The sequence below is a fragment of the Sphaeramia orbicularis genome, chromosome 8, assembly GCF_902148855.1.
Source record: "Sphaeramia orbicularis chromosome 8, fSphaOr1.1, whole genome shotgun sequence".
Classification (NCBI taxonomy): domain Eukaryota; kingdom Metazoa; phylum Chordata; class Actinopteri; order Kurtiformes; family Apogonidae; genus Sphaeramia; species Sphaeramia orbicularis.
The window spans coordinates 7,031,452-7,103,151 of record NC_043964.1 but is presented as its reverse complement, the minus strand read 5'-3'; the positions used below and the strand labels follow the sequence as shown (position 1 = coordinate 7,103,151).

The 71,700-nt window shown below is 38.3% G+C and overlaps 5 protein-coding genes across 6 annotated transcripts; 3 read left to right on the top strand and 2 right to left on the bottom strand.

The window, feature by feature from the left end:
- Positions 1-8,222: 8,222 nt before the first annotated feature.
- foxj1a (forkhead box J1a) lies at positions 8,223-13,464 on the bottom strand. Its single transcript, XM_030140812.1, has 2 exons — positions 12,874-13,464; positions 8,223-9,322 (listed from the first exon to the last, which is right to left on the bottom strand). The coding sequence occupies exons 1-2, from the start codon at positions 13,462-13,464 to the stop codon at positions 8,459-8,461; spliced, it is 1,455 nt and encodes a 484-aa protein (XP_029996672.1). The 3' UTR covers positions 8,223-8,458.
- Positions 13,465-21,118: 7,654 nt separating this feature from the next.
- On the top strand, positions 21,119-33,005 carry ubald2 (UBA-like domain containing 2). Its single transcript, XM_030140876.1, has 3 exons — positions 21,119-21,392; positions 26,499-26,558; positions 32,066-33,005. Exons 1-3 carry the CDS (start codon positions 21,273-21,275, stop codon positions 32,402-32,404), a joined length of 519 nt encoding a protein of 172 aa, XP_029996736.1. The 5' UTR covers positions 21,119-21,272; the 3' UTR covers positions 32,405-33,005.
- An 8,161-nt stretch (positions 33,006-41,166) lies between these two features.
- Positions 41,167-44,865, bottom strand: LOC115423787 (zinc finger protein OZF-like). The gene is made up of 2 exons (XM_030140833.1): positions 44,625-44,865; positions 41,167-42,451 (listed from the first exon to the last, which is right to left on the bottom strand). Exons 1-2 carry the CDS (start codon positions 44,656-44,658, stop codon positions 41,304-41,306), a joined length of 1,182 nt encoding a protein of 393 aa, XP_029996693.1. The 5' UTR covers positions 44,659-44,865; the 3' UTR covers positions 41,167-41,303.
- A 1,716-nt stretch (positions 44,866-46,581) lies between these two features.
- Positions 46,582-52,869, top strand: LOC115423783 (zinc finger and SCAN domain-containing protein 2-like). 2 transcript variants are annotated; one of them, XM_030140827.1, is made up of 3 exons: positions 46,582-47,060; positions 49,255-49,407; positions 51,498-52,869. In XM_030140827.1, exons 1-3 carry the CDS (start codon positions 47,033-47,035, stop codon positions 52,526-52,528), a joined length of 1,212 nt encoding a protein of 403 aa, XP_029996687.1. In that variant the 5' UTR covers positions 46,582-47,032; the 3' UTR covers positions 52,529-52,869. The 2 variants fall into 2 exon arrangements, with proteins under 2 accessions (XP_029996687.1, XP_029996686.1); XM_030140826.1 differs by having other exon boundaries at positions 51,495-52,869.
- Positions 52,870-57,068: 4,199 nt separating this feature from the next.
- On the top strand, positions 57,069-67,133 carry mfsd11 (major facilitator superfamily domain containing 11). Its single transcript, XM_030140815.1, has 14 exons — positions 57,069-57,324; positions 58,234-58,388; positions 58,476-58,531; positions 59,731-59,838; positions 59,958-60,037; positions 60,521-60,617; positions 61,408-61,466; positions 61,542-61,698; positions 61,873-61,916; positions 61,994-62,059; positions 63,267-63,392; positions 64,914-65,079; positions 65,745-65,880; positions 66,249-67,133. Exons 2-14 carry the CDS (start codon positions 58,293-58,295, stop codon positions 66,408-66,410), a joined length of 1,353 nt encoding a protein of 450 aa, XP_029996675.1. The 5' UTR covers positions 57,069-57,324; positions 58,234-58,292; the 3' UTR covers positions 66,411-67,133.
- The last annotated feature ends 4,567 nt before the right edge of the window (positions 67,134-71,700 follow it).

Here is a 71,700-nt window from a genome sequence, read left to right as displayed (position 1 = left end):
TAAGGGTTAAAGGTGGATGTTTGGGTCTTCAAGGGTTAAAGGTGGACTTTTGGGTCTTTAAGGGTTAAAGGTGGACGTTTGGGTCTTTAAGGGTTAAAGGCGGACGTTTGGGTCTTTAAGGATTAAAGGCGGACGTTTGGGTCTTTAAGGGTTGAAAGGGGATATTTGGGTCTTTAAGGGTTAAAGGTGGACGTTTGGGTCTGTAAGGGTTAAAGGAGTATGTTTGGGTCTTTAAGGGTTAAAGGTGGACGTTTGGGTCTTTAAGGGTTAAAGGTGGATGTTTGGGTCTTAAGGGTTAAAGGTGGACGTTTGGGTCTTTAAGGGTTAAAGGTGGATGTTTGGGTCTTTAAGGGTTAAAAGGGGATATTTGGGTCTTTAAGGGTTAAAGGTGAATGTTTGGGTCTTTAAGGGTTAAAAGGGGATATTTGGGTCTTTAAGGGTTAAAGGTGGACATTTGGGTCTTTAAGGGTTAAAGGTGGACGTTTGGGTCTTTAAGGGTTAAAAGGGGATATTTGGGTCTTTAAGGGTTAAAGGTGGATGTTTGGGTCTTTAAGGGTTAAAAGGGGATATTTGGGTCTTTAAGGGTTAAAGGTGGACGTTTGGGTCTTTAAGGGTTAAAGGTGGACGTTTGGGTCTTTAAGGGTTAAAAGGGGGTATTTGGGTCTTTAAGGGTTAAAGGTGGATATTTGGGTCTTAAGGGTTAAAGATGAACATTTAGGTCTTAAGGGTTAAAGGTGGACGTTTAAGGGTTAATTTCACGTCATCATCATCATCATCTTTAAATGTAACTCAGTTAAACCTGTAATGTTACACCTCTGTGTGATGGACACCCAACCCTCTGCATCCAGACCAGGCCTGGGAAAGGAGAGCTGATCCCCCCCTCCCCTCCCCTCTCCTCGGGCCTATAATCTCCCTGTGGACCCCCCTGGACCTGGACTGGGCTTCCATCTGGGTCCAGGGCTCATAACAGTAATGGTGGGTTAGATGAGAGCAGCGGGTAACCTGATACAGGTATTATTGGCCTCAGGTCGTTGACTGCTGCAGGTAAGAGGATCTGCATCTGAAACGCTAACCCTCCCATGAGACGCCGCAAACCGAAAGTACCCAACACCCCCAGGTGAACACGGTAGAACACCTCAGGTATGAGGACGGAGGAGGTGTGGTCCAAACAGGCCTCAGATGAAGTCACTTAGATTATTATTGAACCCTTTAACCACTGACGTGTCTGTGCTGATCGTTATGAACCTTTGGTTTATTTCAATATTCAGATAAATTCAACCGTTGCTTCTTCGCCATCATGTCATCTAAACTCCAGAAAACTCTCCTGAATGACACTGATGATGTTCCTGTACGGTGTTTCTTCTCACCTGTGGTTGTCGTCGGTCCAGGGGAGCGTCGGTGGGGGTGGGGGGCCTCGCCGCTGCAGGACGGTGTTGGGTGTCCATCGAACAGAAGTGTAGCGTTACATGGCTCTGTCTTTGGCCTTCATCAGCCCATCATTACCTCATCAGAGACCATGGACAAAGAGGACCCCAGAGGACAAAGAGGACCCCAGAGGACAGACAGGACCCCAGAGGACAGACTCGACCCCAGAGGACAGAGAGGACCCCAGAGGACAGACTCGACCCCAGAGGACAAAGAGGACCCCAGAGGACAGAGAGGACCCCAGAGGACAGACTCGACCCCAGAGGACAGAGAGGACCCCAGAGGACAGAGAGGACCCCAGAGGACAGACAGGACCCCAGAGGACAGAGAGGACCCCAGAGGACAGACAGGACCCCAGAGGACAGACAGGACCCCAGAGGACAGACTCGACCCCAGAGGACAGAGAGGACCCCAGAGGACAGACAGGACCCCAGAGGACAGACAGGACCCCAGAGGACAGACTCGACCCCAGAGGACAGAGAGGACCCCAGAGGACAGACAGGACCCCAGAGGACAGACAGGACCCCAGAGGACAGACAGGACCCCAGAGGACATAGAGGACCCCAGAGGACAGACTCGACCCCAGAGGACAGACAGGACCCCAGAGGACAGACTCGACCCCAGAGGACAGACAGGACCCCAGAGGACAGACTCGACCCCAGAGGACAGACTCGACCCCAAAGCACAGACAGGACCCCAGAGGACAGAGAGGACCCCAGAGGACAGACAGGACCCCAGAGCACAGACAGGACCCCAGAGGACAGACAGGACCCCATAGGACAGAGAGGACCCCAGAGGACAGACAGGACCCCAGAGGACAGACAGGACCCCAGAGGACAGACAGGACCCCATAGGAGTTGGTTTTTGGTTGTTATTTGAGTGGTTTTGGGTGGTTTTTGGGTGATTTTCGGTGGTTTTTAGGTGGTTTTTTGGAGCTGGAATGGATTAATTATATTTTGATTAATTTCAAAGGAGAAAATTGATTTGTAAAATGAGTAAATTGCAAAACGAGCTTGGTCATGGAACAAATTAAACACGTCCTGCGAGGCTCCACTGTATTTGCATGTGATTACAGCGTCCATTCAAGGCCCGGCGCTGTGCTAATCTGCAGCAGGGTCAGGGGACCGGGGTCTACGGCGGGGACAACAGGACGTGATATATGGGGCCGTGGGACACTTGTCCCTATTAGACCCCACACCAACCCAATGAGGGACCACAGACCCAAGGAGGGGGGGGCAACAAGAGTCTGACTGAGCACAGACAAAGCCCTGAAAGAGAAGCCCCACCCCCCCCGTCACCCCCCACCTCCATTACCCATCATCCACAGTCTGATCACAGCAAGATGCCGACACAGACGAGCAGCAAAAGACCAACGTAAATCTGACACTAAAGCAAAAAGACGGGGTGGGGTGGGGGGGGCAAACAACTGAAATAAAGATGAGCTGGACGGTGTGTCAGGAGATGGGAAAACAAAAATGAGAAAAACATGAACAACCAATATGTGCACCAATATTCTGCCTCAGTTTATCATTGATACATGTTCATTCTAATGTACAGACACAGTGGATCTATAAATACACAAACTTTTAATAACAGACAGAATATTAATACAATTACACTGATGAAATATGAAGACAGTTCAGGTTCATATTTGTTCATGTTTTTCATATTTTTTTTGTTAAAGGATAGTTTGTAAATGTAAATATTTTCATGTAATTTTACTTTTTTTTTTTACATGTAATTTTACTTTTTTTTACACTGAAACAAAGAGAAGAATTCGTATTTGTCATTATTTATTGGTTATTCTGTTATTCATTTATTTATTTTTTTACTTTAGATCGTATTAGTTTGAATGTGGAACCTGAACCAAAATGATTTTAACTTCATTTATTGTTCAATTCTTCAGTGCTTTAGTCCATTCATTTTTTGCACTATTGAATCTCTCTCAGGATTTGATCTTTAAAGACTCAGTTGTGACTAAACGAAGGCCTTTTAATGGGACTTGGCCAGTTTATTATTTATACTTATATCTGTATTTACTATTTATGCTTATCTATATGTTTTATCCTATGTTATTTAGACTGTATTGTTATTATTGTATTTTTTGCTTTATATTATATTGTCATATCTGTATCTGTACTTTGTTTTTAAATGGTTTGTCAGCTGTTTTATGTCATGTCCTTTTTTTTCCTATTCCATATTTACTGTTGTCTGTTTTATCTGCCCAGTTGCTGCAGATGGTAGTTAACTCTTAGCTAACTCTGGTGTAATCATGTGATTGTACATCGTCCCTGGCAAATAAACAATAAAGTAAAGTGTAATTTTTGCATTTCATAAATTCATCCCATGGAACAGATTGGACTCTTTGGCGGACTGGTTTTGGTCCACGGGCCATATGTTGAACACCTGTGAAGTAGAACATCCTGGGGTCGAATAAATCAGTCTGGTTGTGTGTTTTGTGACCAGATATAGTTTAACATTTCTATGAATAGCAGCTGATCAGTCATGTGACTTAAACATGTTCCTATCTGTACGTTGTAACTGCATTAGACATTTTCTGAAAAAGCAAAAACCACCTTAAGCAAATGTAACTGTTATGAAGTTGAAGATGTTTTTATTATCTTTTTTGCTACTTTAATATTAAATTATCATATATATTATGGAACCATGGCTTATAAAATGGCTTTCCATTCATCTGTGTGTAAAAACAAGTGGAAATGAAACTTAAAACATCACAAATAAGATGATGTTTGCATGATGTGATGGAAACCAATGCAATTATTTTCTATTATTTTTGCCACTTCCATCAATCTTAGTGTATTTAGAAAATATCCTTAAAATCATCTTTCCATTCAGCTTCTTTTCTGTGAATTTATTTTAGTGCAGTTTTTAATATGTTTTCATATACATGGGTTGTTTTTAGTTGGTGTTTTTAAAATCTTTTCTGTGTTTTATTTTGTGCTGTGCATTTTGCAATTTTGTTCTGGAACAGCATCTGGGATGTTTTTATTGAATGACAATTAATAAATCTGAATCTGAATTTACAAATTGCTCTTCAAAAAATAACACACAGAAATGCAAAAATTCTACTTCAAATCTCACAAATATTTGGAAGAGGTGGAAAAGTTGGAGTTTGGATGATAAATATATAACAGGAATTCTAATGTTATGTCACAATAAGTTTATATATTCTACATCCCATTGATGAATCCAACAGTAAAGAGTCTATGGAAATCTGACTATTTACACCAACAAGATGCAGTAAAACTTTTATTGTCAAAGAAAAGTGTAAAATAAAAATAAAAACAGGATGCATACAGAGCCAATCATGAGGTAAGATGCCATTATTTCTACTGATCAGGATTTTACAGTGAAAGTCATTTCTGAAATAAACCGAACAGAACAGAATGAAACCAATTGCACTTTCACACATTTAGTTAAAGTTTAGACTCATTTGGTTCAGTTCAGTCTGTGTCCTCACATGATACCAAACGAAAGGCTCTTTTTTAACCCTTAAAGACCCAAACGTCCATCTTTATCCTAAACCATCTACTGATCTAAACTGTTTAATACCTGTTGATCCATTAATCCTATCAGTCCATCTCAATACTTGGTGTAAAATACAGATTTTCGTCTTTTCATGGTCATCAGATATGACCATATTTGGACGTTCAGAGGCTCTGTAGTTACCGTGAAAACACTGTCATCTTCTACAACATTGATTCACCAGTAAAACCCATTGGGTTGGATCAATAGTCGCTTTTCCATTGACCCTTAAACTTCGTGAATATAACTTGCGCATAAAAATTTGCCTAATGGAAAAACGTCAATTTCGTCAAAACTCTTGTTCTTCGATTAAAACTTGTTTGCACTGGCAAGAGGTGGTTTTTTGGGCATAGAGCAATTGGTATATCACGCAAAACTGCAATGGAAAGACCTTTTTGTACAACTAGAGTCACATGATTTTAAAAAATGGATGTTGACGGACGTTATAAGAGAAGAAGAAGAGTTTTAAAAGAAACGTGTCGGTATGTGTGGACACACCAGGAAATTGAATATTTTTTTAGTTTAGTAAGAGATAGAGGGGTAATATATAATAGTAATGAATATATCTGTAAATCAACACCATATTTACATTCGTTACCATGTTTATGGAATGACTTCTCGTATCATCTCACAAAAATAAATAAACAAATCATCACATTTGTGATTTAATGGAAAATGGAAAAATGCATTACGCATTTCTGTTTGTTCGACATTTAGTAAATATCGGTAAAGTTTAGCGCAGATGTCCAATGAAAAAGTGACAGGCTTATGTTCAATTCATGACAGATTTCACTGAAAAAGACACTTTTTCTTAATTTTTCTGTTTTTGATTTAATAACCTTTGAATTAACTCTGAGCCTTAATGAAAATCTATATGATCAGTGCATTAAATATCAGAAAATACCTAATTTTCACTGGAAAAATGCAAAATACAAAGGATTACTTTATGATAAAAAGTGATAAATCACTTAGGAAATGTTAAATATAGAGAAAAAAACCACAGAAGTAGGTGTGGGTCTTTATGGGTTAATAAAAACCTCGTCCATGCCGTCCAGTCCCAGGTGTTGTTGTTGGCACGTAGAAGGTCAGGTATTCATTGACAGTCTCCGTTAATCCATCTGAAGAGTTGAGTTTTGCCTGAAATGGTTTCTGACGTATCTACTAATAATTACTGCTCCTAAAATAAGTACTTCTACGCCTGTTAACTCTATGATTATTCCTCTAAAACTGGACCTAATCTTTTTTTTCTATCGTTCTTTCTTCCTTTTTCTTTCTTTTTTTTGGGAAAATGCATACAGAAAGAAGTTAGTAGCAAAAACCTCGCACACACACACACACACACACACAAAAAAAATCAAATACAGTAAATCACTCCCAGAATCATTTGGCAAATATCTCATTATTCCTCATCGTTAATCGCTGCAAAGTCGTAGAAAACGACGTTCAGCAGTGATGGAAGCCCAGTTTGACGTCTTATTCCTCCAGTTCTGACTCTGATTTAACCTTCAAAGACCTGACACGTCCAATGTATTATAGAATGTATATGTTTTATACCAAAAACCGAGGCAAAGGAAAGTTCCTCTGCTTGTTTTCAGACATTCAGACTGAGCAGTGGTTGGACTGACGCCATTGTCTCCTGACAGATTGATTAGATTTAAGTGAAATCCTTTGGAAATCTCAAACATCTAAGTACTGCTCTGTAAAAAAAAAACTAAAATAATAAATGTTCCATCTGCAGTCAAAGTAAAAAAAAAAACATCCATTTTTAGACAAAGGAGATGTAGCTTGAACTCATTTGACTTTTACTTAGAACTGGTTGAATATGTGAAAAACCAAACACATGTAGGAAACCCAGAGGTGTTTCCAGGTCTTTGAGGGTTCACGTAGGCCTGGTCCACAACAGTACTGATACTTTACATATATTTTAAAGCGATGATTCTCAACGGGGCGGTACCAACCTCCAGGGGGCGTTGGGACATCGTTGGGGGGCGAGAAAGCTGAGAGGGGGGGCGCTGAGACCAAAATGGGGGGGTGTTTGTCTGTGTAAGTATCAATATCACAGTAATAAGGTTCGTTGCGGCATCCCCCCCGTCTCAAAATCACTTTCCGGGGGGTGGAGGGGCAGGAGGCAGGAGGCAGGAGGCAGGAGGCTCATGATGACCTAAAGGGGCGTTTGTTCAAAAAACATTTACAACCTCTGTTTTACAGGTTGAATTTGGTAGACGGAGTCCACTTTGTGGAGGGAGTTGGTTGTTTTTGACGTTAGCGAACACTGTTTCCAAGCAAAAAAAAAAGAGGAACTGATCATGTTTTCACAAAAAAATCTAACCCAAGTCTAGAAACCACCTAGAAATCAGTTACCACAGATAGGAGACCATCGTTAGCTAATGTAATAAAAATTAAAAAAAAATAAAAAAACAGCTCTGAGCACAAACAAACTCCAACATAAGCTTCATGTGGGTTCATACAGCGTCTACAGAGACCAACCTAACGGTTTATGCTCATGAGAACGTCTTTGTCCTAAACTCAGAGACATTTATCCACAGTTATGGTTGAAACAACACCCATGTGCAGATTTCCATATCTGAGGACCGTACGTAACATGTCTGTTCAAGAGCTAGCATCAAAACAGTAAAAAAACAGCCTCCAGTGTCCCCACAGTCTATATCTGACTTCTATCAGGGATCAGTAGGAACTAGACCGATATCTGGAACCATTTACATGTTCTAAACCATCAACATATGGACCAGTAGAAGGAAAGAAACAGAATAATTCAAAAAAATTCGCCAAAAATTCAAAAATCTAAATTTTTCAAAACTGTGAACAAACGTTGTTGAAATTGTCCCCAGAAAGATACATATAAAATTAGAAATTAATCCAACCAATGGTTTGGTCAGAGACGATGTTTGAAGAAATTCCTAACGAAGATGTTAGCTTATCGGCCGGTGAGCTAATTTTTGGTGAAAGTACTGGACAAATGAAAATATCACCAGATTAATGAAAATGAAGTTATGGAACTGGTCTGACCTGATCTCACACAGACTAAATATCCAACATCTGACGACTATTTCGGAACCTTTTTGGAATCAGAACAAGCGAGAAGAACCGATAGAACCTGGAATTAAAACTAGAATTCATGAAATTTGGATTAAACTCATTTCATGATCAAATCTGCAGGATTTGTAAAACCCTGTCAGATAAACTGAACTGTTCAGTGTGTAAAACATCTGTTTGGACGTGGACCAGGCCTTCAACCACCACAAGGAGAACATGTTCTTCAGATGTAAACGCACGTCACATTGCTTCTGAACTCCAGCGTTTGTCTGAAGTCATTCAATCATGAGACAGTTGATGACAGTGATGTGGCATCTGTGTTCAACAGGTACGTGTTTCCGTCATGAATTAGCATCGAAATGTAAAAACACCTTAAACATGTGGAGTTCGCATTCAGTCTGAGGGCCGTTAGTGTTTCTTTTGCAACTATTCCTCAGAGAAGGGTGTCAATCCGGGTGCTGGGGTCCCCATTTAAAGAGTCTCCGAGGTCGAACAGCTGGTCCAGGTTGACGGTGGAGCTACAGAGGAAGTCGTTCCGTCCTTGTTCCTCGTCCTCGGGCCACGGACTCTCCAGGAACGCCGTAGCCAGGAACGTCTCCTCGTCAAAGTCAGACACGTCATTGTTCCGTTGGGTCTCCACCAACACGTGGAGGTCCGGGGTCCCAGCCGGGGCTTCAACAGGGGAGATGTGGGTCCCCCTCACTGTCAGGTCCTCATCCTTCATGATGGGGCTCAGCGGCCCCCCACCCTCCAGACTGAGCTCCCCGCTGAGGGCTGAGTCCAGCAGGGCGTCCCAGTCGAAGTCCCCCTTCAGCGGTCCCAGCTCCTTCTGTTCGTCCGCCGACAGTAGTGGGGAGCTGGACCGCCGAGAGGCTTTGGTGTTGCTTCTGGATGTCAGCGACTGTTTCCTCTTGAGCCCATTCCGTCCTCGGACCACAGGCCAGGACCCCAGCATGGTCCCCTCCGCCAGATGAGGGTCCCAGTTCTGGTCGGCCCCTGTGGCCTCCTCGAACTCCCTGAGGAGCCGCTGGGACTCTTGGTTGATGCACAGGGTGGTCTGAGCCCCCGTGGGGCTACAGGGGCCTCTGGACGGCGGTGGGAGGTTGACCTGGAGCCGGTTCTGCAGGGCTGGGTTGATCTGGACCGGCGGCATCTGCCTCTTCTTATAGGCGCCGCTTAGGAGGCGCTCGGCGTACTGGGGGTCGATCTTCCAGAAACCCCCCTTCCCTGGTTCGTCCTTCTGCCGCGGGACTTTGATGAAGCACTTGTTGAGGGACAGATTGTGTCGGATGGAGTTCTGAAAGTAGAGGCAAATGTTTTACAGGACGTTAAATAATACTGTACTGATGAAACATGCACCACAGATTAAGTGTAATACCACTGACGGCCACTGGGGGCTTGTCTCCAAACACACCTGGTTCTTCTCTAAATAAAGCTGCTTCAGTAAATGTTCTGGTGGTTCATCTGTGAATTATTGCTCTGTTAACCCCTTCAGTCCCACCACAAGGTTCAGTAACAGTTTTAACAGTCAAACTTTTTTAATATGTTGTACCTCGATAGAAACTTTAGATTCTCCTCAGTTGAGTTGCTACATTTATTTTACACATTTCCTGAACAACAAAACATAATCAGTGACAGAATCATCTGGATAATTATTGATGCACATCAATCTAACTATAGAAGTGGGCGGGACTTTCACTGGAGGAGAACTCAACTCATCCAATCACAGTCCATATCTGACTTCTATCAGTGCTCAGTAGAAACTAGACTGATATCTGGAACCATTTACATGTTCTAAATCATCAACATAAGGACCAGTAGAAGGAAAGGAACGGTTAGAATATTTAAAAAATCAAAATTTCTCAAAACTGTGAACAAACTTTGTCGACATTGACCCAAAGAAGAAACAGATAAAATTAGAAATGAATCGGACACAGATGGTTCAGACACTTTCAACTTAAAAGCCATGATGAATCCTCTGCTTTCAGCCCAGGGTCTGCTTTTATTTATTTATTCATTCGTTTTTTTTGTTTTTTGTTTTGCTTGTTTATCCTTTACTTAACCAGATCAAACCTCCTCTGATGCAGTAAATCTGAACACTGTACATTCACCTGCGGGAAAGCGGGAAGTACAGACGTGCCCCCCACCCCACCCCCCCGAGCTGTGACCTCTGACCTTTGTTAAATATTATCTGCCCCATGTCCAGCCTTTACAAAAACAGAACTGCTCTGAAACCAGGGAGTACAGCTAACAGCTCCATCAATCATTTATCCAAGAAAATTAAAGTTTTCTCAAAAATTCCTGCACTTTAGAGGAACGGGGGGTCGGTCTGCTTGCCCCCCCCATGCCAACATCACACATTTTTGCTGAAGCAGAAAATCTGAAGGTTGTTTCAATGATCAAACCTACTGTGGTCCAGACCATGTGTGGATCAGGTTTAGAACTGGAGGTTTGATGAGGATGAAGATGGAGTTTTAATTTATTTATTAAAGCCACAGATTAAAGCTGATACTGAATCTGAGTTTGTTCGACAGAAAAACATCAACTGACGTTTGAGGAAACGTAGATTATACGACAGCCTATACGGGCCACATAAGAAAATAAAAACACTTGCCACTGCGAGAATAAAGTCAGAAAATATTGAAATAAAACCTGTAATTTTATGAGAATAAAGTTGAATAAAAAACAAGTTATAATTTTACGGAAATGAAGTCGTAGTTTAAAAAAGACTCATAATTTAACGAAAATAATGTCGTACTTTTATGAGATTAAAGTCATCATATTTGGAGAATAAAGCCATAATATTACGAGAATAATGTCTTAGTTTTAAAAACAGGTGGAAACATCATAATTTAACAGAATACAGTCGTACCCACTGGTCACATGATGTAGAACTGTGAACATTCTGTGAGGTTCTACTTTCATTTGGGGTTTACACACAAAGGACAAATACTGAGCCTATTAGCCCCGCCCACCAAATACTGAGCCTATTAGCCCCACCCACCATCAACACATTAGCATTAGTCGTCCACTGGAACAGAAGTGAAAGTTGATGCTTTGTTTGTTGCGTTCGCTGTAACTGGAAACTCTGTCATCAACAACAGTTAAGGCTTACGATTTAGAAATTATGATTTTTTTATTGCACTAGTGTGAATTTATTTTCAAAACATTACAACTTTAATCTCATAAAAGTGCGACATTATTTTCGTTAAATTATGAGGGTTTTTTTAAACTGCGACTTTATTCCCATAATATTACGACTTTATTCTCGTAGTGATATGTTTTTATTTTCTTACATAGTCGTATACGCCGTCGTATGATCATGGTTAAACTAACACAGAGCAACTGTAACATAATAATTTCTCCTGGGATTAATAAAGTATTCTGATTCTGACTAAAGCAGCCTTTGTTTTATCTAAAACAGTCCAAACAATAAAAATCTCCATTTATGAAGGAGTTAAAACAGTTGCATCTGTTTCTACATTCTTAAGAGGGTTAATAGTATATGTATACACAGTCAAAAACTGATTTTTAATATTTTCTTGGTCCGTGTAACTGAAATGCAAAACCAAAACAAAGAATTAAACAAAAACTAAGCAATCTCGAAGAACTCTGGTCAGAAATACTACAATACCCATGATCCTCAGCTGCTGTTGTCATGGAGAAGAGGCCTCAAACGGTCTCTATGAAATGCAAACACAGGCGACTCTGAAGCTCTGTGAGTGGATGTTTGTTTGTGAAATGCATCCTGGGAGTTGGAGTCTTCATCTGTTGTCTCAGTTATCATGTTTCTGGACATTTAAACTAAACTAAAACTAAAACTGATGAACCAAAAAAAAAAAAACACTTTTACTAACAGATTCAGAGAAGAAAGAACCATCTTGAGACCATTTTACCATTGTAAGATCAGACTGGATAAGGTTTTGAACACATCAGACCTGTTTTTCTATATTTAATCAATAACAGTGATCACTGTTTTTATGACGCATCATTAAAAAAAAATAAATAAATAAAAGGGACTAATATTACTGTAAAACTCTGTGTAAAAAGAAACTTTAAAAATTAATCTTTTTCAAGAAATATACCAAATAATTACTATGTTTCACAAAAATCAGATTCCGGTTGTACTGAAGCTCTAAATAAAAGAACGTGATTACTTTGAGTCTGTTTTAATCCCTTTACTACCACTTTAAATCAGTCATTTTTGGTCCAAAGTTGATTTGTTTTCATTTGACTCAGTGACGTTTATTCATATAAATAGTTAAAATGTCTCATTAATAATTCATGCAAACCGTGACTTCAAACTTGAACTGATTAAATATTTTAAAGCATTAGAATCAGGTGTAAAAGACCAAAATCAGCTGATTTTAAAGTGTTAAAACATCTCTGAATGGAATCAGATGTGATGTTTATGACATTCATTTAGATATTTAACAGACCGGCTAGTAATATATTACATAGTATGTATGTATGTAGGTATGTATGTATGTATGTATCTTATGTATGTGTGTATGCATGTATGTATGTATGTGTTATATATGTATGTATGTATATTATATGTGTGTGTGTGTGTGTGTGTGTGTGTGTTTGTGTGTGTGTGTATATGTGTGTATGCATGTATGTATGTTATATATGTGTGTATGTGTGTGTGTGTATATGTGTGTATGCATGTTTGTATGTATGTTATATATGTGTGTATGTGTTATATATTTATGTGTGTGTGTGTGTGTGTGTGTGTATACATGTGTATGTTTTTTATACAGTATCATTTTGGAGACACGGCCACATTTCATTGTATGGAAATCCAATGACTTCACTGTTCAGTGTCCACGCGTGTCGTGTTCTTACCTGCCAGGTGGGGTCCGCGTGTCGGTAGTAGCAGAAGTTGTCTGTGATCCACTTGTAGATGCAGGACAGTGTGATCTTGCTCTTCTTGCTGGCCTGCATGGCCATGCAGATCAGGGTGGCGTAAGAATACGGGGGTTTGATGCGCGCGTTGGTTTTATAATCCACGTCGTCCGGACAGTGTCCGTGGGCCACGATGCCCGGCAGAGACAACTGCATCCGACTGTAGGCCGCCGCCGTGGGCTTCCCCGGGGTCAGGGGCGTACCCATGGAGGCGGGGTCCCCGGCCAGGGGGGAGGACGGGGCGTCGGAGCCCGGATGCCGCGGCCCGAACAGCGGCGGCTGCGGAGGATGAGGGACGTTAGCGCCGAGGATGGAGAACTCCTGCAGCCACTGCAGGCTGGTCAGGCTGTCGTCCAGGCTCACGGAGCTGTAGCAGCTGCCGGGGGGGGCCGGGGGCTCCCTGGGGGTGTCCCCGGGGGGGTACTGGGTGCCGCTGTCCCGCTCCTCCGCCTGCGCCGCCGCCGTCACCACCTCCTCCTCCAGACCCACCGAACCCTCAGGCCAGGGGTCCGCACAGCCCAGGGACAGCATGGGTGCTCCTGCTCCTCCTGCTGCTCCTCCTGTTGCTCCTCCTCCTGCTCCTCCTCCTGCTCCTCCTGCTGCTCCTGCTGCTCCTCTGCTCCTCCTCTGCTCCTCCTGCTGCTCCTCCTCCTGCTGCTCCTCCTGCTCCTCCTCTGCTCCTCCTGCTCCTCCTCCTTCCACCTCCTGACAGGACGGGGAATACACGGACAGCCTGAATAAAGTGCGAACAGAGACAATGCGGACCTGTTAGAGAACAGAGGCCTGTGTGTGCGTAAAGGCATGAGTTTCCATCCATTGAAGCCCGTGTGGCGTCTGACACCTGGATGTGTGAAGTCAAACACTGAAACCTGAAATCCTTTCAATCCTTCTGCCTCCTTTCGTGCGTCGGGGTCATGGAACATTCCTGAAGGAGCTGTTGCGCACTTGGCGCAGTGCGCGCGGAGGAGCGCGCATCCGCTGTAAAGGCATCTGCGGCCTTTTTATGCTCGAACAAAACCACTCCAAAACACTTTATAAGTTGGATGAAACACCTACTCTGACATTTAGACACATGTATCTGCGTCAGGGCTTCATTAAACCGTCCGTGTACTTCGTTAATTCCGTCTCGAGGCCTCCTGAGAACCAATAAATAATCAAACTCACCTTTGCTCCGCTCTGGGTTTGACCTTTAAAACCTCTGAAGTCGGTTCCAGCTGCACCTGTTCACTCCTGGACACGGGCACTACAGCGGAGGAAAGTCCTGGTCCTGCTGATCCGGGCTCGTCCTCGGCCTCTGGAGGTCTGTCCGACGGGTGCAGGATCTGCCCGGGAGGCGGTTTAATACCTGGAGCAGGAGGTTTGTCCGGCAACCATAGAAACGGGACACCCCCTTGTAAACAGCTTCCCGGTCCTCCATTGGCCCGTTGGTTTCTATAGCGCTTCATTTTTAATCACCCTGGAGTCAACGGTGCAGGTTCCCAAGCTGAGGCCCGGGACCCGCAGCAGAACGGGTCCTCCAGGACTGAGGTCCACAGCTGCACGGGCGGACTTGGCTGTTCTAAAGGTGATGGGCAGAGGTTTAAGGAGTCCACATGAAGATAAAGGAGAGGAGGTTCAAGTCCAAGAACGGATTCAAGTACTTAAAAGTGAAAAACAATCTGAAAACCCCCCAAAAGAAGAACAGACCCGGTCTGAAGGATCTGATCCAGACTCATTTACTGTTTCATCTCATTCTGTTTTTCATTTTCTTACGTCTTATACAAAGTTTTTTGTCGTGTTACTTGTTTTACAAAGTTTTCTTCTTGTTGTATTTTTAATACATTTTCTGCTCTTGTGTCTTTTTCACAGTTTTGTTTCATGCTTTTTATTACTTTTTTTTAATTGTTTTTTTTTTTTAAGTTGCTTTCATTGTGTTGCACCTTTTTCTTCCATGTTTGACATAGTTTTTGTCTCATTTGTTTCTGTTACATTGTTTTTGTTTTTACGTAGTTTGGTTCTTGTTGCATTCTCATCTTGTTACATTGTTTATGTTTACATTTTCTGTTACATATTATTATTTGTTTTCATCTTGTCACATTGTTTATGTTTACATTTATTGTTGCATATTATTTGTTTTCATCACGTTACATTGTTTATATTTACATTTTCTGTTACATACTATTTATTTGTTTTCATCTTGTTACATTCTTTATGTTTACATTTATTGTTGTATATTATTTGTTTTCATCTCGTTACATTGTTTATGTTTACATTTATTGGTGCATATTATTATTTGTTTTCATCTTGTCACATTGTTTATGTTTACATTTATTGTTACATGTTATTTGTTTTCATCTCATTACATTGTTTATGTTTACATTTATTGTTACATGTTATTTGTTTTCATCTCGTTACATTGTTTATGTTTACATTTATTGTTACGTTATTATTTGTTTTCCTCTTGTCATATTTCCATCTTACGTATGTTACATTGTTTACTCCACTCTCATGTTGTGTTTATTTTGTGAGATTTTCATGGATTTTCTTTTCTTTGTGTTTTTTTAAAAGACACACAATGATACAAAATAAAACTAATGGATAAAATATGAAAATGTGAAGCAGAAAATACAAATAATGGTGTTAAAATATAAGACGTTAGAGTGAAATGTTGCCAGAACAATAAATACTTATACTTACAAACTCTGCTGAAGAACAGTAATGGAGTAATTGTACTTGAATATTTGCGTACAGTGTGCTTTTTTTCCAGTGCAGAGGCTGAAATTCCATCTGTTTCCAGGTTTAATGACAGGACGTGGTCACATACAGTGGATTCATTTTTTGGGGGTTCAGACGTGGACGAGGCTTTAACTCCAATGTTCACGTCCAACTTTGTAGAGACGTCAGGACCCGGGACACGAGGAAGAGCCTGTTTTATTGCTTTACAGTGTCTTTTGTGAAGGGCCTCAGGAAACCACTCAGCCACACTAATAGAACGTTCACGGGGCCAAACCTTTTTGTCTTGCCTTTCTTTCCCTTTCGGCCTTATGAACAAAAGTACATTCCTTCACAAACATCCCCCACCCCTCATACCCCCCCACCCCAGTGTCCAGCTTGATGAAATGAATTCACAGATGTAGTGGATGCAATTGTCCGGGTTTATTATCATCTTACGCCTCAAAACCAGTCGAAACAAACAGACACATAAACACAAATATAATCCACTAATCAACACATTCTACTACAAAACACAAACGTCTGGATGAAGTTGAAATCCTTGTGTGGGGGGTCCGATTGTTGTTCTTCAGCCAGTGTTTGTGGGTGTGGTGAACCTGCTGCATTTATGGGTGTTTAATTCAACATAATTAATCAATTTTATGTTAAAATACTCAACACATGTTTACTTCATTCATTCATTCATTCATTCATTCATTTCTTTGTTTTGAGCAAAAGAAAAAACTAAACATTTTTTCTGTACAAGGAACTAATATCCAAGCAAATACATTAATAAATAAAGATGATCAAGACAAAATAGCAATTGCCATGTACACTGGTAAGAACAAAATAAATTCAATATGTACTGCTCAAAAAGGAGTGGGAAGAATAAAACTTATTAAATCCCACCCCCATCTCACATTTATACAACAGAACACATGACTTTGGCTTCCGTAATGATATAATAACATCTATTTAGAGTCCTAAATAACAGATAGAAAACAGATTAGATTCATCCCAATTGCAAGCACCATAAAAAGCATCTATGTTTGCATATGTATTTGCCTTTTGCCTTTGCTAGATCACATTTATGAATGAAAATGCTAAGAACTGACTTGTGTTCAACACAGTTACATTTTTCAGCAACACTATCTTTTTCTACTCAACCTGTTTTCTTTTACCAACAAATCGGCCTTTTCTCAACATGCGTTCTTTGCCAGTTTTTCCGTTCTCGTGAAATATCATCAGTTGTGGCCCAAGTTCTGTTCCAATTGCAAGTTCGCATAAACCAAGAACCCATAGAATACCTGGATGTTGTTCTTATCTGCTAGCTTAAACCAAGGATGCACTGGTTGATGACTCCTGTAGACTTGGCTGGGAAATAATTCCCAAGATGCAGTTCGTGATGGCTCCAGTGGGACCCGGGCAGCTATGCCCAGCTGAACCGATGACATGTATTACAGTTTAGAAAAATATACAAAACTGACTGAATCCAGGTGTTTCTTTTCTAACAGGGGTCTGGGATCCAAAACAATAATGACTAATGTCAGAATATATTTTTTTATTATGGGATAAATATCCTATTGATTATTAATATTGATGTTTCTGTGTGGGCAACATGGTGGTGCAGTGGTTAGCACTCGTGCCTCACAGCAAGAAGGTCCTGGGTTCAAATCCAACACCAGTTGACGGGGGTGGGACCTTTCAGTGTGGAGTTTACATGTTCTCCCCGTGTCTGCTTGGGTTCTCCATAGGTGTGAATGTGACAGTGATTGTTTGTCTCTATATGTCAGCCCTGTGATGAACTGACGATATGTCCAGGGTGAACCCCGCCTTCACCCATAAGTAGCTGGGATAGGCTCCAAGTGACCCCTGTGACCCTAGTGAGGATAAAGCGGGTTCAGAAAATGAATGAATGTTTCTGTGTCCGATCCTCATAAACAGGACAGCTGACAGCTGGAGGCATGATGTGTCCACATATGTATGTCCATATAGTTGATAAACATCAATATTTACTTAAAGTTTAATAGTAGGTTTTTCTTCCTCAGTCAGATGTTGTTACGATTCGCGCCGGTGTTGACCGCTGGCTTCTCCCTCTCCTCATTATTCCGGGTTAGAACCACCTGCTGGCCGTCGCACGGCTGCAGCACATCATTATGTAGCCTATTTAAGGCTTGGTACTGCAGCCATGCGACGCTGGTCCATTGCTTGTCCTCCACCCTTTCCATAACCCGGACATTTGTTGATTCAGGACACTGACTCAGGTTTTTGTTTATTCCTTGTTTTCCGTGTTTTTTGTTATCATTTATGTTAATAAATTCATTTGTCTCTCTTCCGCACTGTGCTTTTGAGTCCTCTGTTTTCCACCGTTGTAACAGATGTGATGACAGTAGACGGCTAGATGAGGAAGAAAATTATTATTTACAGTCAGAGCACTATATTCTGACATTAGTTGTTATTGTTTTGGATCCCAGACCCCTGGCCACCCCCCAAAATCCCTCTGCTCCATATTTCTTTATATCATGGTTTTCTTATGTGACTGTTTTGATTTTATAGGTTTATAGGTTCAGAGCCATATGACAGATGGATGTGGACCAGGTCTGGAGGTCTAGGGTTGGGGGTTTGAATCCAGATCTGGTGTTGGTACACATGTCTTATCAAATAAATCTCCCATGGAAGTTTTTTTATTTTTTAATATACAGAGACATGCTTTAAACAGAAGCAGCTCCTCGTTCTCTTCATTCCCTTTTTTCACACGTCGTCGTCCAAACCCTGATGTCGCTGTCACAGGAGTCACATGACCTCCAGCTGAGGTCAAAGGTCACGGCGACGGCAGCCAAGTACAGACCCCTCAGAGATGTGAAGGTCAGCGCAGGATGACGGGGATTAGTCAAGTCTGACCAAACGATAAAACCATCAAACACCAGACGCTGACACAGGATTCACTGGGTTTGGACTGGTTTGGATGAGTTAGTATTAGTTAGTATTAGTATTGGTTTGTATTAGTTAGTATTAGTTTGTTTTTAGTTAATATTAGTTTGTATTAGTATTAGTTTGTGATGAGTTTGTGTTAGTTTATTAGTTTGTATTAGTATTAGTTTGTATTGGTTTGTATTACTTAATATTAGTTTATCATTAGTTTGTATTGGTTTGAATTAGTTTTTATTAGTTTGATGGTTTTTACTTTCAGTCTTTTCTCCCTCAGTAGATTTTTTGTCTCAGTCCATGATCAGCACCAAGAAAATGTGTAAAACTACAAATTTAGTCAAATTACTGGCATGTAAATGTTCTGTTTAGATGGAGATGAGAGAGAGAATGTTCTGATTTTAACTCAGTTTACATGTTCTACTGAGACTTAACGAAGCATTTTCATCCAAGAGTTTCACAGATTTACTTAAAAAAGGAAAAAAACAAAATAAAAATGCGGTCCACCACAAAGGACATTCCAAAAAATAAAATAAAATAAAATAAGATTAAATTAAAAATGTATCTGATGATTCATTATGATGTTTCCAATCAAGACTATTATTGAGTAGATGAATACTGATATAGATCTGAAATACCCAGCCGTTCCTCCCATAGAAGCCCAAACACCAGTGGCAGTAGAAGCACTGGTTCATGGTCTGTTTTTTTTTGTTTGTTTGTTTGTTTGTTTGTTTGTTTTTTTAATCATTAATAAAGGTTCTAAAGGCTCTGGTGTTTCCTCCAGCTGTTAAAGGACGTCTTCATTTCTGTTCAAAGTCACTAAACGTCACATTAAACAGATGACGCCTTTTCCCATCATCCATCAGGTGGAGTCTTCGGTATCCCATCATGCACCTTGGAGGGGTTGTACCTTTAATGTTTGACAGTGAAAACTACAGAGTGGATCCAAAACATAGAACATGTGTTTTCTTCTTCTGTGGTTTATGGTTTGTCGTCGATCGTTCATTGAGTCACTTCGTTTTAATGGTTGAACGTTAAATGATGCGTTCAAGTGAGCGTTTGTGAGTCTGATAATCCAGTTTCCAGATGTGATTCCTGCTGTTGGACACATGGTGGCGCTACACACTAGTTAAAAACAACATGATGGACGATTGAATTTTTACATCAGGGCTGATGAAGAGAGGTTTAACATTCAATAATAATAATAATAATAATAATAATAATAATAATAATAATAATAATGATGATGGTGATTATTCCCTTTTTTTTAAAGGATTGCTTGTAAATGAAAATATTTTCATGTAATTTTCCTTTATTTTACAGGAAGAGGGAAAAACTGAGCTGAAATCTTATATCTTATTAGAATCATCTGTTTTAATGCATTTGAGATGAATCGTTCCTAAGTCAATAATAAATATGAGATGTAAACTGTGGATGAGGATGTTTCAGTAGATTCAGATGGTTTGATATATACATGTTTCAGTGTTTGAACTAGAAGCTTCAGTTCAGTTTCCTTAAGCAGATGAAAGAGTGTTTCCTCTGGAGGTAACAGGGCCGTGCTGCCTTCAGGTTCCACCACAATCATACATTATAGATAGGAGTCCTCTGACAGGTGTTCAATTATTCACACTATGGATGGGGGAGGACGGGGGAGGATGGGGGAGGATGGGGGAGGACGGAGGGGGACGGAGGATGGAGGGGGACGGGGGACAGAGGATGGAGGGGGACGGAGGGGGACGGAGGGGGCTGTAGATGGGGTCATGGACTGGGGCTGTGGACACCAGATGAGTCCAGTCTCCATCCCATCTGTCAGATCAGGATGAAGATAAATATCTGGTCACAACTGTTGGACACATGCACACATGGACAAACATTAACAGTGGACGTGTTTAATATGAATGAATAAAATAAACGTTATGAAGTAGAATCATAGTATCTATGTCAGTATTTGTCATTATATTGACCTGTGTACTATGTGTACTATTACATACTACATAACAGTATGTGTACCATTGTATGTGTACTATTATAAGTGTACTATTACATGCTGTGTACAATTATATGTGTACTATCACATACTACATAACAGTGTGTGTATTATTATATGCGTACTATTATATGTGTATTATTATATGTGTACTATTGCACATGTACAATTATATGTGTACTATTGTATGTGTACTATTATATGTGTACTATTGTAAGTGTACTATTATATGTGTACTATTGATTTGTGTACTGTTGTATGTGTATTATTACATGCTGTGTATTATTATTATACATGCACTACTATTCATGTACTATTGTGTACTATTACGTACTACATAACAGTGTGCGCGTGTTTTATTCACATGAAGGAGAACCAGCCAATCAGCTCTATGACTTCCCCCGACTCCGCCCCCTCGCGGTGTCCTGTAGAACTAAATCAAACGCACTCGTGGGTTTAAACAATTTTTTTTCTCCCCGATAGCCAATCAGCGTGTTCGTAGTAGAGTCTCGCTCCGGCTCTGTCCAATCAGAGGCCGTTCTGTCTTTGTTGTTGGTGACGATCACATGAAAATATTGTTGTTGCTGCTGAGCTGCGGAGACACGGACGGACGGACGGACGGACGGAGGAGCGACCGGGGACAGGACCAGTCCGGTAGTTCGGGTTCAGAGGAGTCCCATCCAGCGGCGGGTTGAGGTTTCGTCCGGTTGTCGGTGTGTTGGGTCTGACCGCGGCCATGTCGGTGAATATGGACGAACTCCGGCACCAAGTCATGATCAACCAGTTTGTTTTGACGGCGGGCTGCGCCGCGGACCAGGCGAAGCAGCTCCTCCAGGCGGCCCACTGGCAGTTCGAGGTTAGTCCGACCGAAGCACACCCCCAACAGGCGCCCGACCCGGTACACCCGTACCCCCTCCGTGTCGGTGGGGCACCTGTGGGGTCCCCGGTGTCCTCGTGTCCGTCGTAGAGGTCCGCGCCCCGGGTTTGCACCACGCGCTCCTCGGCTAACAGTTAGCTTAGCATGAGGACGTGGTGTGTTTTGTTTACATCAGGAATCCACGGTGTCATGGCGGAGCTAACAAGAGGCTACTAGCACGGGTTGGACCTGGTCCGCACGGCTCCAGGACCAGGACCCGGTTTATGTAGACCAGGGGTTTTAGTTCAGGTTCCACATTCAGGACAATTTAACCTGAAATGGGCCAGAACAGTGAAACAAAAACAGAATAACTTAGGAATAATGACAACTTCAGTTATTCCTCTTTGTTGTAGTGCAGAAAAACAAAACAAGAAACCCACTAAATTATGAAAATATTTAAATTTACTAACTATCCAAACATAAAAGATGTAAATAACCTGAAAAAAACTGAAATTTCTTAAGAAAATTCAGTGCAGTTTTAACAATATTATGGCTCAACTGATCATTTCTACATTTGCATTATGGATCAGAAATAAAAAGGCACCAAACATTTAAAAACGGGCAGAATATTGGTAAAATTACACTTAGTTTTCTTAAGACATTTCAAGTTAGTTACATTGTATTGTTAAAGGATGATTTGTTCATGGAAATATTTTCATGATTTAATGTTATTTTTTGCACTAAAACAGAAAAAATTATTTATAAGCATAACGTAATATTATTTTCCACATCAAACCAAGAAAATTATACATGTAATAATACACAGGTAATATAGGATATATGCAGACATTAGAATGGAAAGCAGATGAAAGTGTTTATTTATTAGGGATAGATGAACAAAAAATGGATGCAAAAAAACAACAAACCCACGAAATTATGAAAATATTTGCTTTTACAAACTATCCAAATAAAAAAGATGTGAATAACCTGAAAAAACTGAAATTTCTTAAGAAAATTCAGTGCAATTTTAACAATATTGTGCCTCAGCTTATAATTTCTACATGTTCACTATGGATCAGAAATACAAAGGCACCAAACATTAGTAACAGGCAGAATATTGGTAAAATTACACTTATTTTTCTTGAGACATTTCAGGTTATTCACATTTGCACTAAAACGAGGAGAAAATTTTCCTTATAAGCATAACATAATATTATTTTCCACATTAACCGTGAAGAAATTTATACATATAATAATAATTATATACAGGTAATATAGGATATATATTGACATTAGAATGGAAAGTAGATGAAAGTGTGTATTTATGGGAGCAGATGAACATTACAGCAGAATACTGTCTAAACAACAGAAAGTGTCATTTATTTTAACATATAAACCACTCGTTTGTTTGTTTTACCTGCATCCTGTAGATGTTCCAGTGTTTCAGCATCACAACCACAAAAACACAACAAAAGTGATTGTAGGGCAAAATATGAGTGAGTTCAGAGATGAAAATAATGAAAAAGTGACAGTTAGAAAGGCCATTTCCACTAAAATACTGATTACATTCATTCATGTTTGTGTGATGATGTCATGACCTTCAGGATGACGTTGTGTAAACACTTGGAAAACGCAGGACAATCACGATTTGTGCAGAAAAACAGACATGATGACGTAAAGCACCCGTTGTGAACTGACAGATGGATGAACGGAGCTGATCCCAGGTCTGTCGGTTCTGTTTAGTCTGATTAACGTGAACATTATCCTTCCAGCTGTTCGACGTCAGTACATTTACACCTGTCACCCTCTTCATTAGACACATCCAGGATCCCTGTGAAATCTGACGATCAGAGGGGGTAGATACGATGCACATTAAACTGATGTAGGAAGGAAGTAAATACAAACACTTCTACATAAACTCATGTTAGTTCAGGTTCCACATACAGACCAATAGGATCTAAAATAAAATAATAACAGTGAGAAAAGTAAAATTACATGTTGAAAAGTTTACATTGACAACACTGTGAACAACATGAAATTTCAAAAGAAAAATCAGTAGAATTTGACCAATATGTAGCCTCAGTTCATCGTTTCCACATGGTCATTATAACGTACCGATCACAGTGGATCTACAAATACATAAAACATTTAATAACAGGCAGAATTTTGGTACAAATACACTGATTTATATGAAGACATTTCAGTTTGTTCATATTTATTCAGATTATTCACATTTTTTGTTAAAGGATAGTTTATAAATGTAAATATTTTCATGCAGTTCTACTTCTTTACACTAAAACAAAGAAAAAAAACATTGTATTTGTCATTATTTATAGGTTCTTCTGTTGTTATTTTACTGGTTCTGATCCACTTTAGATCATTTTGGTCTGAACTATAATGATAGCTAATATGTTCAGTTTCAGTTTTGTATTTCACACATTCATCCCATGGGTTGGATCGGACTCTTTGGGCCAGTTTTCACCCACAGGCCATACATTTGACACCCCTGTTCCTGTTTTTTTGTTTTCATTTTCCCACAAATATCTGTACTGTCTAATAAACTTCAAACATAATAGACGTAACAAGAAGAAAATGATGAAGATGAAAAGAAAACCAGACCTAAGTGGCATAACCCCACCCCCACCGTGAACTGTTCAACCTCCTGTTAGAGACATTAATCGGGTCCGTCCAACCTGAAGGACAGCCCCCGTGCTGGGACCACTCCCCCTCCGCCTGCTTTAATGGGCCAGTCCAGGTGGTGCGTTCAGGGTCTGGTTCATGTGGTTCATAGACATCCTCACAGAAACACAAAACCATCATGTTTTCTTCACAGGTGAATTCCAGTTTGACTGATGCTGCCTTCAGGTGCTGTCAGAAAGATGATCGTTTCCACCAGTGCGTTGTGTTCAAGTGCTTTTGTTATCGAGGTGTAATGAAAAATGGCTGAATCACAATTTATGGTGACCTGATACTTACCTGGTAAAACAGTTTTGGACGTGTTAATTCATCTGATCAGGATTTTTATTTGTTATAAATGTGTAAAATCATCAGCACAGCGTTAATAAAACCGTTGTTTATCTTTGGCCATGAACCCTCCCCTTTCTTTCTGCCATGTTGAAAAGGTCAAAGGTTATTTTCGTCTCGTGGATCAACATTTTTTTCTCACTTCTCCAGTGGAAACTACGATGTGAGGGGGCGTTCATGTACAATTTTTGAGTTTGTAACTAGTATTTACTGTAATTTTCAGAGCACCTGAAGGCATCATAAGTCTGTTTGTCAGGTTCTAATATGAACCCATTTCCTATCTGTCTGAACCAGGTTAAACCCTGTTAATGTGTAAACGAAGGCCTTTTCATTGAGTTTTATGTTTGTAGCTTCAGCCCACACACACACACACAGATACACACTGGGCCGGCTGTAGTTCAAACAGCTAAAACAGCCCGTTGTTGTTTTGTCCCGGTTCATTCTGTTAAACATGGCGTCGGTGGCTGCGGTTCATTGTGTTCAGGTGACTGTCCTGAAGACGTAAACGCCGCCGTTTGTCTGTACGTGTGTGTTTGAGAAACAGGAAGTGCGAGGCCTCGTGTGTTTGTCTTTACACAAAAGAAGTTGAACACTTTCACGCTTTGTTATGTGTGTCACGTTGTACAGACATTCCTGCACCGCCGCTGCTGTTGTCAAACAACCAGAGGGGGAGGGGCCACGCCGGGCTGTAAAAAGACCCCCTCTGCAACCCCCCCCCCGTTTGACACTTGAAAACAGCCTCATCCTTTTCCCAGCAACAGCGTGAATCAGAGCGCGCTCAGACTGTGAGCTGTCATGGTGGAGGTCGACCTCAGTTCACAACAAAACAAGGAGACGCCTCACTTCCTCTTCTGCCCTGGGGGTGGGGGGTAAGGGGGGTGTTTATACGATCCTGGACACCGTTGAGTGTTGAGTCTACAGACGAGTTACTCAGAATCAGAAAACTGTTAATCTGGAGGGAAATTATTGTGTGTTACAGTTGCTCTGTTCAAGTATAAGAAAAGTAACAGAAAAGAAACTATTGATAAAACTATAAATACACATATTAAACACAGAACAACAATTTATACAAGACAAACATTGTCAGTGTGATATAGAAATTTAGATAAATAAGGTAATGTACTCATTTAAAACTTCAACACTAAAGGTCGTGTCTTCACAGCCCTGGAGGATGGAAGTATTTAATAAAGACGGAAGGAAAAAGATTAAACAGATGACAAATGAATATATGAACGAAGAAAAGACAGACTAAAACACAAACAGACTAAAGCAAATGTTCAACAGTTTCAATAAAGTACATGAACAAAGTAAAGACACAGGGATGTACTACAGTTTGATGCTGTCTGTAGCCGTCCAGGTGGTTCATGTGTTCCACATGGTCCAGGTGGTCTATGTGGTTCAGGTGGTCTATATGGTGCAGGGGGTGTATGTGATGCAGGTGGTCTATGTGGTTCAGGTGGTTCATGTGTTCCAGGTGGTCTGTGTGGTCCACATAGTCCAGGTGGTGTATATGGTGCAGGTGGTCAACGTGGTTCATGTGTTCCACGTGGTCCAGGTGGTTTATGTGGTCCATATAGTCGAGGTCATCTATGTGGTCCATATAGTCCAGGTGGTCTATGTGATCCATATGGTCTATGTGGTCCAGGTGGTCTATGTGTATGTGTTTTATAGAGTTTTTAACCTGCAAAAGACATCTCTAATGTCAACGGGACGTCCTGGTTAAATGAAGGTAAATAAATACATAAATGTGGTCCACGTGGTCCAGGTCTCTGCAGGTTTTAGTCTAATTCTGGGCTATAAAGGGTTAGTTGACCACATGGAGATAATGGATTTAACCCTCAGGTCATGTGACCAACTGTGTTAACTGACCTGGTATCTGCCAGTGGGGGAGGGGCAGGGCCAGGACTAATGCATTTTCAGCCCAGATCAGATGAAACAGTTTGGGGTTTCAAACAGTTAAACCATACATTCAGGTTCTTTTGTCATATTTGATTCTTTAATGAATCCGTTCAGTGTTTGACCTCAGTCCTACATGTTTAGTCTTTTTATTGAATTGAAGTTTTGCTGGTTTTCTTTCTGCAGACTGCGCTCAGCTCCTTCTTCCAGGAGGCCAACATCCCCAGTCACCACCACCACCAGATGGTAAGTCCGTTCACACCCCCTCACACGTCATTATGTGGTTTATCTGGACTCACCTGGGTCCCAAAGACCCAGATCCAGATCCAGTTTGGGATGACGTGTTCTGATGATCTGGACATTAACAGGTCAACAAACAGAAACGCTCTGGACATGTTCTGAATTTAATGTAATAACAGGGTACAGCGGGGTCTGAAAAAATCTGGAATTTACAAATCTGCAAGTATTAGTTTTATTATAAGTATTAGTGTGGATGTAAACAGGGTCAGTGTGCATCTGTAGACCTACATCTGAAAATACATTAACGGAAACAGATAAATGATGGGGCCCAAGACAGACCCTTGAGGGACCCCATTATCAATTTAATGAAACATAGATTTATGAGCAATAATAATCTGATAACTCCACAGGGTCAGAGTCATCAGTGTACATTTGTAGACCAGGGTTCCAGCTGGGTCTTAAAAAGTCTTAAAAGTCTTGAATTTACAAATCTGCATTTAATTAATACCTTTAAAAAGTCTTTAAAATGTATTAAATCTGATCTGGTCGGTCTTCAGTTTGGTTTTCATAAACTCTGTATTGTGTTTAAATGTGTCTGTTAAACGTCTAAGCTGCAAGTAAAGTAACATTAGTCGACTCGGTTCCACTCATTCCACCCCAACAATTTATTTTAAAATTAGGAACCAATTATCGGTAACTTTGCCCCCGATGAGAAATGACTCAGAACATTTAGTCCAACACACGTGCAGCCGTTAGTCACATGCACGTCACCCAAGAACACTGACTTTGGGAACTTTAATGGACGGCTTGCAAGTGAATAAAGTAACAATGAGGAAGTGTAAATTTATTAAAGCCTGATTGGAGGAAAGATCATTCTTCATCTGGTTGACACGAGTTTTTCTAAATTCTAGAAGTCACGAATTTTTGCCAGTATGGCTGCGAAATGGATATTAAATTCTGTTGTATGTAGTCTTAAAAATACAGACGAGGATTAGGGCCACTGGGGAAAAAAATTAAGGTCTGATATTTACATATATATATATATATATATATATATATATATACATGTGTGTGTGTGTGTGTATATATATATATATATATATATGTGTGTGTGTGTATATATATATGTATATATATATATATATATATGTATTTATTTATTTATGTATTTATTTATTTATCTATCATCATTCTGCGAAAAAGTCAGATTTCTGAGATTAAAGTCAGAATTCTGAGAAGAAAAGTCAAAATTCTGAGGAAAAAAGTCAGAATTTTGAGTGGGGAAAAAAGCCAAAATTGTGAGATTAAAGTCAGAATTCTGAGAAAAAGTCAGAATTTTGAGATTAAAGTCCGAATTCTGGGAAAAAAGTCAGAATTCTGAGGAAAAAAGTCAGAATCCTGAGAAAAAAGTCAAAATTCAAATTTCCTTTCTCGAAATTCTGACCTCAATGTCAGAATTTTGACTAAGTTCAGAATTCTGACTTTTTTTTCTAGGAATTCTGACTTTAATCCCAGAACAATAATAATTAAAAAAAAAAAAAAAATTAGAATTCTTAGAAAAAAAGTCAGAATTCCGAGATTAAAGTCAGAATTCTGACTTTTTTCTCAGAATAATAATAAAAAATATATATTAGACCTTTTTTTTCCCCAGTGGCCCTAATCCTCTTCTGTATAAAAAGGTCCTAAAAAGACTTAAATTAAACCTGTAAGAATCCTGAAAAATGTAAGCATATGAATGATGGGGCCTAAAACAGTGCCCTGAGGGATCCCTTTATCAGTTTAATGGAACAGATTTATGATCAGTAATAATCTGATAAATCCACAGATCAGATACTGATCAGAGTTTCATTGTGAATGTAAACAGGGTCAGTGTTTCTAAATGATCAAACCGGCTCTTTTACATTAGACCAGTGTCACTGTGTCTTTGTTCCTAAATTCCGTCTGTTGAACTGTTTTGAAGTCGGTCATTATTCATTTATAGAAGGATGTGAATAAAACATGAGTGAAACCACGACGTCTTCACTGAGTTTAGACCCAAACAGATGAACATGAGTGGAAGTGGGTGAGTCCACACACAGCTGTGAAATGAAGCCCACAGCTATAGGAGTTCACTGTGGTGCCGTGGGTTCGTTTGGACGTCAAACCACATCAGGAGTTTTTTTTTTTTCATGCCGGTGCCGCCGCGACTCAAACATCAGGGTGTGTAACGTTATCAGTGTGTAACACGAAGCTGCATCCTTTTAGTGTTGGGTGTCGTCAGCGCTGCTTATGCAACCATCTTCCTGTACTCGACTGTGTGTGTGTGTGTGTGGGTGTGTGTCTGTGTGTGCGTTTTTTTGTGTGTGTTTGTGTGTCTGTCTTTGTATGTGCTTGTGCGTCTGTGTGTTTGTGTGTATGTCTGTCTGTGTGTACGTCTGTGCTTGTGTGTCTGTGTCTCTTTGTGCGTCTGTGTGTGTCTGTGTATGCGTCTGTGTTTGTGTATCTGTATCTCTTTGTGTTTGTGTGTCTGTGTTTTTGTGTCTGTATGTGCGTCTGTTTGTGTGTCTGTGTCTCTTTTTGTATGTGTGTCTGTGTCTATGTGTTTGTGTGTGTCTGTGTGTACGTCTGTGTTTGTGTGTCTGTGTCTCTTTGTGCATCTATGTGAGTGTTTGTGTCTGTGTGTTTTAGTGTGTGTGTGTGTGTGTGTGTGTGTGTGTGTGTCTGTGTGCGTCTGCCCCCACTAACCCACCCCAGTGCATGCTGGGATTGTCGTCTCACTGAGCCTTCAGCGGTGTCCAGCCTTTAACATCTGCAGTTGTGTTCTGTCTGTTTTCTATTGCCATATTGTGTTGTTGTTGTTGTTGTTGTTGTTGCCATGGTGATCGTGGGAGGGGCCTGAGGAAGCATGTGAGAGGTTTGTTATTATTTCTGGCTCTGGACGCTTCGTGTTTCTGATGGATTGGCCTCGGGGGAGGGGAGCGTTTCCCGTCCCTGAAGCTCCGACCTGGTCCAGTCCTGGATCAGGTCCAGGTCCAGGAGCTGGTCTGGGTTCAGTCTCTGAGGGTCTGGTTCAGTTTCCTCTGGGGTGTGTTTAAGTGTCATTGTATGTCCTGTCCATATGAGTCACAGGTTTAACAGAAGGAAACAATAGAAGACTGAACAGAGTCAAACTCCACCCACACAGAAAGAACATCAGAATGGTTTTAACTCTGTTCATTTTTATTTGTATTAAAGCAACTGGAGCCATAAACAAAAATACCAAATATTCAATAACTGTCATATTTTTAACCCTTTAAATGACACCTTTGTAATGGAAAAAAAAAAACATATTTTGATGTAAAAAAAAAAATGAGAATAAAAACTAAGCTAAGATGCAACATGACAAAAAAGATACAACAGGACAAAAAAGATGGAAAAAGATGCAATATGATGAAAAAGATGCAACAAGATAAAAAATGCAACAAGATGAAAGACGCAATATGATGAAAAAGATGCAACAAGACAAAAAAGATGCAAGAAGGATGAATTTGATCGGACTTTTCCAACGCACAGTGAGGACCAGTGACTGATGTGGACGTAAACCTTCTGGTGGACGCCGTCCGGTCTTTCATGACGGACTCCTGGACCTGGACCCTGTTTCTGTAAATAGCCCCTGGTCACCCACAGCTGAGACCCCCCTCTGGTCCTGATACCTGATCCTCATGCAGACCCAGGACTCGGACCCTGATGTACCACGTTGATGCTATTTCCACCGGAGGTGGCGCCTCCCATGAGGACTGTCCAAGTGACAATGTGTCGGAGACACTGAGGACACGTGTCCAAGGGTTGACTTCACCCAAACCCGGATCCTGTCTCGTATCAGACTGGTTTCATTATGTAAACCAAAGCAGGACCACGTAGTAATGATCAAATCCCCATTGACCAGTCACATCCTGTTTACATCGAACGTCCACACATTTGATACTTTTAATGTGTTTTAACATTTAACACCAGAAAAAGATACATTCAAAAACACTCATTTTTTTTTTACTCTTGAGGTGGTTTTTGTCAAAGTATTGTAGCAGGAAGTAGAACTTAACAATGACATCACTGGTAAGGAGGGGGAAGGGAAGCTGATAAATGAGACACAACTGAGAGCTGTGTTGGAGGGAAACTCAAACAAAAGAGAGACTGGAAGGAGGTCAGAGAAAAAAGGAGAAGTGAGATTGACAAGGAAAGGAGGGAAGAACAAAAAAAGAAAACCTTAATGTGATTTTAACGGAAGAATCTGGAAATGGACCGATGTGGACCCAGGAGATTTTAAAAAGAGAAGCTGAATCCCTGGAGCAGGCGGACCTGTCCTGCTCGGACTCAGGAGTACTCTCTCTCGGAGGACACCCCCCAACCAGATAAGTCCCTTTTTTCCCCAAACTCTCCTGGCTTCTCCTGTCTGGCCTGAGGAAACCCCCTGTGTTCTCTCTCTCCCCCCTACTCTACACTTATATGCCCCTAACCTCCAACCTGCCCTGAACTGGACCCCCTACATCTTTACCCCTTCTCACACACACACATCCCCCCTGAATTGAACTGAACTGAACTTTATACCTACATGAAAAACCTATTGTGATCAGAAATGGACTACCTAAGTTTAATTTAATGTTTAATTCCTGATTTAAGATGGGGTTTTTTTGCGTTGATGAAGAATAAGAAATGTTTTGATGATTATGCAGATGATTTTGAAATGCTGATCTATCAGAGAGAAAGTTAAGAAACCTTAATTTTATGTGTTAACAGATGTCTTTTGTAACAATGAAGTGAGCAGCTGGGTTTCTTTTTTTTTGTTGTTGTTGTTTCTTTCACCTTTAAGTTTAATATGTAATAAATTTGACAGGAGGAAGGTAATTTAACCCTTCTCCTGTCTGGCGCCCAACAAATTATTTTTTGTTTAGGTTATTGAGACTTCTACGTTACAGTATAAACACAGAGGAAATGAAAACACCTTTGACTAAATTCTGCAGTGAAAGTTAAAGTCATGTGATATGGTGGCCTACTGCGCCACCTGCTGCGCTATAAACTACAAGTCAGTTTATGGAGACGCCTAAGTCACTTTGACGTTGCGAAAAAGACGCAACATGATGAAAAAGACGCAACATGATGAAAAAGACGCAACATGATGAAAAAGACACAAGATGAAAATGACACAATATGATGAAAAAGACACAACATGACGAAAATGACACGATGAAAAAGACAATACTACGAAAAAGATGCAACAAGACACAATATGATGAAAAAGACAATAAGACACAGACCCTCAAAAGATGTATGCTGGTGTAAACATAAGTGTGGAACGCTGACAGTGAGTTCCACCAATCAGCGTTCTTTAGAACACAGCCCCATCCCCAAGAATTCTGGGTAGTCTGTAAAGTCCCGCCCCGTACTTTTATCAGGGAGAGTTCCTGTGGTGGAGAAGGGGCTGATGGGTAATATTTCACTCTGTTCTTCTACTGTTTCCATGGTTACTAACCTCTTTGTTCTCCCGTTGCCTCTTCCAGATGTGCACGCCCAGAAACACCCCGGCCACGCCCCCCAACTTCCCCGACGCCATCACCATGTTCTCCAAGCTGCGGGCATCCGACTGCAGCAGTGGAGGCCCCGCCCAGGCGTCCATGGCGTGTTCCCCGCCGCCCAGCGCGTCAGGATTCGGCTCCTTCTGGGCATCGTCGCCGCCTGGCAGCCACCAGGCGGGGGCGTGGCTTCCCCCAGCGTCGCCCACCGGCGCCCACATGCACCACTACCACCACATCCAGCAGACGCCCATGTGGCCCCCTGGGGCCCCGCCCAGCGGCTCCCAGCAGCCACCCGTGGTCTCGGCGCTCCACGGCCAGAGATGAGGCACGGAGGCGCCGTGCGTGGCCGACTGATGCATCATGGGAGGGTTCTGGGGGGAAGGGGTTTATTAACACAGAGGAAAAGACAAGGACGGTGCTTCCTCTGAACTGAAGACGAGCAGATTCTAGTCGTCATCGGACGCCGAGGAAGAACCATGTGACTAAAAACACTGAGGAGGCGGAGACTCTGAACCCGGATTTGGGAGAAAAACACAGAGACTTTTTTTCATTCTCCGTTTATCGATGCAACCTCGGCCTCAGAGAACGCCAACGTAGGAGGAGCCATGTGACCTGGGTGGAGCTAAAACCAGCAGGACAATGGCCGCCACCGGGTGGACACGCCCACTAAACACCTCTGGAGTGTGATTTCTACGGCGTCGTCATGTTCTGAACAGCGACTGTGTTTGATTGGATTCACTCGATCTGTCGTCTCCTTTAGTGTTTGTTCAATTCATTTAACACTTAAAGGCCCAGTTCACTACATTTATCTTCATTTATTCAAATATTATCCTCTAGATTTTAGATTTTTTTCAGTGTAAATCAGGTATTTTCTATATTTAATTCACTGATCATATAGATATTCTTTAAAACTCTGAGTAAATTAAAAAATTATTACATCAAAATCAGAGAAAAACTGAAGTAAAAGTGTCTTTTTAAGTCCGATCTGTCATTAACTGAACATAAACCCAGTGTGTCCATCCACTGTCATTGATCCAACTCCATGGGTTTTACTGGGGAATCAATGTTGGAGAAGATGACGGTGTTTCCACGGTAACTATGGAGCCTCTGAATGCCCAAATATGGTCATATCTGATGACCATGAAAAGATGAAGAACTGTATTTTAGACCGATTATTGACATGGATTGATAGGATTCGTGGATCAACAGGTGTTAAACAGTTTAGATCAGTAGATGGTTTCGGTTAAAGGTGGACATTTAGGTCTTTAAGGGTTAAAGGTGGACATTTAGGTCTTTAAGGGTTAAAGGTGGACATTTAGGTCTTTAAGGGTTAAAGGTGGATGTTTGGGTCTTTAAGGGTTAAGGGTGGACATTTAGGTTTTTAAGGATTAAAGGTGGACATTTAGGTCTTTAAGGGTTAAAGGTGGACATTTAGGTCTTTAAGGGTTAAAGGTGGATGTTTGGGTCTTTAAGGGTTAAAGGTGGACGTTTGGGTCTTTAAGGATTAAAGGTGGACATTTGGGTCTTTAAGGATTAAAGGCAGACGTTTGGGTCTTTAAGGGTTAAATAGATCTGACGAACAGCTGATTTCACGTTGAATCCAAGTGTCTTATTTGTTTCCAGACTGATGTCATGTATTTTCGGACCTTAATTACCTCATATTTTGCTTGTACTCCATGAAACAGTAGCTGCACAGAATGTGACGACGCCGGCCTCGCGTTCCGTCTGCAGGGACGACTGTAACCGTTGTGTGATTTTTTTTTTTTTTTTCTACTTTGATACTAAACGTTGGAATCAGTTCAGACTTAGAGCTCACGGTTTAATTCAGGAAAACAAACTCAGATGTTTTTTCTAAGGCTGCGTTCACACTGCAGACAAACGTGGCACAAATACCATTTTTTTTTATCTGTTAAAGACATTTTGAACAGCACTAATCTGACCCAGACCACTTTCATATGTGGTCCTAAATTCGACCCAGACCACTTTCATATGTGGTCCTAGATCTGATACAGATCTGATATTTTTCAATGCGACTTCAGTCTGAACATCCAGATCGCATTTATCCGACCTTTATGTCATTGAAATGCGACAAACGTTAGAATTCCGCGCAGAGACCTGATGCCTCTGTATTTCTTTTCATAAAGCCTGCGTGGTCTCGTATTCCATCAGGACCTCTTTAGTGCATGTGGGTCACTTCAGGGTCACATTCAGTTCAGACTCAAAACTGATAGATGTCGCATTTAATGTGGAATATGAACCAACACACAAAAAAATCGGATTTCACCCAAAAAAACATCTGAATTGCACATTATGACCTGCTGTGTGGGCGGAGCCTTAGAGACAACAGACAGAATATGGTCTGGACTTAGACCAGGACTGTTGGACTCATTCTGGTCTAGGTCTGAAGTGGATCAGACCAGGACAATAATAACCAATAAATAATAATCCACATTTGTCTCTTTGTTTTAATGTGAAAGTTAAATCATATGATAAAAATGTGAATAACCTGAACAACCATGTCCACCCTGAAATATCTATATTATATAAAAGTGGAATTTCAACAATATTAGATAATAAATAAACTTTATTGATCCCAATCTGGGAAATTTCATGAAGCAGCAGCAGCATCAAACAGTAAAAATAGAATATAAGAAATAAAAAATGGAACACAAGAACGAACAAACTATACAGAATAAATAAAAACAGAACTGGGTAAAAAAAAAAACATCTATGTAATTAAACAGAAAAAGGTGCAACAATAAACTGTTCAAATAAACTGTTATGTGCAAAGTAAAAGGCAATAACTTTATTTTTAAAACTAGATCAACAAATGCACAAAAACAGGTAATAACAGGCAGAATATCAGTAAAATTACACATTTTTATTTAAACATTTCAGGTTTTTCATATTCATTTTATTCACATTTTATTGTGACGGGATATTTTAAAAATTTAAATATTTTCATTATATAAATTTACTTTTTTCACATTAAACCAAGGAGATAATTTGTAGCTTTCAGTATTTATGGTTATATATTATTATTTGACTTGTTATCGCATGTGTACAACGGCGTATTAGCGCCACATCGGAAAAATAAAAACACCTGTCAGTCCGAGAATAAAGTCATAATATTATGAGAATAAAGTTGTAGTTTAAAAAAACACTACATTTAATGAAAAAAATGTACTTTAAATTTGTAATATTTTGAAAATAACTTGCAATAGTGTGATAAAAAGTCGTAATTTAGAAAATTGTAAGCCTTTAGTAAGTTTAGTAATTTGCTCCAAATTTGTTCAGTTCTTACGATGAAACAAACCCAAACGTGTGCGAACTGTCATCAGAGTCCTTCAACTAATGCTAATGTGTTGATGGTGGGTGGGGCTGATAGGCTCAGTGTTTGGTGGGTGGGGCTAATAGGCTCGGTATTTGGCCTTTTTGCGTAAACCCCAAAAGAAAGTAGAACCTCAAAATGTTCACAGTTTTTACATTATGAGACCAGTGGATATGACTTTGTTCTGTAAACTATGATATTTTTCTCGTCTTTTTTAAAATTACGACATTTTCTCATAATATTACGACTCCATTCTTGTAAAATTATGAATCTTTTTGTGTTTGACTTTATTCTCTTAAAATTATCTCCACATTTTACGACTTTATTCTCATAGTCACAGGTGTTTTTATTTTCGTATGTGGCACTAATTTGCCACCGTACACATGGAACCTGAACATCCTTGACTGTTCATATTTTCGGTGTAATTTTTCGAAGGGACCGGACTCATGTTCTGGTTCTGGTTCTGGTCCGCGGGCCGTATGTTGGACACCCCTGACTCGCAGCTGGTTTTCTGTCTGATTCCAGCGTCTGAGGACGAAGGAGGACGCATCCTTCCAGACCTCAGACGGGTTTGTTTTTGTCCGTTAGGTTTCTCTCCACGGTTCGTCGTTTTGGATGCCAGTTCATTCGTTCAGACTTTCCCTGATCTAACGGTTACAGTTAATTCTCAGTGGACGTCGTTTTGTTTTGTTTTTTGTTTTTCTAAGTTTGTTGGATGTTTATTATCTGCACCAGCTTTTTCCAAATTTTCTGTACACAGATATGGCAATAATGGTAATAAGAATAAATTTCTCTATTGAAAAACAGGAGTTTTTGTCGTTGGTTTTGTTCAGATTTAATATTAGAAGAAGAAACGGAAATGATGTAACAAAAGACACAAGAAACAAAAAGATGAAACGTATGACAAGAAAATTATATTAAAAAAATGTCTGAGTTACTGCGAATGTGTCATCTTTGTTAGTAATGTACGGTGGCCCAGAGGTGCAACAGCCCAAAAAATTAACCACTGTAAGAAAAAAAGAGAACAGCCCAAAAAATTAACCACTATAAGAAAAAAAGAACAGTCCATAAAATGATCCATTGTTCTCTTTTTTCTTATAGTGGATAATTTTTGGAGCTGTTCTCTATTTTTTCTTATAGTGGATAATTTTTTGGGCTGTTGCACCTCTGGGCCACCGCAGTAATGTCTTCAAACATGTCTGACAAAATCTACAGGTCGGATTAATTTCTAATTTTTTGTTTCTTTTTTGGGTCAATGTTTACAAAAGTTTGTTTACAGTTTTAAGAAATTTGGATTTTTGATGAATTTTCTAAATATTCTAACTGCTCCTTTCCCTCTACTAGTCCATCTGTTGATGGTTTAGAACATGTAAATGGTTTCAGATATCAGTCTAGTTCCTATTGATCACTGATAGAAGTCATATATGGACTTATTTTATTCATTTTGTTGATTATTTTGTTCATTTTTTTTTGTTCCTTTTTCTGTGCATTTTTGTCTGTTTTGTTAATTATTTGTTTTTTTTTTCCATTTTGTTGATTGCTTTGTCCATTTTGATTAATTTGTCCAGTTTTTTTTTTTTTTTTAATATTCTAACTGTTCCTTTCCTTCTACTGGTCCATCTGTTGATGGTTTAGAACATGTAAATGGTTCCAGATATCAGTCTAGTTCCTATTGATCACTGATAGAAGTCATATATGGACTGTGATTGGATGAGTTCAGTTCTCCTCCAGTGAAAGTCCCGCCCACTTCTATAGTTAGATTGATCTCCTTCATCCAGACCACAGAACTGGAACATAGAACAGAACCTGAACAACCTCACACAGTCAACTGGTTCTGATCCACATAGAACAGATGCTGACGGACAGGGACACTGGTTCTGTTTTTTTTAGTCAATGAAGCTTTAAATCTGTTTCTAACCTTAACCCTGTTTACTTATAATGAGTAAAAAACATAAATTTTGTTTCAATTTACTTCAAACTTGGCACATATATATGTCATTTATTGATATGATGACATCAGCTGGGTCAATATATTTTTAGACAATAGATCTGGAAAATGTTATTTCAAGAAATCTTACCAAAATCATTTTCACTTGTTCCATTGGCAGATTTTTTTTTTTTTTTGCTTAATTCAAGATTTTTTTTTTTTTTGCTTTAATTAAGCAAAAAAGAAAAAAAGTGTCCAAGTCAGTCACAAAATTATACTGTGGCATATTTGCCGCATTGCATTGTGGGTACTTGACACTTTACTCATTGTGTTCTGTTTTATGTGCAGGGGGGCGGGGGGGTATATTCATGTATATTTGTTGAAATCAGATTTTCCAGATCTATTGTATGGAGAACCATTTGTTTCTTTATTCATCAATCAAAAATAATGGATTTGCAATTAAAAAGAGTAGATTTGAAACCAAAGAAAGATTTGAAAGCAAAAGACAGTAAGTGGCAATCAAAGAAAAAAAAAAAGATAATTTTGCTTATAAATTAAGTATAAGTGGGTGTAACGCAGAAGGTGGAGCCAGGTCAAACCCACCAATAGAAACTCTTCTGTCGTTCATCAGCGTAGGCCCCGCCCATTAAGTGCAGTTAAATTCACAAGCAAAACTTTTGACGTTGCAAAGAGGAGTGATTTATAAGCAAAATTGTCTCTTTTTTTTTTTTTTTGGATTGCCACTTACCGTCTTTTGCTCTCAAATCTTTTTTTTTTTTTTTGGTTGCAAATCGATTCATTTTAATTGCAAATCCATTTTTTTGGATTGATGAATAAAGAAACAAATGTCTCCCCATACTATTGTCTATAAATCAGTTCTTATATCTCACTGAAACGTTCCTCTTTAGATGATTCTGTCTTATTTTAAGTGTGATGAGATATTTGGACTAGAAATGAGAAAAATACACTTGGTCAGATTTAGATTTTTGCAGCGTACAGACAGAACCTGACATAGAACACATTCAACATAGAACCGACACTGACGTACAGGGACGCTGGTTCTGTTTTTGTATTTAATAAGACAGTCTATGACAATGTTACGTGAACTCGCTTCTGGTTTCGTCACATTGTTTTGGTTTTATTGAATCACACATTCTCGTCCTCGTTTGCTTTTGAAACAGTTGAGGAAGGATGTGGTCGATTTTTGTCAAACTGTGTCTTCATGAGAAACTGACGAGCAGTAAGAGTGAAAGTACGAACACACACTTCACGACTGGTTCCACCTATTCCACCGAAACGTTAACACACACACGAGGTTAAAACAGGCTGTAGTTGGAATCTATCTGAGGTTCAAAATGTGTCTTCACATCAGCACAGGGTTGAAATGAAAAAGACGAATTTAAACATGAAATAAGTTGGAAACAACAAAAAAGACACAACAAAACACAAACGATGAAAAAAGTAAAGAATGTACTGAAAACTATGAAAAAGTTGAAAAGGAAATAAAAGATAAAGAAAAATCTCTGAAAAAACAAGATGAAAATGAGGTAAAAGATGAAACAAAACACAAACGATTAAAAAAACAAAAAGGGTCAAACATTTGAAAACTGAACAAGATGAAACAAGAAAAAATTAAATAAAAGATGCAACAAGATAAAGATAAAAAATGAAAAAAACAATAAAACAAAATACAAATGACGTAAGAAAGAAGGAAAAAAATTATTGAAAACTATGAAAAAGATGAAAAGGAAATAAAAATTGCAACAAGATAAAAAAAAAAAAAAAAACAAGACGAAAATGAGGTAAAAGATGAAACAAACCAAATGGCGAAAAAAAAAATAGATCAAAACTGTCAAACATTTGAAAACTGGAAGAGATTAAACAGGAAAAAATTATATAAAAGATGCAACAAGATAAAGATTTTATGAAAAAAAACAATGAAACAAAAAATGTAATATTTTGACACCAGACTAACCCCACAGTCATTCAGGATGTTGACTCGTTCTGTTCTGACCCATTTCCTGTCCTGATGTGAGGACACATGAGGTCGTGACCTTCCTATTAACCCTCCGGCGTCCAGGTGAGTATATTAAACACACTTTCCACTTCCTGTTAATAAAGCTCAGATTATTTGACTTCAACAGTTGTTCATTTTTGCCTGATCGTTTAAATTCTGATCCATCCACTAAATCCATCCCATAATAAACAGTGTTAAATTCCTACACTAACACCCTTCTACTGAGACACTAGTGCTCTCTGGTGGCCAAAGGGCTGAACTGCAGCTTTAAAAAAGATGAATGTGAACATGTAATAAGTTGGAAACAACATAAAAGACACAACGAAACACAAACGACGCAAAAAACAAGGGAAAAAATGTAAATTGAAAACTACGGAAAAAGATGAAAAGGAAATAAAAGACAAAGAAAATTCTGTGAAAAACAAGATGAAATGAGGTAAAGGATGAAACAAAACACAAATGATTAAAAAAAAACACTAAAGACCAAAAGTGTCAAACATTTGAAAACTGAACAAGATGAAACAAAAAAAAAATAAATAAATAAAAGATACGAGATAAAGGTTAAAAATGGAAAAAAAAAACAAAAAACAATAAAACAAAACACAAATGATATAAGAAAGAAGGAAAATATGTATTGGAAACTATGAAAAAGATGAAAAGGTAATAAAAGTCGCAACAAGATTAAAAAAAAAAAAAATCTGTGAAAAAACTAGACGAATATGAGGTGAAAGATGAAACAAAACACAAATGATAAAAAAAATAGATCAAAACTGTCAAACACTTAAACTGTGAAAGATGAAACAAGGAAAATTATATAAAAGATATGACAAGATAAAGATTATGTGGAAAAAAAAACAGTTTAAAAAAAGTAATATTTTGACACAAAACTAACATCATAGTCATAGACATTACACACTTCTGTTTTTTCGACATTTAGTAAATACGGGTAAAATTTTGTACAGATGTCTCATGGAAAAGACACTAAGACGGACGGATCGACAGACAGATAGATGACAGACAGACAGACGGACAGACAGATGGACAGGTTAACTGACCACTCAAACCTCAATGTAAATAATCGTCTCCATTTTCCATACCATCCGAGTGTTTCATTTAAATAACGCTGTTCACCGACAAAAGCACAACAGAATCAAACGTGTTGAATCCTTCTTTATTTTACTGACAGTTTCATTTGTAGGTTTTCTGCAGAACACCACACACTGATCAGCTGATGTTCGTGCCTGTTGTCCACAGTGTGTCCAGTAGATGACCCGTAGAAGATCTGAGCTGGACTGAACCCATGGGATCAAAGGCTTTGATGCTTCATGAAGCTTCGTCTGCTCATCATTAGGGCTGTAAGAAAATATTGGTTCTGCAATATATCGTGATATTTCATTTCACAATACTGTATCGATATTAAAAAGTACTGTATCGATATTTTTAGGTATTTATTCAAATGCAGATATTGTGGAGGTTCATTTTTTTGTTTTTCTTTTTTGTTTCTATTTTATTTATTATTATTTAACATTTTTTCTATTAAATAATGTTAGTTCCTTTGTTGGGATCGCACAAAAATAATGTTCTGGTGTTAGTTCTGAACTAATAGAATATGAACATTTGAACAGGATCTTAAACTGTAATGTCTGTAAAACAGAATTTCAGTTTGAACACAGGAACATTTTGTGATAGAACATTAGATCCTGTTGTGATCAGATAAAAATGTGTTTAATATTTGTGCAGATTTCTGGTGTAATTCAATTCTTCAAGGAAATAATCATTTAAAAAAAGAAACAAACAAAAAATGGCTTTTTACCGATATCATGATATATTGCAATATATCGTATTGTGATCCTAGTATTGTGATTTGTATCGTATCGTATCGCCAGGTTCTTGCTGATACACAGCCCTAATAAACAGTCAGAGGGTCCAGTGGTTTTCCACCGGTGGATCACACAGTGTTCCTCCTGTCGTCACACAGACCAAACCTCTGCTTGAAGGAACTGAACGCAGCTTCACCAACACGTTTATGAACGTTCATATGTTTCTGAAGTTGATTTTTATGTCTGAAACATTTCTTACAACATGAACAGCAGAACGGTTTCTCTCCCGTGTGAACTCTCATGTGACATCGTAAATGCGACCGATCGCCGAATCGGGCATCGCAGATCGAACAGCCGAACGGTCTCTCTCCTGTGTGACCTCTCATGTGAGTGGCTAACGTCGACTTCTGGGCAAACGACGCGTCACATACTTTACAACTAAAGGGTTTCTCTCCGGTGTGAACTCTCATGTGACAGTTTAAGTTGGATTTATCAGCAAATCTCGTGCCACAAACTGAACATGGGAACAGTTTCTCTCCTCTGTGAGTCGCCATGTGCGTCTGAACGTTTCCGTTACGACTGAAGCGTTTATCGCAGATCAGACATCGGAAGGGTTTCTCTCCAGTGTGAACCCGACTGTGAGTGTCTAAGTTCGACTTATTAGCGAATGATGCGTCACAGACGTTACAGCTGAAGGGTTTCTCTCCTGTGTGGATCCTCCTGTGCGTCTCCAGATGTGACCTCTTACTGAACGTCTTCCCACACTCAGAGCAGTCATGTGGTCTCAGATTGTCCCCTATTTCTTTCACAGCGATGTCTTTTATTTCATGGGTTGTGTTTTTCCTCTGAGCCGATGTTCTACGTCCTACAGAAGAACCAAATGCTCCGTCTCCTGTTCTGTCCACATGTGACTCCGGTTCTGTTCTGTCCGTCCAGTCTTCACTGTCCTCGGTGTCCTCAGAGTCTTCAGTCTGTGTCTGTAAATGTCCACGTGGGTGGAAGCTCCTGGCTGGTTCTGGTTCTGGTCCTGGTTCTCCACAGTCCTCTCCACCTGGTTCCTCTTGGTTCTCAGACTGAGCTTCGTCTTCATTGTCTTCAGTCTTTACGGGGACAGGAGTGGACGTGGACTCTGTGAGATCCTGGTCCAGGTCGTGACTGGTCCACGGTTCCTCCTGTTCCTCTTTAATGTGAGGTGGTTCTGGTTCTGGGTGGTCCTGGTCCAGACTGGGGCTCAGGTCCTGCTGCTCATCAGGAACCTCTTCCTCTTCTTTAACGTCTGCAGAAAATACAGACACATGGAAACATTAGGTCACGTTCAGGTTCTTTCATTTAAACCAGGGCTCTCAAACTCATTTTCTTTCAGGTTCCACATTCAGCCCGATTTGATCTCCAGTGGACCAGACCAGTAAAATAATAACATAATAACCGATAAATAATGACAACTCCAAATTTTTCTTTGTTCTAGTGCAAAAACCCCCCCCATTAAATTATAAAAATACTTACTTTTTATAAACTATCCAAACAAAAAAAATATGAATAACCTAAAAAAAAACCTGAAATTTCTTTAGAAAAATAAGTGTAATTTTAACAATATTCTGCCTCAACTTATCATTTCTACTTGTGCGTTATGGATCAGATCTACAAAGACACTAAACACTTAGTAACAGGCAGAAAACTTAAAATTGTGCTTAATTTTCTTTAGATATTTCAGGTTGTTCATATTTGTTCAGGTTATTCACATTTTATTGTTTCAGGATAGTTTGTAAATGTAAATATTTTCATAATTTAATGTTATTTTTTCACTAAAGCAAAGACAAAAATTTGAAGTTGTCATTTTTAGAGAGAACATCTTGTGGAGAACCTCTATTCTTCAAAACAACTAAACATTATGGAGTAAAACACTGTTCATTTCAGACCCTCATGATTCTGTTTGTTTAATCTATTACTGTGCAGTTCTGTATGTTGGAATGTTTGTTTATGTTGTTGGTAAATTTAGTTTTCTTACTGCTTTAAAAAAAAAAATTATTTTTATTATCATTATTATAAATATTATTATCATTAGTAGTTCTATTATTATTAAACTACACTTACACATATACAGTACATACATACATACAGTATATACACATACTGCGCATATTGTAATATAACCTAATTACTTTTTTACTATTATTTATTATTATTACTATTTTCTTATTTATTTCTACTAGTACTCTGTAATGCAGGGGTGTCAAACATGCGTCCCGGGGGCCAAATGTGGCCCACCAAAGGTTCCAACCCGGCCCATGGGATGAATTTGCAAAGTGCAAAAATTCCACGGTCGAGGCTGTGGAACTCATTTTAGTTCAGGTTCCACATACAGACCAATATAATCTACAGTCAAATAATAACAGCAGAATAACCGATAAAAAAGAATGAATCCAGATTTTCTTCTTGGTTTGATGTGAAAAAAATATTACAGTATGTCTATAAATAATGACAAGTTCAAATTTTTGTCTTTGTTTTAGTGCAAAAAATAACATTAAATTATGAAAATACTGTGTCTTTGTGGCAGATACTTCAGGGCAAAAATAGGGCTGACAAGCCACTGCAGGACCCAAAAAAACTGAAGTGACGGTCGTCATCGAGACTGATGGATGAACAACAGTGTCTTTGTAGATTCGATCCATAATGCACATGTGTAACTGATAAAATGAGGCATAATATTGTTAAAATTGCACTTATTTTTCTTAAGAAATTTCAGTTTTTTCAGGTTATTCAGATCTTTTTTGTTTGGATAGTTTATAAAAGTAAATATTTTCATAACTTAATTGGGTTTTTTTGCACTAAAACACAAACAAAAATTTGGAGTTGTCATTATTTACAGTTTATTATACAATTATTTTTCTGGTCCGGCCTACTAGAGATCAAATTGGGCTGAATGTGGAACCTGACAGAAAATGAGTTTGAGAGCCCTGATCTACTGTGTAACTGCCTGTTTTTCACTATTAATTTTGTGGCTATTATTACTATTTAACCTTTCTATCTTTATAGATAGATAGATAGATAGATAGATAGATAGATAGATAGATAGATAGATATGCTGTGTGTGTGTGTGTGTGTGTGTGTGTGTGTGTGTGTACATTCACTGTGTCCATTCATTTGATGGGTGTTTTAAAGGACAATTAAACTGGATTAACACATGTTGGAATAACTTTAATAATGACAGTCTCTGGTCCCAGGACCTGTTTTCTCTACATGTTCTCAAAGTCAGAACCGAACTGAGAAAGAACCCTTTAAATGTTCTGGTTCCACTGACTGGACCAGAACCCACAGAAGGAGCTCAGACTGGAGGAACTGGTTTATTTAAACCCATTCACAGTCATTTTAAATCAGTTTGAAAAGGATGAATCTGGATGCAGATGTTTGTCTAATGCGGGTCCAGGTTCGGCTGCAGGTTCTGGTCTTACCCGGATCCAGACTGATCCAGGTTCTCCCAGACATGATCCGGTGAAGTCCATCTGATCCGCGGCTCGTATTTGTGTTGTATTTTTAGTCTTTATTTCGTCTGGAAACTCTTTAAACTCAGATGTAAATCCGTTTGGTGAACATCAGCTCCATCATAAACCGCTTTTCCTTCAACTTTTCTCTGTAAAACCACAGAAACCTGCGTATCCACACCTCCGACGTCTCCTCCTCTCTGATGTTTACTTCCGGTGTACGTCTTTGACGCGTCGACGTCACTCTTCTTCTACGGTTTAAATACGGGTGGAGCCCAACGATACGGTGCATTAGCGCCACCTGCTGCAGTGAAATAAAACAGAACAGACACTGTGTGAAACAACTGACCCACGTGTCCTTTACAGTTTTATAAATAAATGATCTTCTTCAGATATTAAATGTGTTAAATCTTAAAAAATTTAACAAGATTAAAGGGAAAAAAGTGCTGATTATTTTATGTTTTAATGTATATGATCGTGTGTTTGTTTTCCATTTATTCATTTAACAACATTTATGGATGAATTTCTCTATCTAATGTGAATATATCTGTCTAATAATTATATTTATGCCTATTTTTGGTTCTTTCTTCTTTTTTGTGGCTTTATTTTTTGCTTCTGGCTAGATCTATTTATTCTAATCTCCAGAGGACTGGTGCAGAGGATTGTGGGTAGTGTAATAACACTGTGGATCTACATCTTTTATTTATTTTATTTTTTTTAATAATCTGTATTTTTTTATTGACAATATACAAATATACAAACAACTTGTCTTCCGTATTAAAGAACATACAAAGGGACGAGTGCAAACAGGAGTAAATACAAAGACATCAACAACCATCAAGACTGCCAATTTTGGAGAGAAAAAAAAAAAACATATAAAATGGAGTGGAGAACTAGGGTTTATTGTACAAATTATATTCTTTAATAATTAATAGAAGCTTCAACACAGGTTTACTCTTCATGTGATTGAGAGTTTTCACATAAAGCAGAAACTCATTATGGAAACTGGAAAATGTGGGTTTCATCTTCAAATGTTTACATTTGTGTTTGTAAAATTAACCCAGAATGATGATATTATTTATTAAAAAGCTGTCTTTGACATTGTCCAGTATAAGTCCATAAGTAATGTCCATTACAGAGAATTCTTCAAGAAGGCAAACGTTTGCGTGAAACCAACCATAAATGTCTAACCGTAACGGTTCCACGTACATACAATGGAAAAAAAAAAGATCTGTGGTTTCAGTTCCATTACAGAAAACACAGTTCACACCGTGGATCTACTTTAAGAGACAAATAACCTGCAACACAATAATAATAATAATTTTAAAAAATCATACAACCCCCCCCCCCCCCCCCAAACCAACACTGAAGGCCCAACAAATCAGAAGGACAAATTAATATTTACTTAGAAGTCAAATGAATGACATATTGGATAAAAATCACTGTAGAAAGTAAATAAAAACAGGAATAAATAAGTAAATAAAATGTAGAAATAATTAAACTTGTACAGGGCAGGAATAGGGGAATGAAAACTGTTTATTAGGATTTAATCTGTACATATTTATTTATTTATTTATGTATTTTTATTTGTATTTCATCTGTTCACTGCTTTCAATTCCCAGTGTTTCTATCATTTCATGATTGTATTTATTTATTTTATTGTTATATTAAATTGTATTACATTATATTATATTATATCCTATTTCATCTATTCTGTTCTTTCTATTGTCATTATTTCTACCTCTTTCTGTTTTTATTTTGCTCTATATGTTCCATTTGTTATTTTTTTGTGAATAATATAAATAAATCTGTCTCTTTTTGCTTAATAATTATATTTCTATGTCTTTTTCAGTTCTTTCTTCTTGGGTTGATTCGTGGGTTTATTTCTGGTTGTGATCGGATCTATTTGTGTTCATTTCCAGAGGACTGGCGCAGAGGATTGTGGGTAGTGTCCACAGCGCCGTGGATCCACAGATGCGTCCGTGGAATTTTCCAGAAGAAGGTTTCGGTTCCTGGACTTTAGACCGGATCTCAGGTGGACCGGGTGACGTAGGTTCACGTAGATGAGGACCCAGCACCGACCTGCAGAACCGGATTCTGTTAAAGTCCAGATTTTTGAAGAATTTCGAGGAGAACTTTGACTGAAGTCAGAGCCTGTATACCATTGGCTGAGAGGAACACGTGACCTGGGCTGAGCTGTGGTCACATGATGGTGGTGATGCGCGAAATTCAGACGGATCCCGGAAGTAAACAAGCACAAAGAGCCGTGGAAACCTGGACGGATTTACCGAAGAAAAGCGTCCGTTAGATCAGATGTGAGTGTCAGCGAATGAAGAGGAGCCTCCACCCGATCAAACACCGACGGAACAACCGGCGGAATGTCACTGACCACGTGGGTGGACGTGGGTAAGAACCGGAACCAATGACACGGATGAAATAAAGCACAAGCAGAGAAAGAGTTGAGTTCAGGTTCCACATTCAGACCAGTTTGATCTAAAGTGGGTCAGAACAAGTACAATAAGAACACAGTGAACTATCAATAATGACAAATACAAACCTGTATCTGTGTTAGTGTAAAAGAAAACAAAAACAAAAACCTACAATTACAGGAATATTTACATTTACAAACTGTCCTTTTAAAAATGTGAATTACACAAACAACCAAGAAAAACCTGAAATTTACCTAGAAAAATAAGAACATATTTACTAATATTAAGCCTCAGTTTATCATTTCTACATGTACAGATACAGTGAATCTACAAATACACACAACATTTAATAACAGACAGAATATTAGACAGATTTTCTTTTCTTATTTATCAGACAGATGGAAAAAAAAGTTAATTCTTTTACTTTGACTTGATTAACTCTTTTTCCATCTGTCTGCTAAATAAGAAAAGAAAATCTGTCTAATATTCTGTCTGTTATTAAATGTTGTGCGTATTTGTAGATCCAGTATTTGTACTCAGACCAGTATGATCTAAAGTGAATCAGAACCAGGAAAATAAGAACAGAATAAACAAATAATGACAAATACAAACATTTCTCTATGTTTTAGCATAAAAAAACAAACTAAAAATACATGAAAATATTAACGTTAATAAACTATCCTTTAAAAAATGTGAATTACATGAGCAACCATGAAAAACCTGAAATTTACTAAGAAAAATAAGAGCAATTTTACCAATATTCAGCCTCAGTTTATCATTTCTACGTGTTCGTTCTAACGTACAGATACAGCGGATCTACAAATACACACAACATTTAATAACAGACAGAATTCATATTTTGTGTGAAAGGATCATTTGTGAATGTCAATATTTTCATATATGTGTACTTTTTTACACTAAAAGATAGAGAGTCTGTATTTGTCATTATTTATAGGCTATTCTGTTCTTATTTTCCTGGTTCTGATCCACTTTAGATCATATTGGACTGAATGTGGAACCTGAACTAACATGATTTCGACACCTTTGACTGTTAATATGTTTAGTGTAATTTTCATCCTTTGAGCCGGACTGGACCCTTTGGTGGACAGTTTTGGCCTGTGAGCCGTATGTTTTGTACCACTGCATTAAAACAGAAGTGTTCACCTCATTTTAGTTCAGGTTCCACAAACAGACCAGTATGATCTAAAGTGGATCAGAACCAGGAAAATAAGAACAGAATAACACATAAATGATGACAAATACAAACTTTAATCTATGTTTTAGTGTAAAAAAAACAAACAACTAAAATAACACAAAAATATTTACATCTACAAACTGTCCTTTGAAAATATGAATTACATGAACAACCATGAAAAACCTGATATTTACTAAGAAAAATAAGTATAATTGTACCAATATTCAGCCTCAGTTTATCATTTATACATGTACGTTATAACGTACAGCCTCATTTTAGTTCAGGTTCCACAAACAGACCTATATAATCTAAGGTGGATCAGACCAAACGATAATATAATAGTAATGAAAGTTATAAAGTTAAACCATGAAAATGTGAATAACTTGAACAACCATGTACAATAAAGACAAAATCAGTGTAATTTTAACAATATTAAACCTCAGTTTATCATTTATACATGTTCATTATGTCATACAGATCCAGTGGATCTACAAATGCACACATTTAATAACAGACAGAATATTGGAACTATTAGACTGTTTTATGTTAAAGCATTTCAGGTTGTTCATATTTGTTCAGATTCTTGTTTTTTTTTTTAATGAAAGGATAATTTGTAAATATTTTCATGTAATTTTACCTTTTTACACTAAAACAAAGAGAAACATTTGTATTTGTCATTATTTATGTGTTATTCTGTTCTTCTGTTCTTTTTCACTCATTCTGTTTTTTTTTTTTTTTTTTTGGTTCTGATCCACTTTAGATCATGTTGGTCTGAATGTGGAACCTGAACTAAAATAATTGTTAATGTCTTCAGTTTAATTTTGTCATTTCACAGATTCAGCCCATGGGTCAGACTGGACCCTTTGTTGGGCCAGTTTTGGCCCATGGACCACATGTTGAACACCCCTGATCTAAGAGGTGAAGGTCCTCATGCGCTAAAGTGTCCGTGTGTGTCTTTATGTCTCGTGTCCTGCAGACGTCCAGCAGGTGTTGGTGGTTAAAGAAGAGGTTCCCATTGAGCAGCAGGACCGGAGACCCGATCTGGACCAGGAGGAAGCGGAACCACGTCCAATTAAAGAGGAACATGAGGAACTGTGCATTGATGAGGAGGGAGAGCAGCTCATACACGGTACAGAACATGTTCCAAAGCCTAGAACCCAAGAACCACCAGGACTGAAGTAATGACCTCATTTAACCCTTAGTGGTCTGAGTCTATTTTGTCCATTTTTCAGTTCTTTTGATTTTGCCTTTCCATGCTATATACAGAAATGTTTCCTATATCCATGTTTGGTATCTTTTTTTCAGCACAACTTCATCTATCTCATCTGTCTATTATATTTTCACTTTAACCTACTATATCAACACAAAAGGACAAAAAACACAAAAAATATATAATCCAATTTGAAAAATGTATATAATATATTGCATAAATAACGCAAAGATGCTTAACGAACCTTTTCAAAGACTTTAAAAGTGAATATTGGTTCCAAATATTAGATATATAAAATTAAAATTGTAATATATTAAAACTGTACTCAAATATTTTACAAAAAAGCAGATCTTTACATAGGCGTTACCACCCCCCACCCTCATTGGTTGAATATTTCTAAAACCGTCAGGACAATGTGAAGACTGACCAATAGAATGGTTTTAACCCTAAGTGGTCTGAGCCTATTTTGGCCGTTTTTCAATCTTTTTGATTTTGCCTTTATATACTATATACAGAAATGTTTACTATACCCATGTTTGGTATCTTTTTTTTTTTTTCAGCACAACTTCATTTATATCATCTGTCTATTATTTTTTCACTTTAACCTACTATATCAACACAAAAGGACAAAAAACACACAAAAAATATAAAAATCCAATTTGAAAAATGTATATAATTTATTGCAGAAATAACCCAAAGATGATTAACGAACCTTTTCAAAGACTTTAAAAGTGAATATTGGTTCCAAATATTAGGTATATGAAAATAAAATTGTAATAAATGAAAACTATACTCAAATATTTGACATAAGGTAAAATGCAATAAAGGCAAAATCACAAGTACTCAAAAACGGCCAAAATAGGCCCAGACCACTAAGGGTCAACGCCTCCACCCATATCTGTGACCGACTTATTCCCACATCAGTATGATCACACAAAACCCGAAATAATATAAACAATATCAAACCCCAATATTTAAACCATCATACCCCTACAAAATGCACCTAAATTTATTCATGGCTCCTACATAGGGGTGTTAGAAAATGTCAGTTCTGCAATATATCACGATATTTCATTTTACAATACTGTATCGATATTAAAAATTACTGTATCGATATTTTTAGGAATTTATTCAAATGCAGATATTGTGGAGGTTAATTTTTGTTTTTCTTTTTTGTTTATATTTTATTCATTATAATATAACACTCTTTTATTAGATAGTATTAGTTCCTTTGTTAGGATTGCACAAAAATAATGTTCTGATGTTAGTTCTGAATTAATAGAATATGAACATTTGAACAGAATCTGAAACTGTAATGTCTGTAAAACAGAATTTCAGTTTAAACACAGGAATATTTTGTGATATAGCATCAGATCCTGTTTTGATCAAATAAAAATGTGTTTAGTATTTGTGCATATTTCTGCTGTAATTCAATTCTTTGAGGAAATAATCATTAAAAAAAAAAGAAACAAACAAAAAATTAGCTTCGTAACAATATCATGATATATCCAATCCAATCCAACTTTATTTGTAAAGCATTTTAAAAACAACCACAGTGGACCAAACTGCGGTACAGAAAAATAAATAAAAAACCAAAATAACAGAGTAAGAAGAATAGAAGAATAGATAAAAGAATAAAATACAAGAATCGATTAAAAACATAAAAAGCCGTACAATTAAAAACAACAGCAAATATCGTGATATATCGTATTGTGATCCTAGTTTTATGATTTGTATCGTATTGCCAGATTCTTGCCAATACACAGCCCTACTCCTACACCAGTATTTTGTCAGATATTAGTCATTTTTAATCCAATAGTTTTATAATCCCGTTGCTATGTCCAGAATACTTTGGCGGTGACTGCTGGACAAATGTGGAACAACATGAACGAATACACAACAGCAGAAAAACGACCACATCTAGAACCCGTGGATCCACACGGGTCAACGCACTAGTAGAACATAAATGAGTTTCCTGTTTTCATATGCTTGTCTGTGTTTTTTAGGTGGTCCTGGCTACATTCAGGTGGTGATGGTTAAAGCAGAGCATCAGAACCAGAACCCCGGTCCAGACCGGGATGATCCAGAACCTTCACCCATTAAAGAGGAACACGAGGAACTGTGGATCCGTCAAAGTCTGGAAAATGAAGACGATGAAGACAAAGCTCAGTTCTCACGACGTCATCAAAGACAGACTGAGGAGAGCCGAGAGGAACCAGATGGAGGGGACTGTGGAGAACCAGAACCAAAACCAGGGAGGAGCTTCCGTCCACATGGGCTTTTTCCAACCCAGACCGAAGACTCTGAGGACACTGAGGACAGCAAAGACTGGGCGGAGAGCAGCGAGTCTGAATCCTCCGACAGCTCGTACGAACAGACGGAAACGGAATCAGACGGAGACGACTGTGGACGAGCAGAGCCAGAACCAGACAAGAAACGAAGAACCACTGCAAACTCAGGACGGATACGGTCCACGTACGAGAGGAGAAACACCTTCGACGCTCAGGGTTCTGTGGAGAAACACACAGACTTTACAGGAGACAAAGCAACGTTGCATCGGATGAAAAACAGAAACAGGAAACACAATGACTTCACCGATGGAGACGTTGAAGGTAAAACCAAGCAGCACCGATGCCTTCAGTGCGGGAACACGTTCAGTAAAAGGTCCCACCTGGACACGCACATGAGGATCCACACTGGACACAAACCCTTCTGCTGTTTGGAGTGTGGGAAAAGGTTCACAGTCAAATCCAACCTGGACAAACACCTGCGCGTCCACACCGGAGAACAGCCCTTCAGCTGCAAAGTCTGTGGCTCCAGGTTCTCCGACAAGTCCAACCTCCTCTGTCACATGAGGGTTCACACAGGAGAGAAACCCTTCGGATGCGACGTTTGCGATGCGTCCTTTACCCAGAAGTCGAGTTTGGAGCGTCACATGAGGGTTCACACGGGAGAGAAACCGTTCAGCTGTCCGGTTTGTAAGAAGAATTTTAGACATAAAAGTAACGTTCAGACGCACATGAAGATCCACATGAGATAAAAAAAAAAGGAAACCGGTAAAGACTCAGATGATCTGAAAACAGGACGAAAACGCACATTCGTCAACGTTCAACAGAAGGTTTCTACAACGTTTACGTGCAATGTAGACTGGTTGCTATGGTAACAAAAGGCACATTTCCACCGCAGGAACCTGTGCCACTTTTATGGGGGCGTGGCCATTGGGGCGTGTCTCCATTGCAGGAACCGCCCCCACGGATTAAATGAGAGGAACCTTCATGGGGTCAACCTTAGAGCTGTGTTTCTCAACCATTTTTGAACGAACGCCTCTTTCCATCATCATGAGCCTCCTGCCACCTCCTCCTCCTCGGGGGGGTGGGGGGTTGGGTTGTGTGTTATAGCGCTCAACTTGAGCAGGGGGGAGTGGGTCTGATGGAGCTTATGTATGTTGCATAGGTAGTGCACCCCTCCCAAGCAGGGGGAAAGGAATGCGACGGACATTACCATCAAAAACCAGGGGGAGCACGAACATTTGCCTTTGACATAATGTTTGATAGTGATACTTACACAGAGCTAGAAAAGCAGACAAAAGGCGCAAATGTGCTTGCTCGTGCTAAAATATGTACGTGCTATTGTCAGGGGTGATCAATTAAGACTGCCTGCGCAAATGACAACAGGCGCAAAGTCTTGGAGACCGCCTTAATTAAATGAGGATTTTGCGTGCGCTACTGGTTGTCATCATGGAGACAGTACGCTGTAAAAACTGCTCTGGGATATGCCAGCACTTATAAATATGCTGTTTTTCCACACAGAGGAGTGGATGGGCATTTCCCTGTTGCCGTTTATCAGTGGTGAAGTGTGTTATTAGTGAAATAAATACCTTCTCTCTTTATGTCGCTCTGCATGGTGAATGAAAACTTTAAAGTCCGTGGGCATGAGAGAAAATGCTCCACATCAGTGTTTGTATAGAAGGTTCAGAAGCCCAGTCACAACACCGTGGATAGCACTGTGTGTGTGTATGTGTGTGTGTGTGTGTGTGTGTGTGTGCGTGTGTGTGTGTGTGTGAGAGCTGTGCAGAGCTAGAACCCATCCCATTCAGTCTCGCTTGCGTGTGTGTGCGCGGTGCGCGAGAGAGGGAGACGTCTCTCAGTAGTCGGTCCTGGTCTAATGGTGATGTCCCACTGGTGGAAGCAGGCGTGGGGGGCAGGCCCATAAAGTGGGGGGCCATATGTCTCAAATTATAATTTTTTGTCTTCCGTCATTCCAAAAATGTTGATGTGAAAAGAACAGATTGGTTCTCTGCCTTCCCTTTGGTTATGCCTATGCCTCCTCCTCACTATAACACCTACAGCCAGTTTTGTGCAAAGCTGTGCCAGTTAAAACCTGCCTCTCACACACGCTAAATATAGACGCAAAATCAGCCACCGCAATCAGTTTCAGGTTTGGTAAATCACATTGCACGCGCTAAATAAATATTTGCATCTATTCCTCCCAATAATTTTGCCCCTTCTGGCAGAAACGCCCATATTGCATCAGGGCAAACACGCTAAATGGGTTGCAGAAGCTATTTTGCCCATTTGAGAGGTGCAAACCTTAGCGCCCTGTTAGTAGATAAGCTTCAACATGTTATTGCATGCACAGTCAAGTTTGTGCACGTTTTTACACGTGCAAACCTTTAATAAATCCGGCCCAAAGAGTGCAGACCTCCGCTAAGGCAGATCAGCTGCCCCAAACGATCAGCACCAAAATTTAATCATTTCTTCCTTGTGCCAGTTTTAACATTTCCTGAAAATTTCATCAAAATCCTTCCATAACTTTTTGAGTTACCATGCTAACAGACAGACAAACACCCCCCCACCACCACCACAGTGTCCCAGCGTCCCCTGTGGTGTCATGTGGACTTGGTTGCAAATATCCCAAGATGCATTTGGTTTTGCTGTCAACTGAAACAGACTTACGTTTTTCGGACGTCCGTTCTCTGGGGCCATTCTTACTCAGACTGCACTCACAGATTTTGCAGATCTGAACTCTGCGAACAACAACTGAGACCCCGCTTCAGGGTTGGTACTCCAGACGGCCCCCGAAAACTCCTGGGCGGAGCTTAAAGGTTTACTCGATGTTGATTGGGCAAAACCCGGCCATGACAACACCAAAACTGTGCCATAGAAATGAATGGGTTTTTGTCAGAGTCCCACCCCTCATACTTTCATCATCTCCTCCTAGGATTTACATCCAATTTGGACCAAACTTGGTGAAAATCACCTACACACATTTGTGATCAAAAGTAATAAATTACATTTTTGATCAAATGTTGGGCGTGGCTGTGACGAGCTCACGATGAAGCGTTGTTTTCAGAAGTATTAAAGTGTGTAAATCTCGCAGAATGTCGGATCAAGCGTACAATATGGTGTCCGTTCACATTCGGTGGCCTCGGTGGTCGCATAGGGAGACAGGAGGGCGAGGGCCTTAACACCGCTTGTGGGTTTTATTATTATTATTATTATTATTATTATTATTATTATTATTATTATTATTATTAATTTTCATGATTGTTCTCTTCATTTCAGATCATTTGACCAAGCACAAAACATAATAATAATATGAACCAATGTTGGTGTTAATCACTGACATATGGCAGGAGGAAAAATAAACAACTAATAAAACAGTAAATTTTTGTAGAATATTGAAAAAAAAATGTTTTAAGTATTTTTTGCATCAAAAAATATAGTTTGTTTCTGTTATGAACACGTCATTTAAAGGGTTAAAATGTAACAGTTATTGAGTATTTGATATTTTTATTTATGGCTCAAGTTGATGAAATACATTTTATTTAAAACTTAAACTGTATAAAACCATTCTGACATTACCACTGTATTGTGTACATTACATACTTTAGGTGATTAAAGGACATCTGTGACACCAGAGGGTTAATATTCAGTTGGACGTGTTTTTGTGACTGGATCTGCTCAACCCAAACTAAACCTACCTACATGTTTTATGTCCTGTTTTCCTGTTGCTTCAGATCACATCTACATTTCACCTCCATCTCTGATAAACCCCATATTCTTCAATCTCTTGTTTTTTGAAACTTCAATTTATAACAAGTTGAATTAAATAAAGACTAATTGGTCTGAGATCCAAAGATTTGACTGATGCGTGTTTTTATCGACTCATTTGTACATGTTATCGTCAGATCAGGTTTATGTCATGTTTACTGTGTCTCATTAATCCATTAAATGCACAAAACCTGGATGTGTTTTGTTTCTGACAGAAGCTGAGTTCTATGGAAGCAGTACTCACCCTTTTATTGATAAAACTGATGGAATTAGTGACTCATCAGTTGAATAAATAAGTCATTTTGAATGAATAAGTTGATAAATCATTAACTGATGATGTGTAACAGGAAAACCTTGAGTACAAACTATGTGATTTGGAGATTTTAACAGATTTTCTCACATTTATTGATTTATGAATGAACGTCAGAATAAAAGCTTCGTTTCAGGACTGAATGTCTTCAAACAAAGGATCAGAACATTTATCCTCATGTTCTTTCTATTCATAGATTCATAATGTGGTGAGTTTGGGAAAATCACATCAGTTAATAAAGACTTGGGGTATTTTAGGATCATGTCATTTTATTTGATGAAACGTAAATAAATCCAGTGAACATAAAAATATACAGAAATATAAATAATTTGCAATGAAAAGATTTTAAAAGACAAGGAAAAGAAAATGAACGACTGGAGCATTTGTGCTGAACAATAATGATAAATCATAAATAATAATTATAACTGGTCAGATATGACCCGTTTGGACGTTCAAAGGCTCTGTAGTTACCATGGCAACAATGTCGTCTTCTGCAACATTGATTGACCAGTAAAACCCATGGAGTTGGATCAATGACATTGGGTGGACACACTGGGTTTATGTTCAGTTAATGACAGATTGGACTGAAAAAGACAGTTTTTCTTCAGTTTTCTTTGTTTTGATGTAATTACCTTTGAATTTATTATTTCACTATAATGAACATCTACATGATCAGTGAATTAAATATAGGAAAATATATGATTTTCTCAGAAAAATCCAGAGTTTAAATTAATAAACAGAGATTAACCAGGTTATACATTGAGAAAATTTTCTATGGATGATTCATAGTGATGAGAATAACTCCATAATGACACCATTTATTGTATAAAAGTCACTTGTTCTTGTGGAAAATGCTAAAGTTGTTACTAAAATCATATCTAAGAGCCCATGACATAAATGACCCGTTTATAAAAAAATTAGAAAGTTTTACAAATTAAGCAGAATAAATTCCCCCAAAAGTCAAATTCCAAATATATATAAAATTTTAACGTGTTATTTAATACAGTTTATTTTATAAATATGAAGGACCAAAAAAGCTATAAAATTTAGGTAACCATTATTAAAATAAAAATAATAGAAAAACACGATCCCGGAAGTATAGCACTTTGTTGTTTTTTTTTTTTTTTTCATGAGTAGATAACACAAACGTGGATCGGGTATTGCGCATGCGCCTTTAACGCTCCTCCACTGTCACAGCTTTTGTAGATCGACGGTGCTATGCTAACATGAGATAGCGTCTCCGGTCAGCTGAGCTATTCACATGACAGCTTTTTCTAGCTCCAGGCGAGTCGTTCTGCCCGGTGAGGTGAAAGTACCACTAAGTATCTTTTTGTCGCGTCGGAAACCAGCATGTTAAAGTTACTTTAAGCTGTCGGAATCGGACACAGAGCTAATGCTAACTATGTCTCCGTTAACGCACTGAAACCGAACGGAGAGGAAAGCTAGCAAACATTAGCAGCTTCAACACCGCTGGTAAGTTGATTTATGTGTTAAAAACGCAAATGTTGTATTCATTTCAACGCTGCACATACAAAAATACACCCATATCTGTCTTTACTAATGACATATAAGATGCTGTTTTCCTAACATTTCATTTTCTTTGCTTAGATGAACTCTCATTATAAAAGTTCATCATTTTATATTTAATTGCTTAAAACCGGAAGTAATTATTTAATAGAACACGTATTTATATCTGACACTAATCAAGGGGATCTAATGTATACTTCGGCTCATAATTAATCCAGTAAAAACGCTTAATCTAACTTTTATTGTGAATTTTGGCTGTTACTTGATATTGTAAACGCATGAACCTGGGTGTTGACGCACAATGAAAGCAATTGTTGAAGTTGAGGTTTAATTAAAGTAAAACTGCATCTGATGGTGTTTTTTTCTGAGCCGAAATACTCTGATAGCACACAGGAATTATAAGAAGTGTTTGGGTTTTATGATAGTCCTAAACGTTGTAAAAAGGCCACGAGTTTGTCATAAAACAGCGCTTTTTACATGGAGTTTGGATTGAGGTGAATCAAATGAAAGTTTTCATTCAGAGATTTTAAGTTTGACAGAACAAGTGAGAAATGTGAAATTCTAGTTGATTTAAAGTTTAATTTGAATGAAAGCTGAAGAAACTGGTTATTTGCGGTATTAAATGATCTGAAATGAAAGATGCAAGGAGGCAGAAATAAAGTAATGGATGAAACTGGAGTCAGTAAAAGACATGATGAAAAGAAAATTATGTAAATATTATATCAGCACTGGTGAAATGAATGCAATATTATTCTATTAAACAACATGATTTTAGCTAAAGTTAATAAATTGACATGTTTCTGTTGGATTTTAACTCTTGTAATAACACTTCTTCTCATTGTTTTTTATTTTCAGACGACTACAGCACATTCTTAGCTTTTACTTCCTCACACAAATAGGAAATATCCCCCAGAATGAGTCCAGAGGGGAAGAAGCTGCTGAATATCATCATCCTGGGCTTCGGCTTCATGTTCATGTTCACCGCCTTCCAAACATGTGGAAACATCGAGGTCAGTCCAGTTTCGTTGACGAGGAACCCATGTCCATCACCGCCAAACAAAACCAAAGCTTTAAGGTTCTGTTTTTTTTCTCCACAGCAAACAGTTCTGGAGAACTTTCACAGTGCGGAGTTCAATGGGACGGGATACACGAGGTAAAGTGGTTTCAGTGCTTTTCCAACACAGACCTGATGGCACCTTATGTAATTAGATTAAACGGCCAGAGGTGTAATTAAATCTGAGGTTTTAGAGAACAATGTTTACTCAGTGTGTCAGGAAACATCTGGTATGACCTTAATGTAGGGACTTAACCCTTTAAGGACTCCCTTTATAACAGGACTGGATTTATTTATGTTGTTTTTGTAATAAAAGTGTCAGAAAATGTATGTTTTTCAACAATTCTTTTGCACCTTTTTTCAAGAAGAACTTACCTTTCAGTATCTGTCCATTAATTATCATTATTATATGGAATAAATGCTTAAAACAATGTGTTATAGTAAAAAACAGACCTGAATTTTTGTCATATTTATTGTGAAAAACCACTTCAAATGTTGATAATGAAACTTTATAAGATTATAGTAATAAATTTTCATCTATTTTCCATGTATTCATACATTTGAGTTTGTCTAGATCATTCTGTGTCCATGTTGTTCTTATTATTTTTAGTTATTTCTAGTCATTTTTAGCCTGTGTGTTAGTTTGTGTTCACTTTCTGTCATTTACATACATTTATAGAATTTGCAGATAAAATACAACTATCAATAAACCATACAAACTGGAAAAATACAGATATAAACAGTGATAATAGGGGCAAAAAAACCCAGCAAAACTCAACAAAAACACATTAAAACACACTGGTAGAACACTTCAAAACAACACGATCACTATTATATACAATTATTTACATGAATTCACCACTAAAACCAGGAGGGAAGTGAGTAATAAGTCACAGTAGGAAAGAGACACTCCCAGAATGCATCACTGTGACTCATCAAGCAGGTTTTATTATTACTGTCATGGTTGGTATGCCGAGGTGTGTATGTGTATATGTTGTGTTTGTGTGTGCGTTTGTATGTGTGTCGTGTGTATATATTGTGTTTGTGTGTGTGTGTTGTGTTTGTGTGTGTGTATATATCGGTGTGTGGTGTGTTTGTGTGTGAGTATGTATGTTGTATGCGTGTGTTGTGTTTGTGTGTGTGTTGTGTGTGTGTATGTGTTGTGTTTGTTTGTGTGTGTGTGTGTGTGTGTGTTTGTTTTTGTGTTGTGTTTATTTGTTTGTGTGTGTGTTTGTTTTTGTGTTGTGTGTGTTTTTCCACATTGTGTTTCAGTTTGTTTCTTGGTTTGTCCTCCTCAGCCTTGCCATCATCTACAGTGTCTTCTCTGCCTCCAACCTCATTGCTCCTTCAGTGGTGGCTGTGATTGGACCTCAGCTGTCCATGTTCTTCAGCGGACTCCTCTACAGGTAACAGACCCATACGGACCGATGTGGACCCATGCGTACACCATGTGGACCCATGCGGACCCCTTATGGCCCCCATGTGGACCCTGTTGTCAGATGTGTGTTGTGGTCTTTGTCCACAGTGGCTACATTGCCATGTTCATCTACCCGTACACCTGGACCTTCTACACGGCCTCGGTGCTGGTGGGAATCGGAGCAGCAGGTGAGACCAGTGGATCTGGACTCTGGTGGAGTACAGGGTGGTCAGACCGGTCTGTCAGGCTCCGCATACGACAGACCAATAAAGGAACACCATAAAAACTGACTAATGATGAGAACGCCACATTTTTGTCTTCACAAAAGTAAAATTAAATTATGACATTTTTTTACATTCTCAAAAATACAAATAACCTTTGAACAACCCAAGAAAAATCAGTGTAATTGTACCATTATTCTGTCTGTTATTAAATGTGTGTATTTGTAGATCCACTGTATCTGTACGTTAAATGAACATGTATAAATGATAAACTGAGGCAGAACATTGTTCTTAAATGTCTTAAATTTGGTCTGAATGTGGAACCTGAACTAACACGAGTTTAGGTTAAAGGCTGATGATCATTGAAAACTGGACTCATTTGATGATTTGCTCATACTTTTCTTCTTGTTTGTTTCCATTTTGTGTTATTTTTTTTGTGTGTTTTTGCAGTTTTGTGGACGGCTCAGGGAAACGTTCTTGCCATCAACTCCAGCGACAGCACCATCGGTAGAAACAGTGGAATATTCTGGGCTCTGCTGCAGTTTAGGTGAAGGTGTCCTCTGACTGGACATGCACGTCCTCCACAGTCTGTCCTCTCATGTCCAAGGGCGGGCTCACACATGGACCGCCCACTACTGTTTGATTCATCACTGTTGAACCAGACCAGTTTCAGACAAATATTCCGCATAATTGTAAAGGTCTAGAGTCCATCTGAAACAGACTCAAAGGGAAACATTTAGTTTAAATATTTTTAAATGAAAAATATCTAAAACTACTGCATCACAGATGGACAAAACATTAACGTCTATTTTTTTTCCAAAATTCTAAAGTTATTATGGCATGGCTCAGAGTAAGAAGATATTGTATTTTTTTGTGCATTTATCTGAGGTCATCATTAGGTCCATCCTGGGGGGAAATATGTCTACATTTACCTTTTATTATTGAGTCTAAAAAGATGGAAAAGTGACAGATACTAAAATAAACCCAGTTTCACAGAAGCACCCATAGGCATTTATTTATTTAGAACATTGTGTGTTTAGAATATGACATAAATAATATAATAGTCAAATATCAATGTATTTGGAATAAATGTAGTTTATTCATAGAGTTTATAAAATGAATCAAGAATGACGGCACTAAACTGGATCACTTTACAAACATTCACACTCACAAAACTACTCACATTTTTTTCTCATTTCAAAATACATTTTCCTGAAAATATAACTAATTACCGACCCAAAATATAAGTTTGGTGTAGATTATTATCATTTAATGTTTTTGACCAGATGTGAACCTTCCCTTGACTCCGCCCCCTTATCGTTTCCTTGTCTCTGTAGTTTATTCTTTGGGAATCTGTACGTCTACTGTGCCTGGCATGGACACGTCCACATCACAGGTACTGTTTCGTGTTGATCTTTTTCACGGCGGTCGTTTATCTTTTCTGTTTTGTAACCGGTGTTTGGTGTCTCAGACAAAGACAGACAGACGGTGTTCATCTCACTCACCGTCATCAGCCTGGTCGGATGTTTCCTGTTCTTTCTGATCCGAAAACCCGACGCTGAGTCCGCTTCTTCTGAGGCCACAGAGGCATTACTGCAGGGGGAGTCAGACAGCGACTCCGTGGTCAGGTGAGTGTCAGTCACATGACCCACATCAGTCACATGACCCACTTCATCCAGGGGCACAAAAGAAAATCAGATTTCACCGAAAAATCTGAGTTGTGCCTGAACGTAGCCTTCGTTATGACCCAGTTAGAACTAGTTTGTCTTTGTCAGCTGATTATTGTCGTGTTTTTTCTGCAGTTCTCCTCAACCTGGACTCTGTTCACAAGCTCTGGACGCTTTCAGTGAGTTTTTCCGCCTCTGTCGTCATAAACCGTCCTGTTGTCTGTCCTTTTCACTAATGGTGCTTTATCGTCTCCAGTAAAAGCCTGTAAACTGTTCGTCACCAAGGAGATGCTGCTGCTGAGCATCTGCATCGCATACACAGGTGGGTGGAGGGAGGAGGAAGAGGAGTAGGTGGGCGGGGTCACAGCGGTAGAGAAAACTGAGTTACGACCCTTCCATACACTCCCACTGTAAAAAATGACGGATGAATCATGGACCTCCTTTAGGATTCTGGAGACAGGGCTAATAGTTTGCTTGTTTATTTATTTATTTAGAATTAGCATTAAAACCAAACAACAAAAGGATTATATAAAAGAAAGTCCAACATTCAAAAAGGAGCGGGATGAAGTTTAATTTATAACCCCCACCCCATCCTTCAACCGATCCTGAACTCCTCTGTCAGATCCCGTAAGTAACTCAAAAATCCTTTTTTTAATCTATTCCTGTATTTTATTCTATCATTTTGCTTTGTTATTCTTCTGTACGATACCGTCGTTAATTGCACAGCTGTTTTATGTTTTTAATCAATTCTTGTATTTTATTCTTTTATTTTTGCTTTTATTTATTCTTCTGTACAGCACTTGGTTGTTTTAAAGTGCTTTACAAAAGAAGTAGAGAGAGTGCTTAATTGTTAATCTTCCCCTGTAAGTCACTCTGGAAAAAAGCGTCTGCCAAATGCACAAATGTAAATGTAAATGCAAATGATGGAGTTTCTAAGGTAAGGTACTGTTAGTCCAAATGTGGTTCTCAGTGGGTTTTATTTTAGTTGTTTTGCTGAACCTGGTGGTGCTGGGTTCAGTTTGTCAGCTGAGGTCATGTGATCATTAGTGTAATTTACTGTGGGTACAAATATGGGTCTACTCTGACACTTATTTTATTCTATTTGTCATTTATTAACGTTACCTGTCAGTGTTTTTGTTTTTTTTCGTCCTGTGTTCCTTCTGTAAACCTCTAACTAAATGTAAACCTGTTGACAGAACTAATGTCAGTCCTATCAGTGGTCCACCACACAACTGAAAAACACAACTGACACTAACACGCATACAGTAGAGACACAACGGTTGTAAACAGACTAGTGTGTGTTTTATTTGTGTATTATCATTTAATAACCCACTCACTGCTGTCTGTCCAATAGAAGAACAGGACAGTGCTCCGTTTGTTTGGCACTATTGAGGCTTACATGAACCACCTGATCACCGTAGTGGCGACATTGAAGCGTGTCGTAACTCTCTCTCTCTCTCTATGGCTCTGGGCGGGGGGGCGGGGTCAGAAGGTCCCGGGTTAATGTGAGGTCACTGTGTGCGTCTCAGGTCTGGAACTGACCTTCTACAGCGGTGTCTACGGAACCTGCATCGGCGCCATGACGCAGTTCGGACAGGATGCCAAGAGTCTGATCGGCATCTCGGGGATCTGCATCGGAGTTGGAGAGATCCTGGGTGAGTCTGGGGGCAGAGACGAAACGGCGGCGGCGAAGGGGGTTGATAATCTGAGAGGGGAAAAAAAAAACACATCTGCAGGAATAAAGACGGAAATTTACAAGAAAAATTCAAATATGAAGAGATATTAACGAGGAAAAATCACACAAATGACAAGAAAACAACTTCAAATTCAATCAGTCACATTTTATTTATATCTCATCAAATCATAAAAGTTATTTCATGGCACTTTACATGTAGAACTGACTCTTAATAGATGATACTCTGAAGTCATCTGAGATAAAAACGATGAATTCATGAGGAAAAAAATGACAAAAAGCTGATCTGACTTATTCTGAGATCAATCACAAATGTACTAAACCTTTGAATGTTCTCTGAGAATAAAAACTTGTATAGTTTTAAGAATAAACCTCTTGTTTTCTATGAGATTAAAGGGATACATTTACAAGAATATTATAAAGTGATTAGTTTATCTGTTGGAAAAAAAGTCATGGATTTACAATTAAAAACTCACAAACTCATGAGAAAAAAAGTCCTATTCTGTGGTTAAAGATTAGATTAATGTCCTAAAGAAGAAAAAGATGAAGAAAAACTGGATGTTCTGTTTAAAGTGGAAAATTCACCTGAAAAACCTCAAATCTATGACAAAAAAACAGAATATTTAAGGGGTTTGTAAAGTCTTTTTTATTACCTGATGAAATTCAAGTCATAAATGGACAAGAAATAATGAGATGATGAGAAATAATGAGAAACTGAGATTATGGAAGTATAAATTTATGCTTAAAAAAGAGATTAAAGTAATAAATTTACAAGAAATTATTATTGTTATTATTATTATATTACTATTACTTATGACTTATATTACTCATTACTTTGTTGTTACAACATTACTACTGTCACTCATAATTTTTACCATGTGTTTATTAAAATATTTATATATATAATTAATATTACAATACATTATTACATAAGTACTTTATTATTTCTACTAGTACTTTCTAATATGGAATTGCCTGTTTGTTTCTTTTTAACTACTGGTTCTATAGTTATTATTGTTATTATTATTATTAGTAGTGGTAGTGGTGGTGGTGGTAGTAGTAGTAGTAGTATTTTCTTGTAATATTTGTTGTATTTGTACATTTTGTTTTGTTCTGATACTGGAACATGAATTTTCTGAGGGATCAATAAAATCTAAACTAAACTTATAGAACGTAAAATTGTCTGATATTTAAATCAGAAATCTGAGAGAAAGCATAATTAATGTGTAAAAAAAAACAACTTGATATTTTCTTTAAAGTGGAAAAAAAAAGATAAATATACAATAAAACAGTGAATGAAAATATATAAACTCTTTTTACAGGCTGATGAATGTTTAATTAAGTTAAATGAGCATCTAATCTTCTGTAAATGTTTCCCGTTCGTATTATTTCTGTATTTTTCACCTGTTTCTGATTGGCTGTCGTACGAGTCTCCGCCTTCTCCGTCTAACTCATGGTGCCCCATCCTTCCTCTTCCATCCAGGAGGGGGCGTCTTTGGGATGTTGAACAAGTGCAACCGTTTCGGCCGTAACCCGGTGGTTCTGTTCGGACTCGTCATCCACTTCGTTGCCTTCTACCTGATTTTCCTCAACATCGCCAGCGACGCCCCCAAACAGGAAACAGACGCTCGGGCCTTCATGCAACCCAAGTACGATGGCCACACCCCCCAAAAAAACACACAGCAAGGAAGCAGGAGGAGGGGTGGGGCCTCAACCCCTGGTGTCATGACGACCCCAGACAGTCCAGGAAGTAGACTGATCCAAATAAGATAATTAACTGTGATCCGATCTGATCAGTAGATGAACTGGAAGGTTTTTTTTTTCTTTTTTTTTTTTTGTCTTTTTTTTCACAAATATTCAAATAAGACAAAATGAAACGTCAAACCATGTGGATTTAACCCTTTAAAAGCCAGTTTAAACTGATTTATCACCTGTTATTCTAATATTAACCTCTGGATTTCAGCAGGAATTTAACCACATTTTAAGACCAATGTCTGTTCTTACATCTTTTCATATTGTATTTGTGTCTGTGTGTGTATTTTTGGTTCGTTGTGTGTGTGTTTATGTCTATGTTTGTGTGTTTGTTGTTCGTTTGTGTGTATGGTTGTGTGTTTGTTGTTTGCGTGTATGTTGTTTGTGTATTTGTTGTTTGTGTTTGTTGTTTGTGTGTTTGTTGTGTGTGTTTGTTGTGTGTATCTTTTTGTTTGTTGTTTGCGTATTTGTTGTTCGTGTGTTTGTTGTTCATTTGTGTCTTTATCGTTTGTGTGTTTGTTTGTATGTTTGTTGATCATTGTGTCTGTTTGTGTGTCCTCAGCCTGGGCGTGGCCTTGTTGTGTAGTTTCCTGTTGGGTTTGGGCGACAGCTGCTTCAACACTCAGCTCCTCAGCATCATCGGCTTCATGTTCAAAGATGACAGCGCCCCCGCCTTCGCCGTCTTCAAGTTCATCCAGGTCAGAAATGTTACATGACCACCACAGACATCACATGACCACCACAGACATCACATGACCACCACAGATGTCACATGACCACCACAGACGTCACATGAGACCAGTTTGTGTTCTATTTCTAATGGTTGTCTTTGAAACCTTGTGTTCTTCTTCTTCTTCTCCTCCTCCTCTCTCTCCTCCTTCCTCTTCTTCTTCTCCTTCCTCTCCTTCTTCTTCTCCTTCTCCTTCCTCTTCTTCTTCTCCTTCTCTTTCTCCTTCTTCTTCTCCTTCTTCTTCTCCTTCTCCTTCCTCTTCTTCTTCTCCTTCTCTTTCTCCTTCTTCTTCTCCTTCTTCTTCTCATTCTTCTCCTTCTCTTTCCTCCTCCTCAGTCCATCATGGCTGCCGTGGCATTCTCCTACAGTAACTTCCTGCTCCTCCACTGGCAGCTGCTCATCCTGGTTCTGGTCGGGTTCCTCGGGACCATGACCTTCTTCGTGGCCGAGTGGGCGGCCGAGTCCCGGCGGCGGGAGTCGGATTACGACAGCATTTGATTGGGTGCGGACGAGGAGGAGGCAGTCTGCAGGTTAAAGGACAAACTGATGCTCATGCACGTGGCATTGACCTGATTCCACTACTGTGATGGATACGTGCACGTTAAAAGCCAAAAAAACACACACACACCCACACACGCACACACACACACTTGAACCATTAATTACATGACCTGGGTTCAAACAGCTGCAGTGAATCCATCCACTAACAGTGACATCTGCTGGTCAACCTGGAGATTACAACTGGATTTATGATCAGAAATGGGCTGATATTTAAGGCCTTTTGGTTTGAGCAAAACACTTTTTTTCTAGCTTTTTTTTTTTTTAACTTCTGTCACTGGTTCACTAAAAAAAATAGTCATACAGATGAAACTCTGGTCCGTATTTAAGGATCATAATGGACCGAAACGTTAGAATAAAACAAATAAAAGAAGAAGAAACATGACAGAAACGAGTCATTCTGAACAACAACACAACAACGCTCATATTCAGACAATTATACACAAAAGGAAACATAATCATGACAAATATCTTATCACATCACATCATCTGTTTCTGATGAATCTGTTTAAGTCATGGGTGTCGAACATACGGCCCGTCGGCCAAAACCGGCCGCCAAAGGGTCTGATCCAGTCCATGGGATGAAGAATTAGACTGAAGATATTAACAATTATTACAGTTTAGGTTTCACATTCAGACCAATATGATCTAAAGTGGATCAGAACCAGGTTAAATAAGAACAAAATAACATAAAAATAATGACAAATACAACTTTTTCTATTTGTTTTAGTGTAAAAAAGTAAAATTACATTCTAGTTTTTTAAACCATCCTTTAAAAAATGTGAATAATCTGAAATGTCTTCATATCAATCAGTATAACTGGACCAATATTCTGTCTGCTATTAAATATTTTGTGTATTTGTAGATCTGCTGAGATCTGCACGTTAGAATGAACATGTATAAATGATAAACTGAGGCAGAATATTGTTAAAAATACACTGATTTTTCTTTAGAAATTTCAGGTTCATGTTATTCACATTGTTTTAAAGGACAGTTTGTAAAAGTGAATGTCATTTTACTTTCCCACAGAAGTTGTCATTAGTTATATTAGTGGTTTTTTGGGTTGTGTTTCTATTATTTTACTGGTTTAATCCACTTCAGCCCTGGTTCAGGTCTTTTCACTGGTCTTTAATCTTCATGTTTCACAGGTTTTGAAGTAAAAATCTCTGCATTTTAGTTTTTGTGATTTTTAACTGTCGGTTAAAAATCACAAAATGATTAAAAGTGACTTAAACTCACTATAAACTGGACGTTCACAAACCAAACAGTCAAAAGTGACATTTCTTTGTTAAAAACTCTCCTGAGGTAGAACCATGTGATCCAGTCCGACTCCTCGTTGATGATCCAGATCCTGTTGATGGATGGATTCACTGCTGCTGTTTTTGATGACAAGAACCCAAGTCCAGAAAGTCGCCACGATCCAACGGTTCGGTGACGGATGGAGTTAGTGCCTGGAAACCAGTCGGCATCTGGTTTTAATGTACTGTTGAACTGACCCACGAGCCTGCACTTTGACCGACCGTGTTTACATGCACATGAATATTCCACTGTCGGCCAGTCCTAATTGTTCACAAAAAGCTGTAATCTAACAGAAAAAGTCATCACTATACAAGAAAAAAGTCTGAACCTGAAAGAAAAGTCATTGTGCTAAAAAAAAAAAAAAAAAAAAAAAAAGTCATAATTTTTTGGAAAAATCAAACTGAAAAAGGTCTGAATCTGAGCAAAAAGTTGTAACTGTGGAAGAAAAAAGTTGGAATTTAGGAAAAAAGTCACAATCATACAAGGAAAAATGGAATCTGAAAGAAAAGTCATTGTGCTTGGAAAAAGTTGTAATTTTATGGAACAAAAGTCATCATTGCTTAAGAAAAAGTCATCGTCAGTCACAATTGTAGGGAAAAATCTAACTGAAAAGAGTCTGAATCTGAGCAAAACGTCATGACTGGAAGAAAAAAGTTGGAATTTAGGAGAAAAAGTCACAATTGTGCAAGAAAAAAATTGGAATCGGAAAGAAAAGTCAATGTACTTGGAAAAAAGTCACAATTTTATGACAAAAGTCATCATTGATGAAGAAAAAAAGTTATCAAAGTCACAATTTTGGTTTAAAAAAATCTAAGCGACAAAAGTCTGAATCCAACCAAAAAGTCACAACAGCTCAAGAAAAAAGTTTGAATTTAGGGGACAAAAGTCACAATCGTACATCGTAAATGGCTGCATATCAACAGGAATGTTCGTGGAATATTCGTTTATGGAATAAGTCGCATAAACAGATGCATGTAAACATAGTCAACACCTGTTTCCATAAAATAACAAAAGAAACTGAAGCGAAATGTTGAAATGAGACAAACGTGCGTTTCTGTGAACGTGTTTGAATAAAGTGGGTCTGAAGGTGGCGCTGTCGGCGACACTACATCTATAAAACAGCAGAAGAAGAAGACGTTTTCTCCATTTAAAGAGGCTGAAGTTCACTGACTTTACACTAGGATTTTCCCATTTCCACGATTATTATTATTATTATTATTATTATTATTACTATTATTATTATTATATTTTTTGTTATTATTATTCCTTTTCACATGAACAGGTGAATGTAAAGCTGTTTTTTGGATTTTCATGTGTAGAAATGTTTGATAAACGACGATTATGACAAAAACGAAACACAAACGTCGCATTTGATGCAAACGTTGATGGAACTAATGAAGACCAGGTTTGATCCAGACTCAGGTTTTTACGTCCAACCTGCTCTAAATATTCACACAAATGCAGTTTTATATGAATATGAACATTGACCCAGATTCATTTGGATGAAAACTTGACTGTTGTGTAAATGACGACAAAAAAACACAACAAAAAACGTACATTTAACACATTTATAGAAACACACGACACATCAGATGGAAAAACTGACCAGATAATCGTAAACCTCAGGTTGTATTCTACACGTATTCTCGGATCTGAAACCACCGCGTTGACGGCCTTTAAAGGGAAACTAACGACGATGTTTTAGGGATTATATAAGAAAATAAAAACACTGTCACTGCAAGAATAAAGTCGTAAAATATCGAGAAAAAACCCGGAATTTTAAGAGAATAAAGCAAATACAAAAAGAGTCATAATTGTATGAGAATGAAGTCATAGTTTAAAAAAATAAAATAACTTAACGAAAATAATGTTGTACTTTTATGAGATTAAAGCTGTAATATTTCAAGAATAATTTCACAATAGTGCAATTAAGAAGTCATAATTTATAAATTGTAACCCTTAATCCTTGTTGATGACAGAGTTTCCAGTTACAGCGAACGCAACAAGCAAAGCAGCAACTTTCACTTCTGTTCCAGTGGACGACTAATGCTAATGTGTTGATGGTGGGCGGGGCTAATAGGCTCAGTATTTAGTGGGTGGGGCTAATAGGCTCAGTATTTGGCCTTTGTGTGTAAACCCCAAAAGAAAGTAGAACCTCACAAAATGTTCCAAATTCTACATTATGTGACTAGTGAGTACAACTTTATTCTGGGAAATTAGGATTTTTTTCCCGCCTGTTTTTGAATTACATTATTCTTGTAATATTATGGCTTTATTCTCGAAATATAACAACATTAATCTCATAAAAGTATGACATTTTTGTTAAATTATGATTTTTTTTTTTTTTAAATTACGACTTTATTCTCATATTACGACTTTGTTCTCCTAAATTATGATATTTTTCCACCTGTTTTTAAATTAAGACGTTTTTCTCATAGTATTATGGCTTTAATCTCGAAATATGACGACTTTAATCTCATAAACGTACAACATTTTCGTTAAATTATGATTTTTTTTTTTTCGAAACTACGACTTTATTCTCCCAATATTACAACTTTATTCTCGAAATATGACGACTTTATCCTTGTACAATTATGGCTTTATTCTCGAAATATTATGACTTTAATCTCACAAAAGTATGACATTTTCGTTAAATTCTGAGTTTTTTTCTAACTGTGACTTTATTCTCATAAAATTGCGACTTTATTCTGGTAAAATTCTGACTCTTTTTGTATTTAACTTTATTCTCATTAAATTATGAGTTTTATCTCAATATTTTTCAACTTTTTTCTCGTAGTGACAGTGTTTTTATTTTCGTACACGGCCCTAAAACACCGTCGTAGAAACTGAAGCTTCATGTGAATTCTTTATTTTTCGGCGTCTTGTCGACTTTTGATCTCTGGGTTTCTTTTCTCTGTCATAGAAACTGTAATTGGGTTTAGTCAGCACAACATCTTACATTCTCTGACTTTTCTGTTTGTTGCTGCTCGACGTTGTAAAAAACCAACGAACAAAAGATTTAGACCAGGGGTGTCCAACATATGGCCCCTGAGCCAGAACCGGGCCCGAAGCGTAAAAATGACACTGAAGAATTTAACAATTAATGATTTTAGTTCAGGTTCCACATTCAGACCAATATGATCTGAAGTAAAATAATTATATAAGAACCTATAAACCTATAAATAATGACAAATTCACATTTTTCTACTGGTTTTAGTGAAAAAAAGTAGAATTACATCCTATTTTTTTTAAACTATCCTTTAAAAAAATGTGAATAATCTGAAATGTCTTCATATAAATCAGTGTAATTGGACTGATATTCTGTCTGTTATTAACCCTTAAAGACCCAAATGTACACCAGTGACCAAAACCATCTACTGATCTAAACTGTTTAATAACTTTAGAACCACTAATCCTATCAATCCATGTCAATAATTGGTGTAAAATATAATTTTACCTCAATAATTCATAGGATAAAATGTACAAAAACATGAAAAATGAGAATAAGCAAAAAGAACCAAAAAAAACTTTGAAATATGGCATAAAAGTGAACAAATCATTCTAAAAGTGAAGAGAAAATCAGCAAAATAGTTGAAAAATGAAGAGAGTTGATAGTTTCATACCATCCAGGATTTCTTCAGTGAACCCTCAAAAACCAAAACCATCTACTGATCTAAACTGTTTAATACCTGTTGATCCACTAATCTGATCAATACATGGAAATAATTGGTGTAAAATATAGTTCTTCATCTTTTCATGGTCATCAGATATGACCATATTTGGACGTTCAGAGGCTCCATAGTTACCATGGAAACACCGACAAACTCTCCTTTAACAATAAAATGAGAATCTAAACAAATATGAACAACCTGAAATCTCTAAAGAAAATTGAATGTAATTGTACTAATATTCTCTGTTATTAAATGTTTAG

What these genes read in the sequence shown, in the direction of transcription:
- mfsd11 (XM_030140815.1), top strand. Translation starts at nt 58,293, where the DNA reads ATGAGTCCAGAGGGGAAGAAGCTGCTGAATATCATCATCCTGGGCTTC. An exon ending in AATGGGACGGGATACACGAG is followed by an intron (nt 58,532 to 59,730) that starts GTAAAGTGGTTT and finishes TGTCCTCCTCAG; the next exon opens with CCTTGCCATCATCTACAGTG. An exon ending in CGGGCCTTCATGCAACCCAA is followed by an intron (nt 65,080 to 65,744) that starts GTACGATGGCCA and finishes GTGTGTCCTCAG; the next exon opens with CCTGGGCGTGGCCTTGTTGT.
- LOC115423783 (XM_030140826.1), top strand. Translation starts at nt 47,033, where the DNA reads ATGTCACTGACCACGTGGGTGGACGTGG. An exon ending in GACCACGTGGGTGGACGTGG is followed by an intron (nt 47,061 to 49,254) that starts GTAAGAACCGGA and finishes CGTGTCCTGCAG; the next exon opens with ACGTCCAGCAGGTGTTGGTG. An exon ending in GGGAGAGCAGCTCATACACG is followed by an intron (nt 49,408 to 51,494) that starts GTACAGAACATG and finishes TGTGTTTTTTAG; the next exon opens with GTGGTCCTGGCTACATTCAG.
- foxj1a (XM_030140812.1), bottom strand. Translation starts at nt 13,464, where the DNA reads ATGCTGTCCCTGGGCTGTGCGGACCCCTGGCCTGAGGGTTCGGTGGGT. An exon ending in ACGCGGACCCCACCTGGCAG is followed by an intron (nt 9,323 to 12,873) that starts GTAAGAACACGA and finishes CTCTACTTTCAG; the next exon opens with AACTCCATCCGACACAATCT.
- LOC115423787 (XM_030140833.1), bottom strand. Translation starts at nt 44,658, where the DNA reads ATGTCTGGGAGAACCTGGATCAGTCTGGATCCGG. An exon ending in CTGGATCAGTCTGGATCCGG is followed by an intron (nt 42,452 to 44,624) that starts GTAAGACCAGAA and finishes TATTTTCTGCAG; the next exon opens with ACGTTAAAGAAGAGGAAGAG.
- ubald2 (XM_030140876.1), top strand. Translation starts at nt 21,273, where the DNA reads ATGTCGGTGAATATGGACGAACTCCGGCACCAAGTCATGATCAACCAG. An exon ending in CGGCCCACTGGCAGTTCGAG is followed by an intron (nt 21,393 to 26,498) that starts GTTAGTCCGACC and finishes TTCTTTCTGCAG; the next exon opens with ACTGCGCTCAGCTCCTTCTT. An exon ending in GTCACCACCACCACCAGATG is followed by an intron (nt 26,559 to 32,065) that starts GTAAGTCCGTTC and finishes TGCCTCTTCCAG; the next exon opens with ATGTGCACGCCCAGAAACAC.